A 72,089-nucleotide genomic window follows, 5' to 3' on the forward strand; every position below is an offset into this window, starting at 1 on the left:
GTTTGAATCCATTTCCCCTCTGGGTGATCAATCTACATTACAAGGATTTTAACAAACTTTGTTGCAGATTCCTACCTTTTATTATTCTGAAGAATAAGCTGTTTGTTTGTCTGTGTCCATGTGCATCTTATGAGAGTGGTTATAATTATCAATCAGCTGCTGCACCTGCAGGACTCTAATGAGGACAATTGCAGGGTCTGCATCCCTTTAGACATGATTTCCCTATTGAGAGTAAAAATGAAATTTTCATTGCAGGGGATGCCAAAAATCTGATTTGTATCTTAGTGTACCTGCAGGGTTCTAATGAGGATCCCTTTAGCCGTGATTTCCTATTGAAAGTATCTCATCAAAAATGTAATTTTTGTTGCAGGGGGTGCCTGATACCTGAAATCTGACTTGTATCTTAGTGTAGACTTCTGGGAAAATCAGTGAGCCAATCACACAAGCAGGAAATTACATATCGGGGGGCGGGCGACTTTCTGTATACCACCTGTGAACAGAATACATCCAGGTTGCCATTTTGCATTTTACTGAAAATTACAGCTCTGCAGATTGAAGAGGAAAGGAAATTTGTAATAACATTCAATTATAATATGACTTGTGTCGCAATTATATATGCTATATTATTTTTTTTTTAATTTGCTAATTTTTTTCCACGAAGGTGGAATTACCCTTTAACGGTTTCTCTAATTCTTTTGTGTCTCTTTTTTGTTATACAGTGCCTTGCAAAAGTATTCACCCCCCTTGGCTTTTTACCTATTTTTCACATTACAGCCTTTAGTTCGATGTTTTTTTAATCTGAATTATATGTGATGGATCAGAACACAATAGTCTAAGTTGGTGACTGATAATTGGCATGTGCGTATGTATTCACCCCCTTTGTTATGAAGCCCATAAAAAGCTCTGGTGCAACCAATTACCTTCAGAAGTCACATAATTAGTGAAATGATGTCCACCTGTGTGCAATCTAAGTGTCACATGATCTGTCATTACATATACACACCTTTCTGAAAGGCCCCAGAGGCTGCAACACCCAAGCAAGAGGCACCACTAACCAAACACTGGCATGAAGACCAAGGAACTCTCCAAACAAGTGAGGGACAATGTTGTTGAGAAGTACAAGTCAGGGTTAGGTTATAAATAAAATATCCAAATGTTTGACGTTCCCTAGGAGCACCATCAAATCTATCATAACCAAATGGAAAGAACATGGCACAACAGCAAACCTGCCAAGAGATGGATGCACACCAAAACTCACAGACCGGGCAAGGAGGGCATTAATCAGAGAGGCAGCACAGAGACCTAAGGTAACCCTGGAGGAGCTGCAGAGTTCCACAGCAGAGACTGGAGTATCTGTACATAGGACGACAATAAGCCGTACGCTCCATAGAGTTGGGCTTTATGGCAGAGTGGCCAGAAGAAAGCCATTGCTTTCAGCAGAAAACAAAATGGCACGTTTTGAGTTTGCGAAAAGGCATGTGGGAGACTCCCAAAATGTATGGAGGAAGGTGCTCTGGTCTGATGAGACTAAAATTGAACTTTTTGGCCATCAAAGAAAACGCTGTCTGGCGCAAACCCAACACATCACATAACTCAAAGAACACCATCCCCACTGTGAATCATGGTGGTGGCAGCATCATGCTGTGGGGATGTTTTTCAGCAGTCGGTACTGGAAAACTGGTCAGAGTTGAGGAAAGATGGATGGTGCTAAATACAGGGATATTCTTGAGCAAAACCTGTACCACTCTCTGTGTGATTTGAGGCTAGGACGGAGGTTCACCTTCCAGAAGGACAATGACCACAAACACACTGCTAAAGCAACACTTGAGTGGTTTAAGGGGAAACATGTAAATGTGTTGGAATGGCCTAGTCAAAGTCCAGACCTCAATCCAATAGAAAATCTGTGGTCAGACTTAAAGATTGCTGTTCACAAGCGCAAACCATCCAACTTGAAGGAGCTGGAGCAGTTTTGCAAGGAGGAATGGACAAAAATCCCAGTGGTAAGATGTGGCAAGCTCATAGAGACTTATCCAAAGCGACTTTGAGCTGTGATAGCCGCAAAAGGTGGCTCTACAAAGTATTGACTTTAGGGGGGTGAATAGTTATGCACATTGACTTTTTCTGTTATTTTGTCTTATTTGTTGTTTGCTTCACAATAAAAAAGGAAAAAAAAAAAAACATCTTCAAAGTTGGGGGCATGTTCTGTAAATTAAATGATGCAAATCCTCAAACAATCCATGTTAAGTCCAGGTTGTGAGGCAACAAAAGACGAAAAATGCCAAGGGGGGTGAATATTTTTGCAAGGCACTGTAGACCTTCCTTTTCTTATCCCATCCCTCACTTTTCTACCTATTCGATTTTCTTCTTTCTACCCCCTCCTTATCTTTCTCTGTACTTACAACAGTGCAGTTCGAATCCCTTTTCACATGTCTTTAATGATATATATATATATATATATATATATATATATATATATATATATATATATATATTTATTTATACCATTTTCAATAAATATACTCTATATATTATACCCTGTTGTGCTTGCTTGTTTCAGTGACACTTTGATAAAAACAAAATAATAAAAAAAATAAAAAAAAAATATAGTAAAGTACGTATAGTAGTAGTATATACTATATATAGTAAAGTACCACCCCCTATGAATAATTTATTGTCCTGGACCCAGATTAAATTATCTCCCCATGTAGCCTCTGCCATCACTGGAGCCCAGAACCAGTCCTCCTTTCTTTTATTCCTCTGACACTGCAATGCCCATTGTGCCTTCTGTCGAGCTGATCCTATTTCATGACAAAAACAGAATTTACACGAGAACGGTGGGGGGGGGGGGGGGGGAGGGGGATGAGAGGGAGAAAAAAAAGTCACATTCCGCTTCATTTTTGTCAGTCCCAAACAAATTGCTCCTCGAAGTGGAAAATTCAGTCAGATTAATGGTTTAATTTAGCTTTTATTTTATATTTTTTTTTTCCGGATGGCAGAAACATTTAAAATGCAGCAATATTGTCAAAATGAAGCTGTAAAGAATTCAGGATTCCCGCATAGGCAATGTTTTGGGTACAATAGAGTCCTAAAGACAAATTTCCCCTCTTTAAGCCCACACTGGTGATTCCATCACTTATGTTTTTTTTTTTTTTTTTTTTTATCTCTCTCCTTCTTTATTTGATGGCAAATAAGCATCAGAACCTTTAAACGCACTCTGACAAAGACGTTCAGTCCCATCACATCCCTAAACGGCCCTGTCTGTTTAATGAACACTGATAGAACTGCATAAATTGATAGATACACACATAACAAATTATATTTTCTCCATTTACCTTCATTGCTGATCTGGGCAAAATAGCGGCAGGAAACTTTAAAAAAAAAAAAGAAAGAAAAAAAATAGGAAAAAGAGGCTCCAATCGATTGTTCGACCCACACTTGAACTCTCTTGAAAGAGATAAAGCAGAATTTTCAATAGGTCCCCTGCCCTTTTCACCAGGAGGGAAAGAGAGAAACAACAAGAGATATTTATATGACAGCATCTGCTGAAAATAGCATTTCAGACCCATAATAAAAGGTGAAAGAAATTAAATTGTAAAAAAAAGTTGAGAAAAAAAAAAAAAAAAAACCTTGTTGTTTTTTTTTTTTATTTTATTTTATTTTTTTATCCTCCCTGCAGTCGGCAAGAAGGCTGCCCGTCCTAGAAATTCATGTATGCCTGCTATAGATCTGTTTGAAATTATAGTTGTCATTGAGAGTGAATTTATGCTTGTATTGATCTGCAAAAGGAAAATATTAAACGGTTTAGTTTTGATCTTTACACGACCTCGAGGTCAAGGGTAGACGAAGATTAGTATTCATAGGATCGGCCTCTAAATTGTAGGCTGCATCCACAGTATGCAAACACAGAGCCAAACAAATACAAAGAGGGGCGAATATAGGCAAAACAAACAGATAAGCACTGTCAAGTACAGACATGGGAGCACAGATCTGTTAGAAAACACTTTGCTTTTCAAAGATTACACAAATACACAAAGCTAACAGAAGCTTGGAGAAGACACGACCTACAACAGACACAGTAAGGAGGGAATTAATATAATATTCGTGTTTATCCTCACCTTTATAAAAGATTACTCATAAGCATGAGACAGCAGTATGGAGGAATATAAAGTACAGTCAACTGTTTGTAAAAAAAAAAAATGTTTTGCTTACCTAAATAGACTAATGTCCAACAAAATTGGAAGCATTATTTCCAATATTTTCTGATGTCATAGCACGTCCATTTTGTGAAGCTTTACTATTTATGGAAACGTTTAAAGGACTGTATGGCCAAGAAATGGGCCACAGGTCGGGAGGGCTCAATGTTCGAACCTTAGCCTCTCACCTCCAGCCTTGCTAGAACCCAAGAGTCTACAAGAATACTGCTGCCAGACTCATGCACCTAACAAACCGCTCAGCGTCTGCTACCCCTCTTTGCCAAACCCCTCCATTGGCTGCCACTCACCCAACAAATTAAATTCAAAATACTAACAATAAGTTACAAAGCCACGTCCTCTTCCTTCCTCCTGACGTGGAGATTTCGCTATCAATGGCGTCACTAGGGGTGGCAAGATGGGGGCCCTGACCCCCCCAACTTTATCATGTACCCCCCCCAAAACATTTTTTTTTTTTACAAAAAGGCAATGTCTTTTTGTTTGCATTTGTAGCGGATGCGCCGCATCTTACTCGGACCGCCGCTGGAGTAACACAGTCTCTATTGAGAGGGAGAGCGTCCCCAGTCAGCTTCCCCTGCATCCTCATTGGCAGGGAGAAGAGCGAGTTGCAGGAAGGACTCCACCAGGGCTCTCAGTTACTGAAAAACAGACTGATTTCTCCCGTCCTTAGAACAGGAGAACCAGCCTGTAAATTCCAAGAGATGCCAGACCAGCGCTGTCAATAGCAGGGGCAGGACAGCAAGAGGGGGCTGGGGAACCCCACAATGGCAGATCACCAGGGCCCGGTGGCAAGACAACCTTTGCCACCCTGGGGGGCCCCAATACAGTAGGAAGGGAGCTCACTGCAGAACATGTGAAAGGGCCATTGTGGGATCGTAGTAAATGGCCCCAGGATATATATATATATATATATATATATATATATATATATATATATATAATATATATATATATATATATATATATATATATATATATATATATATATATATATATATATATATATATATATAATTGCATTTTAATTTTAATTGCTTTTGTCCCTGTCCCTCCATGTGCCCCCCATAAATATGAAAGCTGGAGACGCCACTGTTCGCTATACGCTATACTTAATCAATCTCACCTCCAATGATACCCACCCTTTCAGCTTTCAGTATAATACATCTTTAGATAACCCATGTCTCCTGCATTTCCCCAGTAAACAGACATAATCACCATCTTAGCTCCATCGTTCCTTCATCTGCCTCTTCTGGGCAGAGACTCTTGGCTTTTATTCATGGACAACAAAAGGAAGTGACAAACAGGAAGTCCTTGCCCCAACAGCCAATCGCTTCCTCCATACAAAATGATAACACAGGAAATGACATCACAGGAAATGACACTACACAGGAAATGACAGTAACGGGGAGAGCATCCACAGGGGTGGGAGGGAGAAGTGCACGTTTCATCCACTTGAGGCATGTATACTGCTATCCGCCCATCCACACCCACCATCTTAGTCAGCATGGAGCCCACTCAATACTGCTCAGAGTAACCAGTATCTAGTAAGATCATTCTACTTGTTCTTACAAGCTTGAGAAGATCTGCGGGGACATTGCTACTGGTGTTGTTATACGGTACGAGTATATAAACAAGGCAGATATCAATGCCCTCTTATTAAAGCAGATATGTATGATATATGACACACACACAGAGAACACATCTTCAAGCCCAAGAGAAGGTTTTCATAATGACGGTTTTACTTCTGGTCCCGATTCAACCCAAGTGCGCTCTGCTAGAGTGCTCCTTGGTTAAATCAGGCACAGGGAGACAGATGACAACAATCCATAAAACACACATAATAAAACTTCCACAACACTCCCAAGACCTCCTGCTCTTTAGCTCCCTCATCACTTCCTCCCATATTTGCCTCCAGGACTTCCAGCCTCTCCCATCCTCTGGAATACCCTACCCCAATCTGTCAGACTATCTCCAAATCTATCTACTTTAAGGCAAGCCCTGAAAACTTTTCTCTACAGAGAAGCCTATCCTGCCTCCACCTAACAACTGTACTTTTATTTTCTTCATCAGCTCATCCCCCACAGTTATTACCCTTTCGTATCACTTGGCCCTCCCTCTTAGATTGTAAGCTCTAACAAGCAGGACCCTCTGATTCCTCCTGTATTGAATTGTATTGTAATTGTACGCTCTGCCCTACTGTTGTAAAGCGCTGCGCTGTCGGCGCTATATAAATCCCTTATAATAATAATAAAATAATAAATGCTGTATAATATTATTGTGTTTTAATTAGCAAAAGAACAAGAGAAAGAGCGCAAGTATGTGAGCAGGGTGCAGCGTGGTGTGTTGGCGAGCAGAGACCACACAGAGACCAAGGTGAAGGAGAACAGTGTATTAAGAAAGTCCCAACAATAACCAATTAGACCAGGTGGATAGGCACGACAAAATGTAGAAAATGAATAAGCTATTGCGCTGACTAGATCCCAGCCATTAATTAACAGGGCACAAAAGAGAGCCAGGAGAGCCAGGAGAGCCAGGAGAGTGGTAGGGAACACCAGGTGAAGTAGATGCTGCTCCTCTCAGATTAGATCTTGCGATCCTATTGCACATATATACTATATTACCAAAAGTATTGGGACACCTACCTTTACACGCACATGAATTTAATGGCAACCCAGTCTTCGTTCGTAGGGTTCAATACTGTATTGAGTTGGCCCACCCTTTGCAGCTATAACAGCTTCAACTCTTCTGGGAAGGCTGTCCACAAGGTTTAGGAGTGTGTCTATGGGAATGTTTGACCATCCTTCCAGAAGCACATTTGTGAGGTCAGGTCAGGACTGTGAGCAGGCCAGTCAAGTTCCTCTACCCCAAACTCGCTTATCCATGTCTTTATGGACCTTGCTTTATGCACTGGTGCGCAGTCATGTTGGAACAGAAAGGGGCCATCCCCAAACTGTTCCCACAAAGTTGGGAGCATGAAATTGTCCAAAATGTCTTGGTATGCTGATGTCTTAAGAGTTTCCTTTCACTGGAACTAAGGGGCCAAGCCCAATTCCAAGCCCAAGGGGCCAAAACAACCCCACTACATAATCCCTTCTTTATCAAATGATTTGGACCAGTGCGAAAAGCAAGGCCCATAAATACATGGATGAGCGAGTTTGGGGTAAAGGAACTTGACTGGCCTGCATAGAGTCCTGACCTCAACCCGATAGAACACCTTTGGGATGAATTAGAGTGGAGACGGTGAGCCATGCCACCTCGTCCAAAATCAAAATCAGTGCCTGACCTCACAAATGTGCTTCAGGAAGAATGGTCAAGCATTCCCATAGACACACTCCTAAACCTTGTGGACAGCCTTCCCAGAAAAGTTGAAGCTGCTATAGCTGCAAAGGGTGGGCCAACTCAATATTGAGACCTATGGACTAAGACGGGGATGCCATTAAAGTTCATGTGCGTGTAAAGGCAGGCGTCCCAATACTTTGCTAATACAGTGTATAAAACAAACACATGAGGACACCTCCATTTAGGTGTAGCAAGACAATAAAAATGCACTCACTTGTTGAAAGTGGATCAAGGCTTGTCATAAACCTATATAGACCTCCATAGGATTACTGTGAGGCTACAGAGCTTGGCAGACAAGCGGCTGGCTGAAGCTGAGTTCTTGGCGGAAGTACAGCTGTCAGGGTTCAGGATGGAACATAGGCAGCAGCGGCTTTCGGGTGTAGCAAGATGGCTGCGGCTCCAATAAGCACATCTCTTGACTTAGTGATGGAGACAGGAAGTGGAGGGGGCGTGGCTATATGTCAAAAGGCAACAGGACCGCCCCCTTATCAATCCATCTTGCTGCCCCCCAGAAGCGGCTGCTGCCTATTTCCACCCTGACGGCTGTACTTCCTCCAAGAACTCTGCTTCAGCCAACCACTTGTCTGCCATGCTCTGCAGCCTCATGGTGATCCTATGGAGGTCTATATGGGTTTATGACAAGCTTTGATCCACTTTCAACTAGTGAGTGCATTTTTATCATCTTTTATTATTTTTAATAAATTGCTTCACCTAGATGGAGGTGCCCTCTTGTGTTTGTTTAATATACCTACAAACTAGCAGAGGAGCTTTATCTTGAGATAATGCCACTGGTTTCTGCAACATGGAGCAGGAATGTGGCCTGGCCAGTCCACACCCAAATGGGATTGTCAGGTACCTTGTAACAGAGCCTGACGTGTAGAAGGAGACCTCTCTTACAGCCCTGGCTCCAGGGACCACTGGAGTTGCGACAGTGGCCACGAGAGTGCAATGAGGTAGGAGTGCCTGCGGAATTTCTTGTTGACAGTAGAGATCTGCAGCTGATGAGTTGCCAGACCAGACTGGGTGGTGAGCAGCAGGTGGCAGCAGAAGCAGCAGGTGCTGATGCACAGCGGATGCAGGGCAGCGTCACCAGGTACTGGATGGAGCAGGATGGAGCAAGACTGGAGCAGGGTCAGACAAGCCAGGTCAATCACAGATAATCAGATACAGCATAAGTGGTAAACAGAGATTGGTCAGTAGACAGGCAGAGGTTGGCAGCAGGATATCAGGCAGAATAGCAGGTATACTGAGGTTAAGGCAAGCCGGTGTCAGGACTGGAGATAAGCAAGCGTAGTCAAGGAAGCCGGGTCAAACACAGGTAATCAGATGCAGATACAGGATCAGACTTGGGTAAAGCTGCAGATCAGACAGCACTGCACTAGTGCAGCTGCTGTCTTTATATAGACCATTTGGCACCATTATTAATGGCTAACGTGAGTGCGCTTATGCGTTCGCCTGTTAGCACTAATGTTTCCGCGCATGCGCATAGACGTTAACCTATCCCTGGCAAGACGGGCATCTGCAAATGCACGTCTGCGCATGCTATGTCCCTGACAGGGAGGCTTCCTTTGTGGAGAGAGTGTAGTCCCTGCATTTTCCCTACTCCTCTGGAACCTTTACCTGCTGATATGCTCTGTCCATGACAGATGGAGAACATGTCTCTGCACTAGCCACTCGCCAAAAGCGCGCCAAAACCCGTGAGCCAGAGTCTTAAATAGATACTGCCCTGACCAAAGAGGGCCGCCGAAGTCACCAGGGGCCCCAGCGTCCAATTGGACAGCTATTCCCCAGTGGACTGCAGGAAATCATAGAGGAACCAAGTTCTTCATGGCTTTCTTCCCCTTCTACATTGCCACTTTGGTTGAGTGCCACCTACAGTGGGGAGTACAGACTGCACCTGCCTAAAAGTGCCTCACTTAAATAAGAGTAAATAAACAAAGATTAGTGAATCACATTCCAGTCCATATAATAATGTTAAACAAGCCCACATATGATCTCCAGAAGTCAGTGGATCAGCTGGTATCTATCATGGGGTCAAAACACCGATTTGTTCCAGTCTAGGCCACCTGAATGAGAAGTCAAAGGTACAATTGTCCGTCTGTGTGAACCTTTTAGATGTTTCTAAGAAGAAGGTGTCATGACTGATTCTAGGAATTTCTGGACAGACTCACAGTGTCTTTGTCCCCACACAGGCCTCATTACCATACAACGTGGGAGGGTGGCTCTTCTTTGTCAGTTATAGTTTTTTTTTTGGGGGGGGGGGGTTGTTCAGCCTGCAGATTCCTTTATCAACACTACACAGCACAAATGGCGCCTATTGTATTTTGAAAGCCGACCTCATTGGCTGACAATTCTCCACCTGGCTCTTTCCATTTTTCAATGGAGGGATGTCAGGCAGGAAGTGGCTGACAGGACCACCCACTGAGCCGATTTCTTCAGAAAAAAGCTGGAATTCGTACAGTTTATAGTCAGTTTAAAATGACCATAATTTTCTCCTCAATTCTCTCTATTATCATCCTTAGAGACCCTATTGTTCAACTGTTAGGAGACAAACCTCAGGGATGAGATTCACAGGCTGGTCCAGCACATAGCTACCCAGACCCACATAACATCTAGATGAAGAATAACCACTTTGTCAATTAATTATTTAGAAAGTCAATTCAAAAATGATCTCTAAAAGAATTCTCCGCAATACAGATTGACTCTAAAGAGACACAGCTTCAGAGTTATATTCATGATAAGATACTACTACAGCTACTCTTGCTTGAATTTCCTCAATTATCTTTTCTCCTTATTATTGATCATTGTATTAGTAGCACAGGAAGAATGAAGACTGTGGGGAATATAGCAAATATCTGAATTGTATATACTTTGTCTTGTATTAAAAATTTTGAAACTAGACATGTAGAATTGTCCTAAAGTTAGGAAATTCTGGTCTACAACTTATCAAATGCTTCATTATTTTCATACTATCTTGGGCGCATTATTGGCAAAAAATCTTTTCAAGACTCCTTTAGAAAGGAGTGATAAAGAACATAGGCATGGCATGACATGACAGCTGCTCTATCCAGCTGGAGGGGGTGATGAAGCCAATGGCCAACAGCTCTTGGGGAACTTCCAATAGGATGGTTAGAAATGCTGTCCAACCTTTCAAGTTTATGGAGCCTTCTGCAGCACTCATGTTGGATTGGATGTTGGATTGCTCCTCTATGTCCAACAGCCTTCAAATGTGTATGGGCAAGCTTGGAAACAGATTTAAGGAAAAAGTTCCAATTCTGCAACACCAAAATGAAAGGCCAAAGCTGAAACAGTGACACTGATTATGAGGCAGATTTCCGATAAGATCATTGACTGCAGCTTCTTCTACTGTGCCAATATGAAACATTGAGGAAACATCTAAAAGTTTCACACATATTGCCAGGCCGTACCATCGGCTTCCCTTACAAGTGGCTTAGACTGAAACAGGTCTGTGTTTTGATGTCATGATAATTACCACCTGATCCACCATCTTCTGGAGATCGGATGTGGGCTTGCTCAACATTATCATATGGACGTGAGTGTGATTATTTACGGTTAGTTGAGTGAGGTGCTTGCACTGTTTCTCTTGTTCTTTTGCTAGTTGTGTATCAGGCTCCACTAGGTTTCTTTCAGCTGCATTTATCTCTAACCCAGTTGTGTGTTCCACAGGTTTGAGTTATTTTCTTGGGAGGCATTATTAGCAAAAATCCTTTTTAAAGACTCCTTTAAAAAGGATAGCTGCAGTGAAGAAGAACATAGGCATTGGGATGACAGTCGCTCCATCCAGCTAGATGGGGCAGTGATCCTATTTCTCTTGTAGCAGACAGACGCTACTGGCCAACAGCTCTTGGGGAACTTCCAATAGGATGGTGAGAAACACTGTCTAACCTTGCAAGATTATGAAGCCTTCTGCAGCACTCATGTTGGATTGGCTGTTGGACTGCGCCTCTATGTCCAACAGCCTTCCAAAGTGTATGGGCAACCTTTGAAACAGATTTAGGGAAAAGTTCCAATTCTTCAACACCAAAATTAAAGGCCAAAGCTGAAACAGTCAGACTGATTATGAGGCAGGTTTATTTTAAGATTATTGATTGCAGCTTCTGCTACTGTGCCAATAAAAAACATGGCTCTGACAACTTCCTAAGTTATGAGGGTTAAAGCAGTCAGTGAGAAGGTGACAAGTTGCCTCCTCGCTACCTGTCAAATGCCCCCTGAAAAGCGGTCCACCAAAGAACATGTCTTGGAACCCTAAGTACAAAAAAGTTTAAAGTTCATTGGTAAATCTATTACAGATCTTTGCAAAACTATAAAGGTTATTGGCTGGGATTGTGGACTCAGAATCCTCTGATAAAAAGGAAGTAACTAATTATGCCCCTGATTATGTCTGTAACTTTCTTAAGAAATCTCCCCTTTTTAACTTATTTCATTCAGCTCTACCTATTGTTATTTGCAATGAAAGCTATTTTTTTGCAATAAAAGCTAAAAATAAGCAAATGGCTCAAATCAGTAACCAATTTTGCACAAAGCATGCACTAGAGCTGTGTAATTTAAGCCTAAAAGCCAGTTATAGCAACAACCTGGAAGATGACAACAATCATTTCTCGAAGCTCAGTGGAAGGTTGGTATGGGGGCCCCTTCCTCTGGGTCTATGTACCCCATTCACTGCCATACCTCCTTTTTTTCCCTGTTTTATATTTCATTTTCTTTGTTCTTTTTTTTTTTGTGACTGTGTTTCCTACCCTCTTTTCAGGTTAATTATTCAGAGCTTGGCCAGCTAGAATCTGCTTAACCGGTGTATCTAAGGACGCAGTTTTAAGCCAAGCTATGTTACATAGCTTATCAAATGGTGTTGAGTTAATTTTTTTCAGCAAAAATCTATTGCAATAAAAAGGTCATAAAGAAAATGCATTGCAACGGGGTTAATTTACTAAAACTGGAGAGTGTGAGTGCCGGTTCACACTTCTGCGCTGTGAATTTGTTCCGTTTTTTTGTCCTGTGTGAGGTGCGAATTTACCGCGATTTTGCGGCGGATTTCAGGAGTTGGACATAGCTGCGATTGATGTTCTAGCCAATGGAATCATAAAAAAAGGTGTTAACTTCCTGTGTACTTCATGGTTTTTGTGGAGAGTAATATGGTGGAATTCGCTCATATCTGAACCATCAATGTGATTCAAGAACGATTTACATTGATGTCTATGGAGACTAAATTTGCAACGCAGTAAACTCGCACAAGACCCTTTTTTTTATCGCATTCGTAGAGGAATCGCAACGCATGTATGTGAACGACCGTCATTGAAAACAATGACTTTAGGGATGACATGCGAATTTGAAGTGTTTTTGATGCATCGCGTTCCTTATGAACTCGCATCAGTGTGAACCGGCACTAAAATCTGGTGCAGCTTTGCATGGGAACCAATCAGCTTCCAGGTTTTATTGTCAAAGCTTAATTTGAACAAGCTGAAGTTAGAAGCTGATTGGCTACCATGCACAGCTGAACCAGATTTTGCACTCCCCAGTTTTAGTAAATCAACCCCAATATGTCTGAAGTTTCCCCATGATAGCAATAAGAAAGGTTTTAAGAATGTGTACAAACCGAGAAATCAGAGTAGGTAAAAAAAAAAAAAACTTTGAGTTTTGCTTTGCTGTTTTTGAAAGATGAGTTTTGTGAAATTTGGTCAAAATGTAAAATCATATATTCATGAGTGATCTTGAAGTTTGTAAACTTACTTTGTGAAGCTCCCCACACATTGACTTCCTTGATCTCCTGTGAGTAGGCACTGCTGTGTCACACATTTCATAAAGTCTGCCTTCTCAATTACAGATGTGCTGAGAGGAGGAGTCTCAGGAGGCGGAGTCAGTACAGGAATCACTGTTTGCAGACAACAAGGTACTATGGGATATGTAGTCTTTAGAAATCAAAAGTAAACCAAAAGATTTAAAGGATTAGAAGCTGCAAAGCATGCAGGGAATCCAGGAAGTTGTGGAAAGAGATGGCCAGCAGACAGGAAGAACTCACAACATGAAAAGAAATGTTTCAGGTATGCTTAAATTGGATTGTTAAATATAACTATTGTTTGTATTGCTATTAACATGTAAAAAAAAAAAAGTGTAACTTGTGACCATAAAAGCTCAGATAGCATACCCAAGTGGAAAAAAAAATCTGGTAAGAAGTCCTTAAAGCAACTCTGTTAATTAAATACATTTCTAAAGAAAGATGTTACTTGTAAAGAAGCAAGTAAATACCGTTCCCATTGCCTGCACCTCCTAACACTAGTCCGTTACAGAGAACTTGTCCCCCAAAGTATGTGCAAAGATTGACACTTTCAGGCATACCTCCCAGCTTTTTGAGATGGGAACGAGGGACACCTATTAGCAAAAACATGTAGGCATAGGACACACCCCCTGCCACCCCCCTTAAAGGAGAATTATACAAAAGAAATGATTAGTTCTACCCACAAGTGCTTTTGTTACCACTACTATTCCTTTTGAAATTTACAAATGCAGCAATTTAGAAATTGGATGAAAGGTTTAGCACTGGGAAACACTTTTTGAAAGATAAAAAGTGCATTTTATATACATCTATATAGATCAGACCAAAATGAGGGACAAATGAGGAGGAAAAAGGCACAGAGGGACATTGTTCCAAATCAGGGACAGTCCCTCAAAATCAGGGACAGCTGGGAACTATGTTTCAGGAGTCTCTATCTCCTGTGTCCTCCACAGCACTCACTGGTTCCTTCCATTGGCCTTCATATCAGTTATGTGTCCTGCAGTAAAGTAGATGTTGTCAGGAGGAACCACTGAGCACTGCAGGGGACACAGGAGATTGAAACTCCAGGAGGTGTCCATTTCCTCACCAGCTTCAGAAGGACATATTCTCTGCAATGGAGCCGTGTTTGGTGGCTTAGGTATTGGGAAAGGTGAGTATTTACTTGCTTCTTTACAGGTAACATACATAGCTTCCACAATAGGCAATCACTTGATCCTAATTTTGGGTAACCAGTGCCTACGTATTTGTGATTTGTTGCTGTGTAAATTTAATTAGGCAAGATAAAGTAAAGTTTTTTTTTTGGCATATAGTTGGCTTCATTGATACAAAGAAAAATATAGAAATGAACCCAAGTGGAGAAATTTCTTCTCCGGAATGATAAAAAAGTATAGAACTTGTCTAAACTAGTCAAAAGTGTATGTTATATTGCTTTGTTTGTAAGCAGTTTACTGTTTTATTTGCTGTGAAAGAATATTACAAAATCTCTATTTTTCTATTCTTGCTGTGTCAGTGTATTTTGGAAATGCTTCAAAAATAGGCGTTAATGATCCAGCCTCGATCTTCCTTCATCTTGAGCAAATAATATAAAAACTTGCTTGTCATCCACCTCCTGAACCCAGCTAGGGCCTTCATCCAAAATGGAGAGATGCCTGTCCACCCACTGACCATTGGATCGAAGCAGTAAATGGAATTCAGGGAATGGAGAAACTTACCTCCTCTCTACATGGAAGGAGAACGAGTTCAGAAAAACCTGGTTCTACTGGCACAAATTCCAGTTCTCCCTGGAATATAGGTCATTCATTTAATGAGGCATTATCCACCACAGACACTAGATCTTTTACTACCACCACTACTACTACTACTTTATTACCACTTAGCATTTGGGCTCATACTTTCTCATTCAGACTTTTGCCAACCCTGGCCCTTTTATTTTAATTAAATTGTTTTTCTCTCTTTCTCTCCCCTCCACACCTTCATCCTACCACTTCCCACCCCTCTGTCAAATCCTCCCCTTCTTCCTCTCTCTCACCCAACCTTACCTTTCTTCTCCATTCCAATGGTGCTTCATACCTCCACCCCCACCCTCCCCTTTGTACCTTAGAAATCAAAGTCCCCTTTTGGGTCCAACAACCACACAACAAGGTACTGGGGTTGATTTACTAAATCTAAAGAGTGCAAAATCTGGTGCAGCTCTGCCTAGAAACCAATCAGCTTTCAGGTTTTTTTTTGTTAAAGCTTAAATGAACACGGATGTTAGAAGCTGATTGGCTACCATGCCCCAGATTTTGCACTCTCCAGTTTTAGTAAATCAAGCCCACTGAGTCATAAATATTAAAGAGACTGACACATGGCTTTCAGAAATTCCTTTATGCAGGCAACTTCTCATTTGATAAATGTCAGGCACTCACGAGGTGATAGCAATGGTACCTTTTTCAGCGTATACTGTGAGATAAATACTATGGAATGCAATCTGTGACTGTTCATTGTATTCTGCATGAAATGTTTAATATTATACTTTGTATAAATGTGAGCCTTAAACAAAAAAAAAATTACACAAATATGGGTGCCATACTTTATTAGCAGTAGATATTATTTTTGGCATGTCTGTGATTTAGATAATGGCTGTTTGCTTGACGCACAGAACTTGAAATCTGTGGGTTTCTTAACCACATTTGTACTTTTGACCATGAAAATATACCAGTCACAACATAGATTTGAAAAAAAAACATCAAATTCTAATAATTACTATTTGTAGCAGTTTTCTTTTAATCATTTGCACCAAATTTGAATGTTGCCTTCTTCTACCAGGACCAGTTATTTAGCTATAGCACTTTTTTAAAATTAATGAATTATGTGCTTAATGTGATTGCAGCCGTATTAGTGCAACATCAAAGTTTGACTGCTGTCCGTGATACCTTTTCTTATATGTGCAGCTTGTCCTGAAAAACCTAACTGTTGGTGCAAAAAAAAAAAAAAAAAAAGTATCATGGACAGTACACAAACGTGTCATTAATTACATGTTGTCGTAACTCACCTGCTGTGCATTCATGCAGTCAACAATTGCTGTGTTGCATTCAGCTACCTGGAGCATGGCTGAGTGTTGAACAGTGGGCTGTGAATTGGCCTTCTCTACTTCTGCTCTGGTTTCCTCTGGTGCACTCCCTCCATCTTAATGCCCTTTGGTTCCATCTGCTGAATCTTCCCACACTGTAGACTTTCCAGAGTCCATACACTTGCATCAGAATTCCCTTTATGCTTTTGTTACCCTCAGCAATTTCCAGTTTCACTGCACTTGTGTCTCACCTTCTGGTACCATTTACACCTGGCCAAATACAGACGTTGGCCTCATCCTGGCCTAGCTGGCAGTTGCTACCAGCAAAGCCATTCCAAGGACTGTACTCTGGAACTGTTCATTGACTTATTCCAACAACATCACTACAGTCTTTGGTGAGGACCAGGTGACTCCAAAATCTGTGGCTTGGTAGCTCTGAGTATTGTCCCCCCATCGTAGCTCATCTGCATGGATGCTAAGCCTCATCTGGTCAAGTCCAAACATGTTTCTAAGGGTTGAACTATCATTGCAGGGTTCTCTTATCATTTACCCTCAAATATGCTATCTGTCCTGCAACTTCTTGTTCAGTATATCCTCGCCATAATGATACCTGTGGTCCTAGTACAGCTCCACATATATGAGAGGAGCTTGTACATCGAGGGATAAAACTCGCTGCATAAATAGCACCTGCAGCTACTCACTGTAATTCAGATACAGATGAAGGAAGAAATTTCTAGGAATCAAAGATTAACAACTCCTAGGTTTCACGCAAACATATTGGGCCAATAAATCAAGCTCCTGAAAGTGCTTCTTGACACTCATTAAATTTTTATTGTGCCTATTTATGTTTGCATCAAATGTAAAGGAAATGTTAGGTTTCCTCCACGTGGCACATCTATCGGGCTGAGTTGGCATGGCTGAATAAAAGCCCATAGCTATACGTAAATGGTATTACTTGTGTGTTGTGTCGTTCTCTTAAGATGTACAAATTAAAAAGACAACCATTTGATATATGCTGGTCAAACAATAATTGCAGCAAGCAGTCGTAAAGGCATTTTATAATTTATAAAGGCACAACATTTGAATGGGGCACATGGTTTGTTGCTTAGACCAGCCAGTCAGATTCTTCCTATCATTTAGTGAGTACAGAGTCAGGAAACAGAGAATCTAATTGCTAGTAGGCATGTGCAATTCGTTTCGTTCCGAATTCGTTTTTTAACGAATTTCGACTAATTCGGGAATATCCAAATGAATGAAAACCCGTTTAACAAATTTTTTCCGAATATTCGTAAATTCGATAAAATTGGACATTCGTACATTCGTAAATTAGTGAATTCGTAAATTTGTAAATTCGAAAATTCGGAAATCTGAAATAATAGTTAACTAATAATAACTTAACTATTAGTAATTACTAGTAACTTTTAAATGATAGGTATTGTAATTTCCTTTCAAATTTGGCTGTTAGTGAACGTAACACATACAAATTTATCCGAAGTTATGAATGATCCGAAAAAACGGAATGAAACGTAATGAATTAATAATAATAAATAACAATAATAATAATAACAACGTTTTATTATTATTATTTATTATTAATTTGTTCTGTTCCATTTGTTTAGATGCAGCATTCATTTTGGATAATTCGTAACTTCGGATAAATTCGTATTTGTTACGTTCACTAACAATCAAATTTGAAAGGAAATTACAATACCTATAATTTAATAGTTAGTTACTATTTCAGATTTTTTAATTTTCGGGTTTTTGGATTTTCAAACTTCGAATTTACAAATTTCCGAATTTTCTAATTTACAAATGTACGATTTTACAAATTTACGAATGTACGATTTTACAAATCTACGAATGTACAAATGAACGAATGTACGAATGAATGAATGCTCGAATTTACGAATGTACGAATGAACGCATTTACGAATTTACGAATGAACGCATTTACGAATCGCGATCATAACGAATGACCCGGAAAACGAAAAAAAATAATAAACTAATGAAACGAAAACGAAAATGAACAAATTTTTTGGCTGTTCACCCTTCAGACACTTTTAACCATGAGGCTTACTCTGTTTTGCTTTTTGGACTTTTGTAGACTGATCTATTATAAAGTTAAAGTATAACTAAAGGAAAAACATTTTTATTTTTATTTTGGATAGAGTGGAGAGGGATTAGAACACCTGTCAGTATTTATTGCTGTCTGTGCCCCCCCCCCCCCCAACTTGCTCCCAACAGACTTAAATACCTTTAATTAACAACTATCTCTCCCAGCATGCATCATATGACCACTCCCTTCCAGATACCATCATAACGTGGCCACCTTCTTCCAGATACCTTCATAAAGCTGCTCAGCCAATAGATCCTGTAGATATACTCCACAAGTAGTGATGGACTTTCCTGTAGAGTGTACAAGGTTGTTGTCCTCAGACACACCATTGCAGATGGTAGCTGGCCAGGGGTAGAACCAGAGTGTTTTGCTTAGTCAGGCAATATCAGGCAATACCAGAAAGAAGGACGAGTGAAAGGTCAGGGCAGGCAGTAAAAAGGCATATTCAGATATGAGCTAAACCTGATAACTGGAGAAAGAGGAATACAGAAGCACAGAAGCTAACACAGACTGGGATCTAGGGCTGGAAAAGGAACCGATGGCATAGCAATGGGTGCTGCTCTGAGCACAAGTTGATTTACAGGCTGGGCCATGTGGGTGCTATATCAACCAACAGGTGAGCTCCAGTGATGCCTACACTTCCCATTTCTGAAACAAGCCAAGCTGTAGTACGGTAGGAAAGACCACTTGGTGGTAGAATCAAAAGTAGCAGATTGCTGCTAATCTGTGGCACATATACTTCATACATTCCTGATAAGGGATTTACCTTTCCCTAATTTGTGCAAAGCTAAATGTGGCATTTTTTTTATGCTGATCCTTACATGTCAGGGCAAAGAAAAAAAAAAAACATTGTTCCAATACAGTGAACATTTCCCTACATTTTATTAATTCAGAAGTTCAGAAAAATACCCATTGAACAGTGCTTCTGCTGCACTCATATGCCAACCAACATTGCCACACCTTCTGAAGACACAGTGAGTGCCGTCCAGGCTGCAGTTAGGGCATAAAGAGGTCACAGGGAGATATCCAGACGTGACAGTGTCCACCATACATGGTACCAACATATGTTCCTCTCTTTACCGTGTGGAATCAAAAGAGAGAATCTGAAAGGGGTGACAACAACAGTGTGAGATTGCCGGACTGAGAACTCAACGATACACACCCAGCAGACCCAGCCAGAAAGCTGAAGAGGAAGAGACCACTGCAGTTTGGTGCACTGTAGCACCCATCTAATGTGAGTACCCTCCTGGAGGACATTCTTTTATCCAATAAATGCCCTTGCTATATTACACCATGGAGTTCTTCTGTTTGTTTCTTCTATGAATGTGGATCTTGGCTTTACCTGTGAGGAGTGTTTTGCATCATTGTATCCTGAGTGAGCCCAGGAGTGGCCCCAATGCGTATTCTGACACCGTTTAATTACTGTGTCACATGATTAAAGGTGAGCGCAAGCACATGTGGGGTGTCACGGGAGAGCACATCTTGCTTGTTGTGATTCAGACACCCATCAGAAGAAGCATGATGAACACTTATTTTATGGACACTATTTATTCACGTTTTTTTTTCTGTGATTTGTATTTGCTGATTATGTTGAACACTTAAATGTCACAGGAAAGTGTTTGGCATTTATATTTATTTTAGCACGGTGCACTTTTCAAAAGTATTACCACGATTGCACTTTTTTCATATGCACTTGGAGATTTATTATATAAAAAATTTGCACTTTATATTTATACATGTACGGTTTCATTAGCATATTTATTATAGTTTAATTTAAATATTTTTACACGGCATCTCTTTTTTTATATGTGACATTGTATTAGTGCGGGCACAATTACTATTTACGCATTAAATTACACGGAATGAAACGTGGTTTAGTGCTTGCAGCTTAATTAATATTAGTTTACTCCATAGAGGCATTAGTCCATTTGTGGCTCGCAAGAAACCTATACTTCGTTAACATTGCCATCCCTGTTTGCTGAACTACAGAATTCCACCTATCTTCAACCCCTCTCCACGTGTCCCCTTCCATGTGCACACATCCTCCTGCCTTCTCAAAAAAGTTATTCTCTTTTATGTGTGGGCCAGTAAACTAGAATGTGCAAAACTATTCTACAGGATGCTAGCAAAAGGGGGCGCATTGGGTCCCCGATATAAGTAGACACTACCGAACATGCCATCTCATTCGGCTGTTGGATTGGAATGTCTACAAACACAGGACATGTGCCAATACAAACAGGAGTGGTTGCGATGTGGACTTTCCCTCTTTCTGATGTTGGACAGAGATCATCTGCCTTCACAAATCAAACATCACTTGTTGTAGGTGTTTTCCCTGCAAGTGAAGCCCAAGTCCCCTAAAGCCTCGTACACACGATCGGACTTTCCGACGGAAATGTTTCGATGACAGGCTGTTGTCCGTAAATCCGACCGTATGCATGCTGCATTGGACAACTATTGTCGGACTTTCGGCCAACAAATGTTGGATGGCAGGTTTTCAAATTTTCCGCGGACAAATGTGTGTTGTCGGAATTTCGGAGCGTGTGTACACAAGTCTGTTGGACAAAAGTTCAAAGTACAAACATGCATGCTCAGAAGCAATATCGGTCGGTCTTGTAAACTAGCGTTCGTAATGGAGAATTAACATTCGTGACGCAGCAAATTATGAAATCTCCAAATGCAGCGCACAATTCTCTTCTTCTTTAATGGGATAATAATGAAGCTGCCAAATTATCAAATACTTTTTTTTTTGTGATATCAAGAATAATATTATTATGCTTTTTTATTTTATTTGGGCAAGTTACCACAATACCATTATCCCGTAGTTTTTAAGATCAAAGTTACTACTATGTTGATGTCCCTTGTCAATTTTACATTGTATTTTTTAAATGTAACTGCCTACTCCCAAACTGTCATTTGAAGTAAAACACATAGCCAAGTATTATTCTACACAATTTTTTTTATCGCGCATTAAAAAAAGAAAACAAATAAAATTAGACATGATATCTGCCAATAGAACTTAACAAAAAAGTGCATTCTATGCATCCAAAAATATAGAAAATATACCGAATCAAATCATTATTATTCAACCAAAAAAATAATGTCAAAGCAATAACTCCAAGGCCAATAATAAATAACACGTTATCTCCTCCGATTCCGCAACATGTCTGGTTGACGAACGGCCGTTCAGAAATGAACTGAAAAGCACAAAATGAAAAGCGCGAACTGAAAAGTGCGAAATGAAAAGTTGCGAAATTAAAACTGCGAAATTAAAAGCGCGAATCAACACTCACCAAACTTCTACTAACACGAAATTAGCAGAAGGAGCCCAAAGGGTGGCGCTAAAGAGCTGAAAAACCACGGAGTACGTCACTACGTTCCTAATTGTTGGCTAACAATTGTGTGACCGTGTGTATGCAAGACAAGTTTTGGGCCAACGCCCTTCGGACAAAATTCCAAGATTTTGTTGGCCAATAATCCGATCGTGTGTATGAGGCATTACACTGCTTATGGGCATCCCCAATTTCCCCCCTGGAGAACCCACTGAATTCCTTCTTAAAGAGCACTGACAGGACCTGTTAATTAATTATTAAAAGTCCATGAAAACTACAACTGTTGTCCAATTTAGACGCATTTTTTAGCACATGAGAACAGTGTTAGGCCTGGTATACAGACACGGCTTGCCCCTCTGAAAAGTGATCCACATTTAACAGGAGGCAGTATGTTGACCTGGAAAATGCTGCACTACTGTATCGCAACCACGTGCATGAAAAACAGTTGTGGTTAGTTGCAGCGTGACCCTAGTCACTTAATTAGGTTACAGTTGGATAGCAGTAGTGCATGGCAGCTACGGCCACGGCATGGACACACCCCCTTTGCCTTTGCAACTTAAAGGGGGAGCAGAAGGGGGCATTAAAAACGCAGCTCAACCTTGTGTTTTCACCCCCCTCTCCTCAGCTGCAAGTGGAAACAAGCTCGAACCAAGGTGAATTTTGGTTTATGTGTACAAAAATACTTTATACTTAAAACACATATAAAAATGCATTAGTGGGGACATATTGAATTTTGAAGGACACGATCTAAGACAGAATGCGTGCATTTTCAGGATACACAAAGTGTACATCAGACCTTATGGTGAAAGTATGGGGCCTCATATAATTTAGTTACTTGACACAGAAAAAGTGACACTACCTGTCTGCGCTTTACTGAATGACTTCTCAGCTGAAGATTATTCCTGACTAATCAATTGCTTAAATACACATATTAACTGTATGCTCTCTATTTGCTGTGCTAAATTGCTCATGCAGACTGGAAAATTTCATCGCTGAGCTTGCATTAACCCTACACCCTTGAAGACAATGAATTAAAAAGAAAAGTTTGAAAATCCTTATAAATGTTCAAGATTTTTTGCATGAATATATATATACACTATATTGCCAAAAGTATTGTGACGTCTGCCTTTACACGCACATAAACTTTAATGGCATCCCAGTCTTAGTTCGTAGGGTTCAATATTGAGTTGGCCCACCCTGTGCAGGTCAGTCAAGTTTTTCTACCCCAAACTCGCTCATCCATGTCTTTATGGACCTTGCTTTGTGCACTGGTCCAAATCATTTGGTGGAGGGGGATTTTGGAGTGGGGTTGTTGGTTGTTTTTCAGGGGTTGGGCTTAGTTCCGGTGAAGGGAACTCTTAATGCGTCAGCATACCAAGCCATTTTGGACAATTTTGGACAATTTCCTGCTCTCAACGTTGTGAAAACAGTTTGGAGATGGCCCCTTTCTGTTCCACCAGTGCACAAAGCAAGGTAAAAAAAAAGACATGGATGAGCGAGTTTGGGGTGGAGGAACTTGACTGGTCTGAACACAGTCCTAACCTCAACTGATAGAACACCTTTGAGATGAATTTGAGCAGAGGCTGCGAGCCAGGCCTTCTTACCCAACATCACTGCCTGACCTCGCAAATGCTCTTCTGGAAGAATGGTCAAACATTCCCATAGACACACTCCTAAACCTTGTGGACAGCCTTCCCAGAAGAGTTGCAGCTGTTATAGCTGCAAAGGGCCAACTCAATATTGAACCCTACGGATAAGACTGGGATGCCATTAAAGGTCATGTGTGTGTAAAGGTCCCACTGCTTTTGACAATATAGTATATATATATATATATATATATATATATATATATATATATATATATATATATGTATATATATATATGTATATATATATATATATATAAATATATATACATATATATATATATAATATAAAAGACAATTTATTTTTTGTGAATTGTTGTTGAAATTATCCTGTGTTTTGTATCATTATCATACAACATGTTCAAACTTTAAACTTGCTTACAATCTTTAGTGGAATTTTACGACTTTGAATGTTCAAGCTGTTCAGGTGCTACACCCGTAAAGCAGCAATGTTGCATTATCCCTCTTAGCATGCTTCACGGTTGGGTTAAGATTTTTTTGTTGTGCTAGATTATGAACCCAGAAGTGATCATCTGCAAGAGATACCTGCATATCCTTGACTATCACCCAAGAGTTCTTTGTCAACCTCTTTGATGTTTGCACCTTGTGTCGTTCTCTTTGCGTGATTCCAGCTAATAAAGAGAAAAAGCAACAGTGCTGTATTCCTTTTATTTGTACCCGGTCCGCCTGTGTACTAGTAGAGGCCCAATTTGGAAACTCTTTGGTATCTCCTCCCAGTTAAGCTTCAATGGTTCTCCTCAAGCCTCCTTTTGGTGAGACCATACTGAACCATAGCAGGACTCAAATCATGTGACCACACCTGTATTTTTTTTAGGGTCCAACCTACACCTAAGTTGACTGGAAGCTGTAGCAACCCTATTTAATTGCCGAACCTTATCATCTAGTTTTTTTTAAGGCTGTCACCGGCTAATCTTGTAATGAAATATATAAGAAAAGCCAAACAACTCTCTGCTAAAGTGGGCATACCTCATCCCAGATAACCTCAAAGCCCAAAAATGAAGAGACCTAATGATACTTTTAACCACTTCACCCCCAAAAGGCTTTTACACCTTAAAGACCAGGCCATTTTTTGCGACACGGCACTGCGCTATTTTAACTGACAATTGCGCGGGTCGTGCAACGCTGTACCCAAACAAAATTGATGTCCTTTTTTCCCACAAATAGCACTTTCTTTTGATGGTATTTAATCACCTCTGCGGTTTGTATTTATTGTGCTATATAAAAAAAAGACCTACTATTGTGAAAAAAAAAACAATATTTTTTACTTTCTGCTATAAAACTTATCCAATAAAAATATGTAAAAAATCGAATTTTTTCATCAATTTAGGCAAATTTGTATTCTGCTACATATTTTTGGGTATAAAAAATCCCAATTAGCGTATATTGATTGGTTTGCGCAAAATTTATCGCATCTGCAAACTATGGGATAGATTTATGGCATTTTTATTTTTATTTTTACTAGTAATGGCGGTGATTAGTGATTTTTAGTGGGACTTCGACATTGCGCGCGGACAAATCGGACACTAATGCCCCGTACACACGGTCGGATTCTCCGATGGAAAATGTCCAATCGGAGCGTGTTGTCGGAAATTCCGACCGTGTGTGGGCTCCATCGGACATTTTCCATCGGATTTTCGGACACACAAAGTTTGAGAGCAGGATATAAAATTTTCCGACAACAAAATCCGTTGTCGGAAATTCCGATCGTGTGTACACAAATCCGACGGACAAAGTGCCACGCATGCTCAGAATAAATAAAGAGATGAAAGCTATTGGCCACTGCCCCGTTTATAGTCCTGACGTACATGTTTTACGTCACCGCGTTTAGAATGATCGGATTTTCCGACAACTTTGTGTGACCGTGTGTATGCAAGACAAGTTTGAGCCAACATCCGTCGGAAAAAATTCTAGGATTTTGTTGTTGGAATGTCCGAACCAAATCCGACTGTGTGTACGGGCATAAGTGACACTTTTTTTGCGACCAGTAACACCAATACAGTAATCACTGCTAAAAAAATGCACTGTTACTGTATACATTACACTGGCAGGGAAGACGTCCATAGGGGGCGCCTGGGCGCCGCCGCCCCCCCCCCCCCCCCTCCAGGCATAAAAAAAAAAAAAAAAAGTCAAAAAAAAAAAAAATTTTTTTATTACTGCCCCTTTAAAAAAAAAAAAGGAAAAAAAAGGTCCTTAAGTGCACTGTGTTCGGAAGCCGGACACAGTGCGACGCCGGACACAGTGCACTTATAGGAAGCGCCACGTGTATGCAATCACGAGATTGCAGACGTGGCTCTGCATTTGCGGGCATTGTGGCGTTTTCTGAAGCGCCGAGTAGCTTCCGCCCGGCCATAGTAATAGATACTACAGGCGCCGGGCGGAAGCTACTCGGCACTTCAGATTTGATTGACATCTGCCCTGAGTCAAATGTCACTTCCTGATTCTCTCTCTCATTGCGCCCGAGAGAGGAAGCAGGAAGAATGCTGGTGCATGTGTGAGGAGGACACCGCAGGAGACCCAAGGTAAGTACCGCTGTGTGGAGAATGGGGGGGACAGAGGCTACATTTGGGGGGGACAGAGGCTGCATGTGGGGGGGACAGAGGCTGTATTGGGGGGACAGGCAGCATTTTTGGGGGGGATAGAGGCTGTGTTTGGGGGGGGACAGAGGCTGCATTAAGGGGGGGGACAGAGGCTGCATATGGGGGGGAATAGAGGCTGCATTGGGGGGGGACAGAGGCTGCATTTTGGGGGGGGACAGAGGCTGCATTGGGGGGACAGAGGCTGCATTTTGGGGGGGACAGAGGCTGCATTGGGGGGGGGAATAGAGGCTGCATTTGGGGGGGTACAGAGGCTGCATTTGGGGGGGACAGAGGCTGTATTTGGGGGGGACAGAGGCTGCATTGGGGGGGCAGAGGCTGCATTAAGGGGGGGGAGAGGCTGCATTTTGGGGGGAGGACAGAGGCTGCATTGGGGGGGACAGAGGCTTTATTGTGGGGGGACAGAGGCTGTATTTGGGGGGGACAGAGGCTGCATTTGGGGGGGGACAGAGGCTGCATTTTGGGGGGGACAGAGGCTGCATTTTGGGGGATGCAGAGGCTGTATTTGGGGGGGCAGAGGCTGTATTTGGGGTGGGCAGAGGCTGCATTTTGAGGGGGGCAGAGGCTGCATTTTGGGGGGATAGAGGCTGCATTTGGGGGGGCAGAGGCTGCATTTGGGGGGGGCAGAGGCTGTATTTGGCTGGGGCAGAGGCTGCATTTGGGGAGGGACAGAGGCTTCATTTGGAGGGGGGGGACACAGGCATACTGCATTTGGGGGGGGACAGAGGCTGCACTTTGGGGGGGACAGAGGCTGCATTTGGTGGAACAGAGGCTGCATTTAATGGGACATAGGAATGCTGCATTTTGGGGGGGACAGAGGCTTCATTTGGAGGGGGGGACACAGGCATACTGCATTTGGGGGGGGACAGAGGCTGCATTTGGGGGGACAGAGGCTACATTTGGGAGAACAGAGGCTGCATTTAATGGGACACAGGCATGCTACATTTGGGGGGGGGGAGACAGAGGCTGCATTTGGGGGGGGACAGAGGCTTCATTTGGGGGGGGGGCACAGGCATGCTTCATTTGGGGGGGGGGACAGAGGCTGCATTGGGGGGGGACAGAGGCTGCATTTGGGGGGGGGGACAGAGGCTGCATTTAATGGGACACAGGAATGCTGCATTTGGGGGGGGGGGGAGTCTGCATTGGGGGGGGGGGGACAGAGGCTGCATTTAATGGGACACAGGCATGCTGCATGTAATGGGACACAGGCATGCTGCATTTGCAGGGGGGGGGGACAGAGGCTGCATTTGGGAGAACAGAGGCTGCATTTAATGGGACACAGGCATGCTGCATTGGGGGGGGGGCAGAGGTTGCATTTGGGGGGGACAGAGGCTGCATTTGGGGGGGGCAGAGGCTGCATTTGGGGGGGGACAGAGGCTGCATTTGGGGGGGACAGAGGCTGCATTTAGGGGGGGACAGAGGCTGCATTTGGGGAGACAGAGGCTGCATTTTATGTGATAGAGGCTGCATTTGATGTGACAGGGGTTGCATTTGATGTGACACAGGCTGCATGTAAGGACGGACTGCTGGGGACGCCTGATGGCATCTGGTTGTAGGCGACGTGGCTAGTGACACACTCAGGGCTCCAACTGATTCTGCATTATGGTGAGTTGAATGATTTAATTTTATATTACAATGTAATAATAGAAATAATGCGCTTCAATCATCCTGACACCATAACAACCATGGTGCCGGGATGATTGAAGTGCTAACACCAGGTGTTTGGAGTATCTTTATCTGCTGATTGTTAAACTTTGTAGAATACACATATTTCTATTGTTGTGTAGGATCTGGGCCTGCTGTCCCTCTCTCCCTCTCCCTCCATCCCTCGTTCATCTCAGACGCTAACCACACCACCTTAGAGCCACGCCCACTATTTCGCTGAAACCATGCCCATTTTTGCCAAGTGGGAGGGGTCAAAAAGGAAGGGCGGGGTCTGGCGCCCCCCCCATCCTAAAACTTCACCAGCCGCCACTGGAAGGCGTTAATATCAGGGGCGATCAAAGGGTTAGGTGTGTTCCCTGGGTGTGCTTTCTTACTGTATGGAGGATGGACTGACTGCAGGAAGAGAGGCATCTGTGTTCCTGATTAGCAGGAACACAAGATCTCTCTCTCCCTGTCTGACAGAACGACGGTCTGCCTTGTTTACATTCCTCCGAACGATCGCGGGTGGCCGGCGCCCATTGCAACCGCCGGACCCGCTGATTGACTCCCGCTGTGTCCAATCACAGCAGAAGAGGGTCACCGGCGGCGCATATGTATGCCCCAGACCCAGAAGTCGCAAACAAAGTACAGGTACGTTGTTTTGGCAGTCGGGCCGCCCTCCCGCAGTATATGTGCGGTGAGTGGTCCGGAAGTAGTTACGGACATTAACAATCTAAACAGCTGAAAAATCGTTTATAAATAATTCAATACAGAAGTTTAAAAAGAGACACCCAAAAGAGGTGTACTATACATATACAGTACATACAGTGCCTTACAAAAGTATTCACCCCCCTTGTCATTTTTCGTCTTTTGTTGCCTCACAACCTGGAATTAACATGGATTGTTTGAGGATTTGCATCATTTAATTTACAGAACATGCCCACAAATTTGAAGATATTTTTTTTTTTTTATTATGAAGCAAACAACAAAGAGGACAAAATAACTGAAAAAGTCAATGTGCATAACTATTCACCCCCCTAAAGTCAATACTTTGTAGAGCCGCCTTTTGCGGCTATCACAGCTCCAAGTCACTTTGGATGAGTCTCTATGAGCTTGCCACATCTTACCACTGGGATTTTCACCCATTCCTCCTGGCAAAACTGGTCCAGCTCCTTCAAGTTGGATGGTTTGCGCTTGTGAACAGCAAGCTTTAAGTCTGAGCACAGATTTTCTATTGGATTGAGGTCTGGGCTTTGACTAGGCCTTTCCAACACATTTAGATGTTTCCCCTTAAACCACTCAAGTGTTGCAGTGTGTTTGGGGTCATTGTCCTGCTGGAAGGTGAACCTCTGTCCTAGCCTCAAATCACACACAGAGTGGTACAGGTTTTGCTCAAGAATATCCCTGTATTTAGCACCATCCATCTTTCCCTCAACTCTGACCAGTTTCCAAGTCCTGACTGCTGAAAAACATCCCCACAGCATGATGCTGCCACCACCATGTTTCACAGTGGGGATGGTGTTCTTTGGGTGATGTGATGTGTTGGGTTTGCTCCAGACATAGCGTTTGCTTTGATGGCCAAAAAGTTCAATTTTAGTCTCATCAGACCAGAGCACCTTCCTCCATACATTTTGGGAGTCTCCCACATGCCTTTTCGCAAACTCAAAACGTGCCATTTTGTCTTTTGCTGAAAGTAATGTCTTTCTTCTGGCCACTCTGCCATAAAGCCCAACTCTATGGAGCGTACGGCTTATTGTCGTCCTATGTACAGATACTCCAGTCTCTGCTGTGGAACTCTGCAGCTCCTCCGGGGTTACCTTAGGTCTCTGTGCTGCCTCTCTGATTAATGCCCTCCTTGCCCGGTCCATAAGTTTTGGTGTGCGGCCGTCTCTTGGCAGGTTTGCTGTTGTGCCATGTTCTTTCCATTTGGTTATGATAGATTTGATGGTGCTCCTAGGGATCATCAAAGATTTTGATTTTTTTTATAACCTAACCCTGACTTGTACTTCTCAGCAACATTGTCCCTTACTTGTTTGGAGAGTTCCTTGGTCTTCATGGCAGTGTTTGGTTAGTGGTGCCTCTTGCTTAGGTGTTGCAGCCTCTGGGGCCTTTCAAAAAGGTGTGTATATGTAATGACAGATCATGGGACACTTAGATTGCACACAGGTGGACATCATTTCACTAATTATGTGACTTCTGAAGGTAATTGGTTGCACCAGAGCTTTTTATGGGCTTCATAACAAAGGGGGTGAATACATACGCACATGACAATGATCAGTTTTTTATTTCTGAAAAAATAGTTTTATGTATATATTTTTCTAATTTTATTTCACCAACTTAGACTATTGTATTCTGATCCATCACATATAATTTAGATTAAAAAAAACATTGAACTAAAGGCTGTAATGTAACAAAATAGGTAAAAAGCCAAGGGGGGTGAATACTTTTGCAAGGCTCTGTAAGTATTAGGGGAGGCTGCTGAGAATGCATTAAGATTAAAAAACCTTCTGCCTTTACAACCCCTTGAAATATTGACTAATAAAGGTGAATTAAACAGCATTTTCAGTTTGCGCTACTCAGATACAGTTTAGTTCCATTTTAAAATGAGATTATAATTAAAAAGCCTCAAAATTGATTATTTTTCGTTTTAATGGTTTTTGTTGAATTTTAACAATTTACAGGTAGAAAAAACAGTGGAACAAAATATTATGTAGTCATCATGTTGTACTTAAAGCAGAACTAAACTCACTCAATTAAGATCACCTATCCTTGTGCTGCAAGCCTTAGTAAACAGATAGTAAACTAAATTATATTTACTTGTTTTTGTTTTGTTTTTTCTTAGTTCCTTCCTGGTTTCTAGCCTAGGCCAAAATGATGTCATACATCCCAGGACTCTTCATGGACATTTTCTTTTTCTTTCATCTGGAAGAGGGAAGGAGGGGCTTTCTTCACCAAGAACACCCTTGTGCATTAATGCCTGAGCTAAAGGTAGATGGATTCCAGGAAGTAAATGCATGAATCATCTGCCCTTACTCAAGATGACCATGGCTACAAATGTTAGGGGGGTTTTCAAAATATTTTCTCAGCAAAATAATACAGGGAGACATGGATGGATGGATGAGTTTGCCTTGAATATTAAAGAGGAACTGCAGTCTGCTCACATAATTTGTAATAAAAACATTTTGAAGCTTCCCTCCAACCACTTTGCATATTATTTTATATATACTGTGATTCTGTACTTGCCAAATATGCTGCAGAAATCTTCCTCCACTGAGTCTGGCTGCAACCATTTTAACTGTGGGCAGCTGAAGCTGCTGCCTGTTCACTTCCTGGATTTACACAGACACACAGAGGCACACCTCCAGCTCTGCAACTCTCATTGGCCCTCTTATGACTCATCCCCCCTCCCTTCCTGGAAAACTCTCAAGAAAGTGAGAGAGAGAGCTGTGCATGATGTCATAAGCCTTGGGTAATGACCAGACAAGAGACAGGAAGTGGGCTGTATAAGTTATTTACTGACAGAAAAAAAATATTTTACTATCCAAAGTTAAAACAACAACAAGGGTAGAAGATTTAATAGATGGAAAGATGAAAAAATGACTGAAGTTCCGCTTTAAATATTGAAAAATAAAAGTGATGTAAATACCTTTTATTTAGTTTTCAGTGCTACAGTTTAGTTCCACATTAAAATGAGATTATTATTAAAAAGCCACAAAATCTATTATTTTTCGTTTCAATCATTTTTATTGAATTTTAAGTTTCTAGGTAGAATAAAACAGTGGAACAGAATATTATGTTTTTTTGTTTTTTTCTTGCATCTGGAAGCGGGGAGGAGGGGCTTTCTCAGCTAAGCACGTCCTCCTGCCTTCATGCCTGAGCTAAGGGCAGATGGATTCCAGGTAAATGCATAAGTCATCTGCCCTTACTCAAAATGGTTGTGGCTAGAAATGCTAGGCGGTGTTTTATTAAATGATTTCTCAACAAAATAAAGCATAGAGACATGGATGGATGGGGGAGTTTGCTTTGAATATTAAAAAAATGAATGAAACTTTTTCAGTTTGCGGAGCTCAGATACAGTTTAATTCTACTTTAAAATGAGATTATAATTAAATATTATAAAACATGATATATTATCATAAATTAAATATTATAAAACATTGTAATTAACCACTTCCCGTCCACCATATAACAGAATGACGTGCACAAAGTGGTTAAGTTATCCTGACTGGATGTTATATGACGTCTAGCAGGATAAGCCGCGATCGTGCGCCAATTGTTGGTGTGTCAGTCTGACACACCGCATCACCGATCTCGGTAAAGCGCCTCTGACATAGGCTCTTTACCATGTGATCAGCTGTGTCCAATCACATCTGATCACAGCGTAAATAGAATGAGCCGGTTATCGTCTTTTCCTCCACTTACACTGACGGACGCGAGTAGAGGAGAGCCAATCGGCTGCTCCCCTGACAGGGGGGGGTCTGTGCTGATTGATTCTCAGTGCAGCCCTCCTGAGGATGCTCATCTAGGACCACCAGGGATGCCACCCAGGACCACTAGGGATGCCCACCTTGGATGCCCACCCAGGGCCACCAGGGATGCCACCCAGGACCACCAGGGTTGCCAGTCAGTGCCCATTAGAGGTGCCAATCAGTGACCAGCAGTAATGCCTGCCAGTGCCTCCTCATCAGTCCTGCCTCTCAGAGCCATCTATCAGTGCCCATCAGTGCCACCCATCAGTGCCCATCAGTGCCACCTATCAGGGCCCATCAGTGCCACCTATCAGGGCCCATCAGTGCCACCTATCAGGGCCCATCAGTGCCGCCTATCAGTGCCCAACAGTGCCGCCTATCAGTGCCCATCAGTGCTACCTATGAGTGCCCATCAGTGCCACCTATCAATGCCCATCAGTGCTGCATATCAGTGACCTGCAGTGCTGCCTATCAGTACTGCATATTAGTGCCTCATTATCAGTGCCCATCAGTGCCACCTCATCAGTGCCACCTCATTAGTGCCACCTCACCAGTGCCCATCAGTGCCACCCATCAGTACCCATCAGTCCCGCCTATCAGGGCCCATCAGTGCCGCCTATTAGTGCCCAACAGTGCCGTCTATATGTGCCCATCAGTGCCACCTATCAGTGCCCATCAGTGCTGCCTATCAGTGCCTATCAGTGTCGCCTATCAGTGCCAATCAGTGCCACCTATGAGTGCCCATCAGTGCCACCTATCAGGGCCCATCAGTGCTGCATACCAGTGCTGCATATTAGTGCCCCATTATCAGTGCCCATCAGTGCCACCTTATCAGTGCCCATCAGTGAAGAAGAAAATTTACTTATTTACAAAATTTTATGACAGAAACCAAGAAAAACTTTTTTTTATTTCAAAATTTTCGGTATTTTTTTTTTTTTTTTTGTAAAAAAAAAAAAAAAAAACCCCAGTGGTGATCAAATACCACCAAAGGAAAGCTATATTTGTGTGAACAAAATGATAAGAATGTAATTTATGTACAGTGTTGTATGACCGCGCCATTGTCCTTCAAAGTGTGACAGCGATGAAAGCTGAAAATCGGTCTGGGCAGGAAGGGGGGAAAGTGCCCGGTATTGAAGCGGTTTAATATAAATTTATATATTTAAAAATAAAATCAGCAGTCTTGTAAAGGATCCGTGCAGAGTAGACCAGCGTGTTTTGTTAGCCCTCGCAGCCCCGGCTCGTAGCCAGCCATGGAAGGCTATGGAAGGCTGTCATAGTCTGCAGTCATAACGGGATTTTTCTATCCGCAGAGCGTCATAACTGCAGAAGGGTGGTCATTGCTCGGGGGAAAGTGCTTTATAAATTTGTAAAGTAAAGAGAATCATTTAAAAGTGCGAAAAGAGTTTTAAAGTGTTTTGAATGCAAACAGTATTCCACTAATTATCAGGAAACATCCATTTCTTAGAAGAAGGAGAAGTGACACTCCTTTTGCATATTTATGTAAATGTGTAACTTGTCAGTGCTGGTTACAAGGGGTATATATCCTCCTGTATGAATAGGAGAGCTTTATAATAATGGGATGCTAAATGGGATCCTCAAAGTGCACACAAATGGAGAAGAAACATTCTGTGTTAGTGCGCTCTCACTGAGCATCTGCATACATCCTTAGCTGCCTACATTACTCCTTCATTTGCAACCATATCCATTAGAATGCTACTTAGCCGGGTTTTCTGCTTTCAGTTACGGCTTGCGCAGCAAACTTTCACCGTGCCGGTAATGCATGTGAAAGGGAAGGCACGTCTTTTTATAAATGTGATTTTACTTGCAGTTGGCAACATCTTTTCTCTATATAGATATATGAACAAACATTTCAGGTGCTTGGCTGTAGGTGACAGGGAATTTAGTTTTATATTATGTGTTTTGGATTGTAGGTATGACGAGGGACTCATCCATGTAAAAAAAAAATGAATGGCGGTCAAAAGGGTTTGCGAATGTCCAAAGTTTTTTTTCTCAATAAAACATTGCCACGCTGACCATTATTTAACCGCTTCAATACCGGCACTTTCACCCCCTTCCTGCCCAGGGCAATTTTCAGCTTTCAGCGCTCTCACACTTTAAAGCTACTTTCACACTGAGGCGATTTACAGGCGCTATAGCGCTAAAAATAGCGCCTGCAAAGCGTCTGTAAAGCGCCTCTCCTGTCACTCCAATGTGAGAGCCCGAGGGCTTTCAAACTGGAGCGGTGCGCTTGCGGGTCTTTAAAAAAAGTCCTGCAAGCAGCATCTGTGCAGCGCTTTAGGAGCAGTGTATACGCCGCTTCTAAAGCGCTCCTGCCCATTGAAAAAAATGCGCCTCTAAAATGACAGTAAGGCGCCGCTAAAGCTAGCTAAAACTTTACCACCAACACCCTCGCGTCTTAGTGTGAAAGTGCCCTTAATGACAATTGTTTTCAGATAAATAGAGCTTTCTTTTGGTGGTATTTAATCACCACTGGGGTTTTTTTTTTTTAAATAAATCTAAAATAATAATAATAATCTAAATAAACCAATAAAGACTGAAAATTTTGAAAAAAAACAAACTTTTTCATAGTTTATTATACATTTTGCAAACAGGTAATTTTTCTCTTTCATTGATGGGCACTGATGGGCACTGATAGGCGGCACTGATGGGCACTGATGAGGCAGCCCTGGTGGGCACTGATGAGGAGGCACTGATGGGCACTGAAAGGTGGCACTGATGGGCACTAATAGGCGGCACTGATGGGCACTGATGAGGCAGCCCTGGTGGGCACTGATGAGGAGGCACTGAAGGGCACTGAAAGGTGGCACTGATGGGCACTGATAGGCGGAACTGATGAGCACTGATGAGGCAGCACTGTTGGGCACTGATGAGGCCGCCCTGATGGGCACTGATGAGGAGGCACTGATGGGTACTAAAAGGTGGCACTGATGGGCACTGATGAGGCAGCCCTGGTGGGCACTGATGAGGAGGCACTGATGGGCACTGAAAGGTGGCACTGATGGGCACTGATAGGTGGCACTGATGGGCACTGATGAGGCGGCACTGATGGGCACTGATGAGGCAGCCCTGGTGAGCACTGATGAGGAGGCACTGATGGGCACTGATGAGGCAGCCCTGGTGGGCACTGATGAGGAGGCACTGATGGGCACTGATGAGGCAGCCCTGGTGGGCACTGATGAGGAGGCACTTATGAGGCTGCAATAATAGGTGGCACTGATGGGCACTGATATGTGACACTGATGAGGAGGCACTGATGGGCACTGATTGGCAGCACTAATGGGCACTGTTTGGCAGCACTGATGGACACTGTTGGGACCACACTGATAATCAGGACACTCGGAAAGAAGAGGAGAGGTGGGAGAGCCCTTATGTTGTAGTGGTTTCTACAAACAATGATATCTGATGATACCATAAAAGAAAGGAGGAGTAACTTACAGAAGGTTAGGTTGCAAATGACCAGGCATGGTGGTAAATGCAACCTTCAGAGTTGACATGTTGAAAACATCCTTGTCTCCAAGTAGGATTAAGTCGCTCTCAATGCCTGAGGAAACTGGTAGTAAAGTGGTAGTGAACTCCCATTGGACACTTGTACCTACAGGTAAGCTTATAACCTATCGGCACATGCACTTTGAAGGAAAGGCATACCCATGCCGTTCCTTCAGTGCTCTGTGCCACGGCCAAGAAGCCCGTCATCCCGGCTCAGCTATTCAAGCAGCCAGAGCCTGCAAACCCGGAAGGAAGATCGGGTGAAGATGGAAGCCGTATCAACGGTGACAGTGTGCCGCTGGAGGGCTTCGTTTCAAGGTAAGGCCAGTGCATACTAGCACATAATGACATTGCCTTGCAGGCAGAAGATTATTTTTTCTTTAAGTAAAGTTTACTACCGCTTTAAGTCCTCCTCAGGGACAGCTGGGTAGAGGTAATCAGAAGCCCAACAAAGATAAAACCCTTCCAATGTTGGTATGCCAGAGGCACCTGTGCTGGTATGTAATGATACTGGTGAAAGTAGTCAGAGTAGTTGTAATTTAAGTGATGAAAATCAAATTTATGTAAATACACCCAAAAGACACGTTTCATGGCTGATCGGCCACTTCCTCAGTTTTACGGTGTCACATAAAGAGTTCCCCCACTACTGGTTGTTCAGCAATTGCCAGCATATATGTGTCAGACACAGACATACCGGTGATTGATGACACCCAAGAAGTGGGCAACTTTGCATATATTTAAATAAATTTGATTGTTCATCACTTAAACCACAATTACTCTCACTACCTTTACCAATATCGCTACATACTACCAAGGGGGCCTCTACCATAGCATTGGACGGATTTTATTCCGTAGCATGTATGTCCCTCCATAGAAGAACGTTGGCTCTTTTTAACACCAGCAAGGTACATGGTATCTAGAAAGAGCTGAGCATTCATGACAAACAGTAAAGATGTGGAGAGAAAGATAGAAAAACATAAGGAGAGTCCCAGAGTGACTGAAAACAGATGCTAAACTGGGCAGAATCATTTTCAATGAATCTCAGCTGGAGGTAGGGAAATGAGATAAGGAAAAGAAAATCAATAGACAGAGGAAAGAACACAGATCACGGGTTCTCTCTACTAATGTATTTCGTTTTAGGAGCCCTTTTAAAGGTGCATTCCTGTTTAGCTGAATGACTCATTTTAATAAATTTCATTCCTCTATCCATCTTATCTAGGTTATTGGTTGAAATTAGTTTTAAACAAATGTTGTACACTTTGGGGTTAAAGCATTGTCAGAATTTACATATCATTAATTCTTGCACAAATCCAAAAAGAATGAAGAATGGTGTTGAGAACCAATCAAATCTTTCCTTTAGGCCTCCAGCTGTGCATTCAGAACTGTGGGTTTATGATTCATATACAGACAATATAGAGCCAATAATCTAACTTGTAAGTGCTAGGTTTTTAAAGCTGAATTCCAGGTATGGATATTTTCATATAAGGTAGTTAGCTTGGACCAACATAACTATGTACTACCATATATTTTCAAAAGTCGCGCTACCTTAATAGCCACAACGTGCAAATCGTGTTTGGGAAGCTGCTGCTAAAATTTGTGATCCCACAAACAATATACAAAATAATAGTAGAAATTTTAAAGGGAAAGGTAGAAATTAGGAGTTTAAAGGTGCATATTAATCAATTAGAAGCAAAAAAAAAAATCGAATTGATATAAATTTTATTTAATAAACATCATTAAAATTGTAAATGTTAAAACCAACATGAATAATTCATACGGTCATAGTACAAAAGTTTTTCGACCCTACATGTTTCGCCAAAATCATGGCTTCCTCAGGAGTTTCCACAAGACTTTATGTACAATATCACTCAATGTAAACATGACTCCAGAAGACTAGCAAGACCCCCAAAACAGACAGCCCGGCACAGTATCAGTGTGTCATAGAGAGGGCAAGCCCTTTATTGTTTCCAGCATATAGTAATGAAAAAGAGAAGTTCAACAAACAATCTTGTCATAAAAGGGGGATAGATATTTCAAAGCTAATATACAGCTGTTTTCTCACAATGTTCACAATCCCTCAATATGAGACAAGAGGTTCCTCTTTCCCTATACACCACATCAGTCCATACAAGGCAAAGTAAATCCAAATATACAAAATAATAGTAGTTAGCTGCGCTATCCCACTATAGGACCCAGAGGCAGGTGGAGATCACTGTAGTAGCAGTGTAGTAGCTGTGTCTACTACAGGGATTTCCAGCTTCTAGAGGGATCCCACATGTATGGCATGTGCATACAAAATAATAGTAGCTAGCTGAGCTATCCCACTATAGTGATCCCATCCATGATCACATAAATAAACAAGCAAAGTGCTAACGGTTCATAAACAAAATGTTAATAATTCACAGAAAATGCTGACAGTTCATAAAAGAGCCAATAGTGCCAATAAGAGATGCCTCCTTTAGATGTCCTGGTGACGAAACACGTAAGGAGGCAGACGCATGGCACTATGTCATCTCCGCTAGGTGGAAATGCATGCTGGTTCTGATGCACATCGGTGGGATGGAGCAATATCAATTGAAGGCAGAGGGGAGGCACTAAATATTGTGAGTGTGCACCTATTCTATTTTATTGGGGGTGTTTAAATAAACGGTATTATGAGATGCTACTACACTGATTTCCACTTGTTTCTGGGTCCCGCAGCTGTCCTGCGCACATAGGTTGCTGTTCAGCACGAGCGTGTAGGCAGGGGTGAGGCCGGATGGGGGCACCCAGGAGGGAAGGATTGACACTTGGACAGCTGCTCACCTGAATTAATTAGCAGCCACTCACTGTTTCCACAGTGACTCACCCGGTTACCATTACCTGCTTCATTAGTCCAGCCTACAAGCAGCCCCTTTTTTCTATTTAAACTGCCTTGCTCATTCCCTCCGTGCCTTCTTGTGGTTAACATCTCCATTGTGTCTCTGCTGTGTTCCTGTGTCTGACTTTGCCTGGCTGATTTTTCTTCTGATTCTGATTTTTTTGCTTCTGACAATGCTGGCTTCTGGCTTCCTGATACCAGTTCATCTGATTACCCGTTTTGGCTTCCAAACCCTGGCTTCTGTTTTTTACTACGTTTCTGGTCTGTGTTATTTTACTATTTCATTAAAGGTTTGATTTTAACAGCATTTTCTGTCTCTGCCTGGTTTATGTTCCCTGACACTCCTGTCCTCCACCCTGCCTGAATGGCGGTTGCAGACAGTGCCACCTGTGTAGAGAGGTCAACCTACACCTGCCTGCAAGGGCCATTTAAAGGTCGCTTTGCATAGCTTTTGCATAGCCCAAGACCATAACTAGCTCAAAGTTTGAGGAAAAGAGAGTACCAAGATATTTATACAATCCAAAAAGAGTATATTGGTCACAAAGTTTATTAAAAATAATCTAGGATCAATTGACAGAATATTTTGACTAAATCTGCAGCCAATAAGCAACCTCCTGCGCTCAAATGTGGTGTTCAAAGGCCAGTTGGTTTCCTGCTTTCTCAATTCAAAGCTATAGGATGCCACCACACTTTGCTTCCCTCCTAGGACTGAGGAAGCCCTGTTATGCAAAGCACTGGAAAAGCAACAAACATAGGGTACACCAGCCTAGCGCATTACCTTAAAGAAGAGGTCCAGCATCCTTCAGAAAAAAATTAATAGTCAGCAGCTACAAATACTGTAGCTGCTGACTTTTAATATTAGGATACTTACCTGTCCAGGGAGCCCGCGATATATCACAACCCTAGACGATATTTCCATTGGCTCTCGGGTGCTGCCGCTGCCATTGCTTCTAAGGGAAACTGGCAGTGAAGCCTTGCAGCTTCACAGCTGGTTCCCTACGGCGCATGTGCATGAATGGCCTGGCGACGGAGGAAGGAGGAGGGGGGCGGCGGGGAGATCACCCAGAAGTGGAAGCAGTTACCTGTGAAAAAGAGGTACCGGCTCCCCCCTCCACCCCAAAAGGTGCCAAATGTGGCACCGGAGAGGGCGAGGAGGCAGATAAGTGGAGCTTCTACTTTTGGGTGGAACTCCACTTTAATACACATTTAATTAATCCATTATTAAAACAAATATAATTATTGATCCATAAAAGCAAATATTATAATCACAAACAAATGAGTTTTACAAGCCCATCAATGTATTCAAAAACACGGACACCAGCATTGGAAGAAATCATCTAGGTCCAATATGGTTCACGCGTTTCAAGGGGTAACCCCTCTTCATCAGAGCCTAACAACTTTTTCTAGCGCTGATGAAGAGGGGTCACCCCTTGAAACACCTCGGCCATATTGGACCTGGATGGCTTCTTCCCATGCTGATGAACGAATGCTGCAGATCTGGCATCTGTGTTTTTGAATACATTGATGGGCCTTGTGAAACTCATTTGTTTGTGAGTATAATAGTTTATTTTATGGATTATTAAAAGGTGTATTAAGGTAAGGCACTAGGCTGGTGCACACTCTTTTTCTTGTTTTTTTCATTGCAAAATCTATCTGATCCAGATGACAACATTGATATTACATCATAGTGTTTTTTTTTGCAGTAGTTCTATATGTTATGTATAGGTTTTGTGCAATGTTTTGTTAGAAGAGTGATAGGCCTTCAGTTGCAATGGTTTGCATACCTGTATGCGTTGCTTCTCTAGAATGAGAATAATCCTTTTTTCGCAATCTTGGATCGAGTCTTTCCTGGGCAGTATGTCAACATTGTACAAGAATAATCCTGTAATATATCTGATCAATAACCCTTCCTGTCATTATGATTGATCTGCCTCATTTGTTAGAGAGATATAATTAAAATCTCACCTGCCACTGAATCATGACGATTGGACTTAATATTTGTTAAGTGAAAATTTATACCAGTCCACATTTCAGTGTGTTGCATAATGAGTTCTGTGCGCTGTATTCTTCTTCAAAAATAATTGTATGGCACACTATGGGATAGGCTGCAAACTTTATAGGGGCTGATTTACCAAAGGCAAATAGGCCGTTCACTTTGCCAAGGAATTTTCCCTTAGATTAGCAAATGTGGTGAAAATTCACTTTGCAAATAACATCTGATCATGTGCAAGAACAATTTTAAAAAAATGTTTTTTTTTTCTTGTGATATGATATGATTGGATGATGGAAGTCAGCAGAGCTTTACCTCATTGACTAAACTAAGGAAAAATTCCCTTGCAACGTGAATTTGCTTTTGATAAATAAACCCCAATATGTCTTTATGGTAAAGTCCTTTAAAAAAGCAAGTTACCATTTGGAATGCAGCTCAGTGTGATACCTTCGGGTCCCATGTCCTGGGTTTTCAGCACCCTGGGAGACCCCAAAGTGTTTTTAAATGCAAACCCATTGGGGAGATTTACTTTCACTTTCTTTCCCACAGCAAATCTTTCCAAAGTAAGGCCCTGTGTTAACGGACTTTAATGGACAAATGCGGTGTGCCTCTGACATCAGTTTAATATGCAAATTTTGTGTCAAAATGTATCACAGATATAAGTACCTACATCCTAGAATCATTGCAAAACGTATACTGTATATTTGGAGGCTGTTGTGGACTTTAATGGTACTGAACATGGACGACAACACATAAATAATCTACAGTAATATTTTTATTACAGCAATTTAATAAAACATATACAAAAATTGTGCCAAAGTAAGGCACTAAAAACGCTCTCCATTTAATGGATAATTATACAGTGATACCAGAAGGCTGATACTCATGGTCTATCACATAAAGTATATTGACATGTTTCACAGAAATGTCCACTTCCTCAGGAGTATTTTAGAGAGCAAGCTTATCTATAAAAATAATAACAAATATAACAAATGTAATAGAAGGTAATTAATATGTTTGAACATTAAGATCCAAATAAGGCTGTGTGCCATGCATGCCCATTGCGGGCCGGGTCCGGTGACGTCACCCACCGCTTGGCGACGTCATGGACATTGCTAGGCAGGAGCCCTATATATGGGGGCAGGTCCGGCCACTGATGTATCTGTGGGGGACGCTCTCTCCTTCTCCTTTTGTATGTCAATATATCTATATTTTGCACCAGTTTGAGATGCTTATAAGATCATTCAGAATTCTTTGCAGGTCCAGTGGACTGCTCTTGCATTGCTTATATATGTAGCGGTTCCCCTGTAGGAGCTGCTTGCATATTTGTACCCGGTTCTCCCACTGATTAATCCACAGCCGGTTACACTGTATTTCATACAGCCAGGTGCACACACTCTTCTGCTCGTTGTCTTCAATGACCATTCCCAGGGATGTGTTTTTATGTTTTATTTGGAGAACTTGGATAGGAGAAGGAAATTAGTAGGATACTTCAAATTAACTATGCACAAGTGAGGACAAGTCTCTCTGTAGAACTGTGGAGCAGATTATCTGCTGAACCATACAGCATTTGTATGGAATGAACAAGTCAGTTTGTAGCAGAAGGGACTCAATGGACTTTGTTTCTTCAAGACACTAACCAGTGCCCCCTTTAGCTCACACACCCAGTATGCTGACTTCTAGGACCAAGAGGGGGATTTCAGCAACACACAGTCTCAGGGATCCCTTCAGGGGTCTGTACTCTGTTGGTAGCCTCCTTCCAACTTCCAAGCGACACTCTATACCAGTGATATCAGACCAGATCCGTGGACATCTCCCCTCATTCAACTTGCACAGGAACCCTGGGTTGTAGCTTCAAGGCTTCAGGCCCTCAGGTCAACTACCTGAGGCCGCATTGGCTGCCTACACTGGGAAGAGGTAGCATCCTCCTCCCCAGCTTAACCTCTCTCACTAGAGGTGGGCTGGACTGGGATCCCGAGCCCATGTGCATCCCAGATATAAACACAGTCACCCAGCATTCCCTCGGGCACATCCCCTTCTAATTGTCCAGGGCTGTATCTACATCCATGCTCTCACCTGCTAGGTTTCCTTCCACTGTCCTATATGGCTTCTTGCTATTGGATCAATGTCAGCAGACCTCACTAATCAACCACTTCTCTCTGTTAAGCAGACAGCAGCTAAATGTGTCTGTCTGCTTCTCTGTTAAGCAGAAAAGCCAAAAACTATATACACTCTCTAGCACCTACCTAGGAGGGTGCTACATATACAACACTGGTCCTAAGGGAAATCTTAGGCAATTGCCACTGCAGCAGGTTTTCCCATTAGGAAGATTTTCATTCTATTCCTGTTCTGGGCATAATACAACTTTTTGGATTTTCCATCATTCCCATTCCAGTTGACAATGATAACAGGACAAAAAGGGAGGCTGAATCTCCACAGTGGTCACAGGAACAGCAATAGGAACCTGATAGTTTCTAAACCTTCCCTCTGCTATTGAAAATGTAAAAAGTTGTGGCATTAGATGCACTTTAAACATATTATAATCTGATACTTTATTCTCGACTTTTACTAAGAAAGATGAGAGCTGGCCAACCTCCTTCATCTCCCTGTTGTTATTCAAATAATGGGCAGCCTCAGTTTCTAATATGGAGTTATTTGGGGTGGAGGGGGTTGTATAACCTTTTTTTTTTTTTTTTTTGCAGAAGTCAGGATTCGTGTATCATACTATGCCCAGGGTTTCAGACAAATAAATGTGAAAGTGTCCACTTTGTATTTTGGATGCCACCTTACTCCGATTTAGTAAAGAAAAGAGGTACAGTTCTTCTTTAATTAGGTCATGAAGCCCAATACAAAAGGTCACTGTACTGCAAATTAAATCTCCCTCTTTTGGCAATGGGAGTAATGGGCAAAATAAATTAATGTATATTGCTTTGGTTTAAAAAACCATAGTTTTTCCAGCTTTCGATTATGTAAAAAGTTTTACATTATATTACTATCATACTGGATTTACAGTATTTCACAAAAGTGAGTACACTCCTCACATTTTTGTAAATATTTTATTCTATCTTTTCATGTGACAACACTGAAGAAATGACACTTTGCTACAATGTAAAGTAGTGAGTGTACAGCTTGTATAATGGTGTAAATTTGCTGTCCCCTCAAAATAACGCAACACACAGCCATTAATGTTTAAACCGCTGGCAACAAAAGTGAGTACACCCCTAAGTGAAAATGTCCAAATTGGGCCCAAAGTGTCAATATTTTGTGTGGCCACCATTATTTTCCAGCACTGCCTTAACCCTCTTGGGCATGGAGTTCACCAGAGCTTCACAGGTTGCCACTGGAGTCCTCTTCCACTCCTCCATGCTGACATCACAGAGCTGGTGGATGTTAGAGACCTTGCGTTCCTCCACCTTCCGTTTGAGGATGCCCCACAGATGCTCACTAGGGTTTAGGTTTGGAGACATGCTTGGCCAGTCCATCACCATTACCCTCGGCTTCTTTAGCAAGGCAGTGGTCGTCTTGGAGGTGTGTTTGGGGTCGTTATCATGTTGGAATACTGCCCTGCGCCCCAGTCTCTGAAGGGAGGGGATCATGCTCTGCTTCAGTATGTCACAGTACATGTTGGCACTTATGGTTCCCTCAATGAACTGTAGCTCCCCAAGTGGCGGCAGCACTCATGCAGCCCCAGACCATGACACTCCCACCACCATGCTTAACTGTAGGCAAGACAAACTTGTCTTTGTACTCCTCACCTGGTTGCCGCCACACGCTTGACACATCTGAACCAAAGTAGCAAAGTGTAATTTCTTCAGTGTTGTCACAAGAAAAGATATAATAAAATATTTACAAAAATGTGAGGGGTGTACGCACTTTTGTGAGATATTGTATATAGCACCAACCCTTTGCAATATAACAGGAGATAGCACAGGTACAATACAATTCAAGACAAGAGGGTCAGAGGGCCTCGCTCATGAGAGCATACAATCTAAAAGGGAGGGTGAAGTGATAACAAGGGTAATTGTGTAGGATGAGCTGATGGAGAAAGTTAAAGTTTAGTTGTTAGGTTGAGAAGGGATAGGCTTTCCCGAAGTGAGATGAGTTTCCTATGATCGTCTAAAGGTGAACAGAAGGAGATAGCTGGACAGATTGGGGTAGTGAGTTCCAGAGGTTGGTGGAAGCTTTGGAGAAGTCCTGAAGGCAAGCATGGGAGTAGGTCACAAGGGAGCTTAAGAGCAGGAGGTCTTGGGAGTAGCCAAGTGAACAGTTTGGTTGATACTTCGAGATGAGTGACGTAGCTTGGGGCAGAGTTGTGGATGGCTTTGGTTGTTGTTAATATTTAGATTTTTTTTCATTAGGCGAGTGAAAGTTAGTGGAGGGATTGGCAGAGATGGGTGGCGGCCACTGAACGCTTGGTATAACATATGCAACATTTGCTCTAAGATCTCTCAAAGCAGAAGACAACAAATTACTATAGTAAAAACTATGAGTTGAGAGCAATCGCATTTGCAGTGCATGTTTTTTTTTTTAATGTCTAGGGATATAGGGAGTGGGAGGATGCGAAAAAAAAAAAGGAGGGGAGTGGAGGACATAAGGTGTTGAGCAAAGACATGAGGATGAGGATGGTTCAAGAAGTGGAAGACAAGTAGGTGGCTGTTTTTCCCCTACAGCAGCCCATTTGCAGTACTTGAGCATATCAGACAGCATTATAAGGCTCATAGGGAGCTATAATGCAGGGAAATTACACTTTCAGGATTGGAAAATTAGATCCAGTAGACCTAAGTTTTCCAACAATTGTTATGTGTTCCATTGAAATTTGAAGAATTTCAATAATTTTAGCCAAATTGAAAACTGGAGGAGCATCAGATTGCTTCCCCGGGTATGAGACTCTTTGATGTGTTAATCAAGTGAGGAAGAACAGATTTTTCCTTGCTATGGAGTTGTGATGTATGAGAAAAAAAAGACCTGCGTCAAAAGGAATCGTAAAATCTATAAACTTTCGAGATATATGCCTAACTTTATTCCAAAATGGCTTAAGAACATCACAGACCCAAGAGATGTGGAACATGTCTCCCTTGGCATGACGGAAGCTCCAGAAGCTATCTGGGAAGATTGGGAACATATGGTGAAGGATCATTCCCCTATCTAACCTGAAATTTGTAGACTATACCAAGGCAGGATTTATCATCATAATTGTGTTAACCTTATATACAGTATGTCACAATCATGTAAATCTGTACCGAGAGATAAAAGGCAAATTGTCAAACAATCAAAGATGTGAGTTTATGTAGTTTTAGTGCTCTCAGTCGTGTGCATATGCACATGCAAATACAATCGTTATGGAGGCCAAATTAGTATTCAGCCATTAAGCGACTGAACTAGTACTTCTAATTTATTTAGTAACTTTTAATGTTTATTTTCTGTGGTGTTGGCATTTATTTTTGTGTTGGTGGTATATTTATTTAGGTCTGCAATAATGAAGACACCAGGAGAGCCAAGGAGAAGTTTATTAAAAGGAATTATAATTAATTTATTTAATAGTCCTTGTGTGTATGAATTATTAAGTGGTGCATGTGGCTTATGCACTGGATTCCGGTGCCAAAGGACAGCAACCAGATGCAATTTACAATTCCATCTCACACCTTACCCAAAGTGCCTAAGCCTTATCCATGTGTGTTAACTGATGTATATGGGGATTAATAAAAAACAGGGTATTTAATAAATTATATTGTTAAAAAAAAAAGTAGCCCCTTTTAGGGAAATGATTCAAACCTTATGCTCACATTTTACTGGACTATGATACTGTAGTGTGAAATTGTAAGAAATAACGTATTCATGTACGTTACAAATACAATCAATCTACAGTGGCACCCTCTGCAACACACACAGTATGATTACAACATAGGACTTTTGTTTATGTAGCAAACAATGAGATAGACAGTACCCCTTAAAATGTCCTAAGCCTTGGTTCACACTGTTGCGGCTTTGAAATCACGATGCTTCAGCGCGATTTCAAAGTCGCACATCAGTGCGATTTGCGGCTTGCGACTTCATTTAGTGGAGTAAAAAAGTGCAAACAGTATAATAAATTCATACAATGAATAAATTGAATGACATGAAAATCCAAATAAATTAAATAATCTAGAACAGCCTTTCTCGACCTTTTCAACATAGAGGAACCCTTGAAATAGTTCTGCGGTCTCAGGGAACCCCTGCTAAAAATTAGTGTGATGGTCAGTGGGAAGAATGCTCCTTACACTTGTGGTCATTGGGAAGAATTACCTCCTTACTGATAGTTAAAAAGATCAATGGTATCAGTGGGAACTTATCTGAGAGGCAGAAATTGCCCAATGCTGAAGGAACCCCTAGCAACCTCTGGAGGAACCCTGGTTGAGAATCACTGATCTAGAATGTGCTCAATAAAGGCATATGTAAGAGTGCACAAATGAGATCAAATGAAAAAAAAAGTTGCACAAGAAATTCCGTGCCAGGTGAGAAAGAGATCCAAGGACAGCAAATGTGACACCCAGGAAATGTTCACACTAGGGGCTGACCAGAAAACCAGCAACCCCCCCCCCCTTACACAGGGAGGTCAAAGGGCACTCTATCAAACAATGGATCCCATAGCGGAAAACTTGTGGCGTGCATTTTTATTTGTAATTTACTTTGATACCCCTACATAAAATCTAGTGGAAAAAATTGCCTTGAGAAGTCGCATAATTAGTAAATAGAGTAAACCTGTGTGCAATTTAATCTCAGTATAAATACAGCTGTTCTGTGAAGCCCTCAGAGGTTTGTTAGAGAAAATTAGTGAACAAACAGCATCATGAGTTGAGTGGGGTACACACTATAAGAAAATCGGGCGAACGTTCATCCAATTTTTCTTGATGTTTCACAACAAATCGGAACTGATGAAAGAACAACGGCTTTTTTTAATTTTGTTTATTGTTTCTGATCATGCGTAGTCTTTCTTGTTTGATTTTTCTTGTACGAAAATCATACGAAAATTGTACACATGAAACGAAAAACGTTTGTTTTGTTCCTGTACGAGAAAAATTTTGGGGTTTGCGTATTCGAGAATTTTCGTACGAAAATTCGGAATTGGCTGTCAGAAGTTGTGTACACACTATACAAAAATTGTATGAAAATTCTTTGGCCGAAAATGTTTGCCCGATTTTCTTATAGTGTGTACGAGCCTTTAGTTTATAAAAAAATTATCCCAAACTTTGAATATGTCATGGAGCACTGTTCAATCCATCATCAGAAAATGGAAAGAGTATGGCACAACTGCAAACCTACCAAGACATGGCCGTCCACCTAAACTATTAGTCGTGCTCTCCACAAATCTGGCCTTTATGGAAGAGTGGCAAGAAGAAAGCCATTGTTGAACGAAAGCCATAAGAAGTCCAGTTTGCAGTTTGTGAGAAGTCATGTTGGGGACACAGCAAACATGTGGAAGAAGGTGCTCTGGTCAGATGAGACCAAAATTGAACAAAATTGGCCTAAAAGCAAATCGCTATGTGTCAGAAAACCTATGCCCCATACACACGATCGGATTTTCCAACGACAAATGTTGGATGTAAGCTTGTTGGCGGAAAGTCCGACCATGTGTACGCTCCATCGGACATTTGTTGTTGGACTTTCCACCAACAAATGTTGGCTAGCAGGTTCTCAAATTTTCCACCAACAAATGTTTGTTGTCGGATTATCCGATCGTGTGTACACAAGTCCGTTGGACAAAATTCCACGCATACTCAGAAGCAGAAGCGGCCGGTCTTGTAAACTAGCGTTCATAATGGAGAATTAACATTTGTGACGTGGCAAATTATGAAATATCCAAATGCAACACACATTCTTTTCTTCTTTAATGGGATAATAATGAAGCTGCTTTGCCGGTGATACTGATGAAGTTATTGCAAACGAAGTTTCAAAGGCTTTTTTTTCCAAGTGATATCAAGAATAATAATAATAGCGCTAAATGAAAAATGCAAGAAGAAAAGCGCAAATCAACACTCACCAAACTTCTACTAACAGGAAATTAGCAGAAGGAGCCCAAAGGGTGGCGCTAAAGAGCTGAAAAACCATGCTGTGGCCAACATTTGTGTGACTGTGTGCATGCAAGACAAGTTTGAACCAACAACCTTCGAACAAAATTCCACGGTTTTGTTGTCGGAAAGTCCGATCGTGTGTACGAGGCATTACACTCCACATCACCCTGAACACAGCATCCCAACTGTGAAACATGGTGTTGGCAGCATCATGTTGTGGGGATGCTTTTCTTCACCAGGGACAGGGAAGCTGGTCAGAGTTGATGGGAAGATGGATGGAGCCAAATACAAGGCAATCTTAGAAGAAATGTAATGGTTTAGACCAAAGCATATTCATGTGTTAGAATGGCCCAGTCAAAGTCCAGACCTAAATCCAATTGAGAATCTGTGGCAAGACTTGAAAATTGCTGTTCAAAGACGCTCTCCATCCAATCTGACAGAGCTTGAGCTATTTTGCAAAGAAGAATGGGCAAAAATGTCCCTCTCAAGATGTCAAAGCTGGCAGAGACATCCCCAAAAAGACTTGCAGCTGTATTTGCAGTTAAAGGCGGTTCTATAAAGTATTGACTTTATTTGAATACAAATGCCCCCCCCCCCCACACACACACTTTTCACATATTTATTTGTAAAAATGTTGAAAACCATTGATCATTTTCCTTCCATTTCACAATTATGTGCCACTTTGTGTTGGTCTATCACATAACATCACAAAATGTGGAAAATTTCAAGGGGCATGAATACTATTATAAGGCACTTTAACTGAATGGGACTGTTTGCGGCCAACCAGTGAAGTTATGGCCCTTCAGAAGGGGTGTTTATAGGATAAGGATTGTCCAAAGAACTGTCAATGGTGGACCATATCTAATTTACTATGCGATTTTTCCCATCCCAGGGCCTGAGACAATAGTATGCACAGCTAGCCGCAACTCCTTGCTGATATAACGCTGGGGTTATAATTGGGACTTGTTCCACGTTAGATTAATTGCTGTTCCTCAGAGCCATCCCAGCTAAGTAAACTTTCATTTACCCTTGTGCTAGCCAATTAACTTTATTAATAATATGTCGCGTTAGGCGGGGAGGTGGGAGTTTGTGGTGTGCATGTGTGCCTGGGCTACGAGTTTTTACATTTGGCAACGTTGTCATATGTTTTTAATGGTGATTGGTAGAAGCATTTGTGTTATTTATACTCCATTTGATCTTGATGTTTGCAATAAAGATTATGCTTTTTCGATAAATACTGCTGTGGTCCTAATATAGAACTTCTTTTAAATGGTTAACCCCTCTTGGGATCTCCATGCAATTTTTGTTCAAGCTACAGTATATCTCAGCCAGACTGGTGCACTGTTCCCTGGTGCTGACCGGGACGAACACTGGCTTGTCAGGCTCTGTTTGAACAACAAGAAAATTGCACCCATCTCAACTTAGTCGCAGTACACTATGAATCTCATATGAACAAAAAATTTACATAAAAATGCCTCAACTTATATCCTCCACCAGCGGGAGAACCCTGTAGCCAGTGTTAGTTTTGTAGACGAAAATATTTTAGTCGACGAAATTAACACTGTTAAAATTCAGATGACTAAAATAGGACTAAAACTAAAATTGCATTTAGTCAGCAGACTCTTGACCAAAACAAAATCAGTACATTTTAGTCGACTAAAATTGAATGGGTTTAGTTAAATTGTAATGCATTATTTAAACATTTCTCTAGAGTTTTCAAACTCATTATACACTCCTGGAGTAAAAAAATCTAATAACATGTTATTGTTTATGGTATTAAGGTTTGAACATGCAGTACAGACACAGGGGTAGTGGCAGCTGGTATTTTTTTGTTTGGGTGGGCTGCAAACAATACCCCCCCACAGCATCGAGGATCGGCGGGCACATAGGGGATCGGCGGGCACACAGCATCAGGGATTGGCAGGCACATCGGGCAGGGGATCAGGCTGCGGCAGGCATCTGGTAGCGTCTCCTGTGTCCTCTTCTCTTCTTAACTCACCGTGGCTTCCGCCGTGCGTCTCCTCCCCTCCTCTTTAGCATCCAATAGGATCGCCTGAACTTCCAGCCAATCGGGAAACGGGTAACAGATCTGCGCTTCCTGATTGGCGATTCAGTGTTAGAAAAGCGAATATTCATTTGCTTTTTTAACACACCTGGGTGGGTTCCGAGTGCAATGCTCTGTGCTCCGTGTCCACCCCATTTTGAAGCTTATTAGAGCCTATGGCTCTAATCAGCTGCTTCAAAAAAACACCTCCGCCACTGTAATTCAGGCGCCCAGCATCCTGAAAGGGGCCGGATACATGAATAGGGAGTGGCTGCGGGGGCCTTGGATAGATTCATGTTATGCATGGATCTATCCATTAACCATATAGGGGGGTGGCGTGGATAGAGGGGGTAGCGCCCGTGTGCCCTTAATGGATGGGCCCCCCCCTGTACAGGGGTTTATTTACTAAAACTGGAGAGTGCAAAATCTGGTGCATCTCTGCACAGAAACCAATCGGCTTCCAGATTTTATTGCCAAAACTGAACAAGCTGAAGTTAGAAGCTGATTGGCTACCATTCACAGCTGCACTAAATTCTGAGTGCTCCAGTTTTAGTAAATGTATCCCACAGATCTCTAGCCATTGTGACATATAATTTATATATCACAACGGCTAAATCTGAGATATGAGATTCACAGAGTGTGGCTGGGTGCCATTTTCTTGTAATATCACTTTGGTTACTGTAATTGGAGACATCACTAATAGATAACCCATAGACTTGCAAACAAGCTTACTCAATGAAAATTCAACTTTTGAGGTCACCAATAAATTAGCACCAAATATGAGCTTCAGATACAATTATTTAAAACAGAACTATAGGCAAGCAGCTAAATACAAAGCTAAAGTACATAACTAAGATCTGCCAAACAATTCACATATGCCACTATACCAGGCAACATAGATAGTTCCCCGACCTCCTGACTGTGGTTGCATAGGTTAACGAAAAACAGCATAGCGTTAGTCCATTTGCTTTCTATTCTATCAGCAAGCTCTCTGTGTTAGATCAACATCACCATGGCCTTATGTGCATAGATCACCCATGACAGTCAGCAAGATTTGGTCCAACTAGAAGGTTGGACCAGATGTCTACAGCAGAGTGAATAACTTGGAAACAAGATGACCAAGTTCGCACTGTCCAGACTGTAATTCCCCCTGGAGGTAAACCAACTGTGCTTCAAAGCTCACGGTGTGTTCCTGGCATTTAAAACAGCATGAGAGTATAAGATGATACATACATATCTATATCCTTCTCTCTCAGCAAAAATGGAAGCCAGTTCCTTAGAAGTGGGCAACTTCTTAAGTGGAATACAATGACACATCTTTGAGAACCGGTCAACCACCATAAGGATAACTGTGTTGCCCTGGGAGTTGGGTAACTCCACAATGAAATCCATAGACAGGTGGGTCCAGGGCCTCTCTCCATTGGGTATGGGTTGTAGGAGGCCCACTGGAAGGTGTCGTGGAGTCTTACTCTGAGCACACACGGAACAGGCAGCTACGAAGGTGGTTACATTAGCACGTAGACTAGGCCACCAGAATTGTTGGGAAATGACCCAAACGAGTTGATTTATCCCAGGGTGGCCAGCTGCCTTGGGAGAATGGTAAGTTTGGAGCAGTACAGAGACTCTCTGGGATAAAGCAGCGGGCAGAAGGTTTCTCAGGAGAAGCATGGACATGAGCAGCAAGAATTTTGTCACTCAAAGGAGAAGTGAGACTGGTGCGAACCGTAGCCAGAATGAAACAGAAGGGCACCAACATCAGTCTCAGAAGCATCAACCTCAGGAATAAATGGTAACGTAGGATCAGGATGTGCCAAAACAGGAGCAGAAACAAAGGCAGCCTTGAGACTCTTAAAGGCCTGAATGGACTCCGGAGACCAACTCTGTGGGTTACCGTCCTTTCTGGTCATATCAGTCAGGGGCTTGACTAGAGATGAGAAGTTACAAATAAACTTCCGATAATAGTTGACAAAGCCCAGGAAACGCCGCAGAGGACTTAAACCCACGGGTCGGGGCCACTATAGGACTGCCAAAAGTTTCTCTGGGTCCATCGAAAAACCAGCAGTGGAAATGACATAGCCCGGGAATTTAACCTGTTCACGATGGAACTCGTAATTCCCCAGTTTACAATAGAGATTGTTCTCAGTTTCTTTGTGGTGGCTCTCCAGGGACTTGGAAAATATGAGGATATCATCAAGATAAACCACCACACATACCTGCAACAAATCTCGGAGGACATCGTTAATAAATTCCTGGAAAACTGCTGGGGCGTTACAAAGGCCAAAAGGCATTACGAGGTACTCATAATGGCCTGTTCTGGTATTAAACGCAGTTTTCCACTCATTGCCCTCTTTAATCCTCACGAGATTGTATGCCCCTCTCAAATCAAGCTTCGTGAAAACCGTTGCTCCCTTGAGGCGGTCCAATAACTCCGTAATCAATGCAATCGGATAGGCATTCTTAATCGTGAAATGATTGAGACCCCTGTAATCTATACAAGGTCTCAGTTCACCACTCTTCTTCTTCACAAAGAAGAAAGCAGCACCAGCAGGAGACAAGGATTTGCGGATGAAACCTTGAGAAAGTGGATCTGCAACATACTCCTCCAGGGCCTTATCCTCCTAGCCCGACAAAGGGTAAACCCAGCCACGAGGGGGTATGGCACCAGGTTGAAGGTCAATTGTGCAATCATACGGCCTGTGTGGAGGCAAAATACCGGCTTGACCTTTGTCAAAGACATCGCTAAAATTGCGGTACTACTCCAGCAGGGAGGAGAGTGAAGAGGTGCACAGGACCTTGGCTACCTTCTGGAAGCATGTCTCACTGCATTGTGGTGACCAGGAGAGAACCTCAGCATGGAGCCAATCAAAAGAGGGGTTGTGCCTCTGTAACCAAGGATAACCAATAACCAGGGGAAACTTAGGTGAGGAAATTACTTGGAATTGGATTATCTCATGGTGAAGAGCCCCTACGGCCATGGACAATGGAACCGTTTCATGAGTCACATGGGCAGGCTGTAGAGGTCTCCCATTAAGAGCCTCAATGACAAGTGGAGTGTCATGCAGCAGCAGCAGAATCGAGTGCTTTAATACAAAGGCAGCATCAATGAACAGGCCTGCAGTCCCAGAGTCGATTAGAGCCTGTATCTCGACAGACGACTCAGCCCAAGAAAGGGTGACTGAAACCAGGGGCTTATCCTTCTGGATAACTGGGGATGAAACAACGCCACCTAAGGTCTGTCCGTGACAGGACCTCAAGGTTCGGGCGTTCCCTGGACGGGTAGGACAAGACTTTAAAAAGTGACCTGCCTGGCCACAATAAAGGCACAATCTCTACCTCCTCCTAAAGGTTCCCTCATCCACAGAGAGATGCAGGAAACCCAAGTGCATGGGTTTACCTTCACTGCCCGACTCAGTACCAGGAGGCATGGGAGGTGAGGGAGGCACGGGCGGGACTGCAAAGCTCGAAGACCAACATACAGGAGGCTTCCGCAAGCGCTCCTTAAAAGAGAATCTTTCTCTGAGTCTGGAGTCAATGGGGATAGCAAACGTGATCAACTTCTCCAGCTCAGTGGGTATATCTCAGGCTGCTATCTCATCCTTGATGGTATCCAAGAGACCATGAGAAAAAGCAGCCACGAGGGCCTCATTATTCCAAGCAACCTCTGCTGCCAGAGTACGGAATTCAATGGCGTAGTTGGCAACAGTTCTCGTACTCTGTTCAATGGACATGAGGCACTTGGCAGCAGAAGCGGAGCATGCGGGAACGTCAAATACCCTTTGAAACAAAGCCACAAACTCAGGGTAACTCAAGACAAGAGGTTTTTGCATCTCCCATAGAGGGTTTGCCCAGGTCAAGGCTCTCTCAGAAAGCAAATATATCACAAAACCTACTTTGCTTCTGTCCGTAGGAAATGCCTGGGGCAGCATCTCAAAGTATATCTCAACCTGGTTGAGAAACCCTCTGCATTGGACTGGCTCGCCCCCAAATCGCTGGGGAAGCTGAGCGGAACCAGACATACCTATTATAGAGGTGAAACTCGAGGCGGGTGCCTGCACAGAGACTGGAGCAGCAGCAGGGTCGGCCTGCAACATAGGTTGTATCGGGGTGGCCACAGTGGGAGATTCCAGGTGAGCCGTGTGACTCAGGAGCGTTTGTAATGCCATGGCGAACTGATCCATGCGGTGATCCAGTTCATCCAATCTGGAAAAAATATTACCAACAAGTGGATTCTGAATTCATGGCCTTCGCCTACTGTCAGAAACCATGAAATCAGACTGAGACAGAAGTACAGTTAAACCACACTTGTTTAATAATAAAAGTAAAAAGAACAAACATCAGTCAAAACATAGCCAAAGTTCAGTAAGCGAAAAGGAGCCAGAAGGGATGTCAGCAAAGCCAATCTTTACACAGGAACGCAGGAGATGTTTCTTGTGATGTTGACTAAGGCGAAGGTAGAGCTCCTCTGGACTGGACGGCTTAAGTAGGCAAGACTGACAAGCAGGATATCGACAACAGCTGAGTAACCGTGGAGAGAGATGGGAGCTCTGCTATTAGCCGACAGCTGAGCGGCCAGCTCAGAGAAGGAAGGGCTGAGCCGAGCCCTGACACTACTAAACTAAATTTATTTATAGTAAAAAAAAAATCAAGTAATAAATGTCCATATAATGATGAATGATAATCCAATCATGAAAACAGGTAAACAGGTGTTTCATCCGCATACAGTTCACCCCTGTTCCAATCTGTGCCCAAAATCGTGATATGTTTTATGGAAATATATATAATACCTCCACCAGCGACCTTAATGTGAATTGGCCGCTCACCTTAGGGAATGACCAGATTTGGTCAAACAGCTTTTTTTTTTGTTGTTATGATGATGCTCTGATCCTGTATCTGTCCGCCTGATGTAATCAATCTCACCACCAATTTCCTGGTAAGGTACTAGCTAGATACACTCATAGCATTTCCCATTTTCATCTGTGCCATAGTCTACGACTTTCCCAAAAAAGAGAGAGTCTTCCTTTAAACTTCCATATCACACTGACAGTGCGATATCTCCAGGCATATTAAATTAGTACAAATGTGGCTCCAGGAGCATCTGGAAGGCGTCATCTGTGATGAAACGGCGTAGGGAGGAGCGGCGTGCTGACGTCTCCACATACCGCGCTAGTCCCGGAAGCAACGGGCAGCTATTGAGAGCCGGCCGGCTCATTTTTACATCTGAAAACGCTATATATCTACAGTGCAATACTGTTTATTTTTAATAAATGTTTTTAAACAAGTTACACTATGGAAGCCTTTATGTCCTTTCATGGGGAATGAGCGAACATCATTTGTACAGAGGATACCATGAGCAGTGAGTCCGGGAACATCCAGCTATCCAAGCACATAGACCCGGAGCTGGGGATAAAAGCCACAGGCACTTGCGATCTCCTTAAACAAGAGATCTAACACGCTGGTAAGCGGCAGTATTATTATTGGTGGAGGAACTTTCCTATCGCACTCTATCACATCTTCTTTGGTGCTGTGGTCGCATGTCACTACTGAAAGGAGGGTTGAGGAATTATCACCTGGAATTATCACCTGGAATACTATTAAGAACTGCATATTCAGTGGAACTTCTCTTTAAACAGCCCATCAGAGTGGAGTGGATCTTTTTGGAGAACTTTTGCAAAAAAAATTTTTTCTTTTATTTTATTTAATTATTTTTTGCACATTTCATTTGTGATTGCATACAATTATTTATTTATTAGTTAACTATATCACTTACTGTATATGTCACAATATTTTTTGATCACTATAATCATACAGCACACCAATTACAACACCAAGAGGCCCTAACTACATCCATGATAAGGGCGCCATGATACGACTACCGATAACTAGGCGGGCTTGGTGTAAGTTGATGTAGCTCTACATGTTTTGCTCTACTGCGCTTCCTCAGGAGCTTAAACATTTACTCTAGGTAGATAAAAATACATAATGAGTATTCACAAATACATATGTAATTATAGGCCATGGCACGTTGCTATAATTGCTGCATCCACAGTACCACCCTGTGAAGATGCAAACATTTATTGTTTAACAGAAAGCGGGTTGCGATGTCTCCAAAGTGCAGGAATGCAGGTTTGGGCAGCGTTGATCGTGTGAATCAGAACAGAACGCTTGTAACTATTGATCGGTATGGTATTGTGGTGAGTAAGGACAAATTCAGGGGTCCTAGGCACAGCATGATCAGTAAACTGCTGGATGATGGTATAAACTTGGGACCACAAACTAACCAGCTTTGGGCAAAACCAGAAGATATGGAGAACATCCGCGACACCATGTCCACATCTCCGGCATGCAGCAGGGATATTAAGGATGAATTGATGAAGCATCTGAGGCATCCGATACCAAAGCGTTAGGATGATTTCCACTATATTTAATGGTGTCCATTTACCCTTGAGCGCAATGTCTCTTGAAGCTTGAACCTTGTCATGGGTTTCTTTTGGGGATGAGTTGTGTGTTTTTGCCCCAGTAGACTTCAATGGCAGCACCTGAAAAATGCCCCTAAAAATGCATGTTTTCTTTCTTAGTAACCAGCTTTCCATTGGCTAAAAGCAATTACTCAAGCTTAAATACATGCAAAACACCTGTACAAAGCTCAAAAAAAGGCCACAAAAAAGACCACAGATGCTTAACTCAAATGTGAACGGGATCTTATTATGAACATTTTCATCCTCCATAAAACAAGATATTCATTATGGTTTGATTTTTTTTTGTATTATTATAAAGGGTAACTTGTACTTACCTGGAAGGTTTTGTACAATATTATGAGGTGATGCGTACAGCCTAATAATCTAACACAAAAAAAAAGGCCGTATCGTGAACTTGGGCCTTTGTAAAAGCAGCCAGTAAAGTCATTCTTTAAATTAAGCTCCCTTGCCAGAAAGCAGAATAAATCGAAATGTGCTAATTGTTGCAAATCCAACCTAATTAACAGGGTTTATGGCTTACAAATGATACATTTTTGGCATGAGCTTAGGAGTTCTCTACTTCAGTTTGAATTGCGGGCTAACATTATTTCCTGTGTGTTTGCTTTCTGAAGGTTTCTTCATAATACAAGCATTAGACTAGCTTAGAAAAACCTCATTCATATCTTCGCACTCCCTCCCAATGGCCATCTTTCACTGATTTAGGTCTTATAGCCTCATTAGATCCACATTGTCAGGCCGTCTTCCGCTGCCTTTCAGGATGATCTCTTCCTAACTGTTGCTTGTTAATTACTTGCAAGGTTCACCGTCTTTAATCTCTAAATCCCAAATGTTAAGTTAGTGGTTTGCTAAAGCATTTGTAGTAGTGTTGTGGATATATGTATGTTGCATATGTGGGCCAGTCTTTGCATGAAATACAGAAATTTTTCTTGTAGCTGTCCTTTCTCCATCAAACAGACCCAAAGTACCGGTAGCCTGCAGATCAGAGATTCTAGTGTGACAATCTTCATGTAGATATAGTCATGGGAGTACTGAGTATCCCTTGCTTCAAGGATACTATTAAATATCAGTGATCTGCATTAAAGATGACCATTGTTCGCCTTTGGTATCTGTATATTGTCTGACATCTCACTGTAACGTATTACCTCCCTGTGACCCCTGTGTGGGTCCTTCCTTTGGTCCTGTTGCCAAGTGTTGGCTGTGCTGATGTGCGTTAAGTTGTTTGTGTGTTATTACAGAGGCGAAGGAGTCCTGGGTCACTTCCTATTGTAGACACACGTGCTATTCCCCCAGGTTTACTCTAGGCTTGGAGCTGAGTATGTCCTGTGCTGACTGGCATAATGGTGGAGGGTTATCAGCGGCTACAATGATGATAACACTCCTCTTCAGTGTACATTACCACGCAGCCCTGTAGTCCTAGCAAATAGCCATAAGTATCTAATATCTTAAATTTCTCATATTGGAAGGATAAACAACTATGTTTTTTAGGTATAAAGCTTGTTCTTAGCACTCTGCAGGTCATAAAGGCCAAAGCATGCATGTTGGTACTACCATCATTTAAGATAGCTAAGAGAGGCCATCCTTGTTTGATGCACAAAAGGTCCAAATGTATTTAACGACACCTGTGTGCATAGGGATCTTAAAGATTATTTGGTAACAAAAAACATACTATATCAATATTTCTGTAAATCCATCAGACTTAAAAGATAATATTTGGCATTAAAGGAGTGCTTACTAATACCTGTTCTGTACGGTGTCTGGAAAACTTCTGATAAACTGTTCACTCCTTCAAAACGCTTTATAGTCCAAGGTAACAGCACAGATTAACACCGCTCTGAACTACGATATCCGGACAACAAGCGGCTGATAAATCCGGCACTCCCAAATCCAGGTGCTCTGAGGCTCAGGATGTCTTTCAAACATCCAAAATGGCAAACTAGAGAAAAGAGCCGGCTTTACAGACCAACACCCATTTGAAGAGGCATTGATAGAGAAGTAGGTTGTTCCCACTGTAGATCTGGCAATATCCTGCCTAAGAGATATCAGCCAGTTATAAAAAAAATAGGCCGAGTGCATGCCAGTCAGTCCAACTGTTGGATGAGTATGTTGGAAAACCAGCAGCCGACCAACTCCCAATTAGCACTCTTAGCCAATGGCGGAGAGCGCTGATCAGAGTGTTTTGGCGGGGGAGAGCCCCCCGTCAGAACACAACAGCTCAGCAGGAGAGATCGCTATCCTAACTTTGCATAGTTAGTACAGCTACTCCGACCGTAGCTGACAGTTTTGAACAAAAAAAAACCTCATAGTGTGTACCAGGCTTTAATAAAACATTTACCCTACCTGTTGAGAATGCACCTATTGACTGTTTGGAAACCCTTGCCAAAGCATTGTTCTTGCTAGCAGGCCCTGCATAGACATACAACCTGCCATAGCTGTAATGTCAGTCTGTCAAACTTTGGGGTAATGGACTAAACTGATATCAAAGGATCCACCTACTATCCTTATTGATCCTGTATTTGTGAAGTACTTAGAGCTTATACCTTCATTACACTATAAATAGTTTCGTCAATAGTATCCATCATGTTTCCCAAGGTAGTCTCCTGTCAGTGAACTCTTTGGCTAAAATGTTGGTCTGTGGAACGCTTGCTACACATGCCTTTTGATGGTTAACAGCTCTTTGGTGCCTTTTGGGACACCCCCATAAAGAATGTCATTGGAGTTAAAAGTACTGTACTCATTTGACCCATCATTAAAAAGTCTAAACCACAAACTGGGAAGACCCCTTCCTTCTCTGAGGTCAAGAAGAGTTCCTTTCGTTATTCCCAGGCTTCAACCTCCAAGGCCAGACCAACAAGAGCCCAGGTCAATTGTAAGCCCTGAGCACCTAAATCTTCCAAGTCAACAGAAAAGTAATTCGTCAGTATGAAGATAAGCCCCACTTTTCAAATCATACCTGTTGAAGCCCAGGTTTTGAGAGGCAGTCTCTCTGATTTGGTAATCCCCATGCAGTTTAAAGATAGGGGGTCTACAATCACACATGGAAAGCTTATTTCACTAGGTGCAAAAAAAATGTCACCTCAGGAAATATTGCAATGGAAGGAACCTGATCTTTTAGCAGTCAGCTTTAGCCTTGAGTACCACCAAGAGACAAATCTCCCTTAAAATCTTATACCAAAGACTGCAAGCTTCCCATTCATTGGTCAAGACTTCTGTACAAGATGTTTCTCTTGTTGCTCCTCCTATTCAACTTCCTGTGACTCTGTGGTTCTGACTGCACTTCAAAGAGTGCCTTTTGCAGCCAATCTTATTATTATATTGCACTTTTCACTCTTGCTTGCAAGGTTGCTTATTACCATTACTTCTGTTATTCATGTGCCTGAGCTGGCAGCCTTGTCCTATTAAGAACTATACATGGACAAGGAGGTATTAAGGTCTAGAGCCTCTTTCCTTAGGTGGTTTTGTTTTTTCAGCTCGTAGGCAGGTAGCTCACTGTATGTGTAGTTAGCATTCCACTACCCAGTTCAGGGGGAAGAGGGTTAATATTTTTGTCGCCTTTCTCTGGTATGCTCTGGTGTCCAGCCTCCCTCCCGTATTCTATAAAAGGGAAGAGATCCTAAGGGGGCTCCGGGAAACACTTGGGAAATGCATGGGGAATGCATGCTAAAGACTTGCTGGGAGCTATGGTCAGCCTGGAACTCTGATTTGCCAGAAGAACCCTGGAACATGGACTTTTCTGTTAGAGCATCGGCAAGTTTGGACTTTCCTCTAAAAGAATTTGCCTGTGCAGGTAACCTGGGTCAACCACAGGTTCAGTTAGGAACAGAATGTCATTACATGTTATTCATGTTTCAAAGTTTACAGTAAACATTAATTGAACTGCTCAGAGCCTGGTCTGAAGTTATTCAAAGGGGTGCAGGTGAGGTCTAGGCATGCTACTAAAGAACTTGGGTTCATAACCAAAATATGGGGTATCTGAAACAACACTACAGCAAAGGTTCATGAGTGACTAGAGGGAGAAACAGTAAGCAGTATTGGCATGGTATCTGATAGGTGACAGGTTCTCTAGCGAGGGAATCGGTGCTTGTTCTCCCTTCCTAGCTATCCATCTCGGTTGGTCACCGGAAGTGGACTTGTGTTATGGAGATCTATGCCTGGTCACTTGGTACAGAGGGAGAAGAGTTAAGTGAGAGCACATATGAGGTTTGCAGTATGTGCTCGGTGGGACCTCATTCTGTTACTGGGAGTGAGGTAACACAGGTACCTTGACTGGTGGAGTGGACAGTGGATCAGCCTGCCACTCCAAAGGCAACACACAAATCAGTACAAGTGTGTAGGACACGGGACCAAAAGGTTTATAGGGGGTCTTGTGTGTATTGCTCACACGTGGCTCATCATGAGGTTAGGAGACCGCCTTAATGTTTGACTTTTCACATGACCGCGGCTCCTGCCTGGTCCCCAGGCTTGGTGAGCATGCCCTCAGTCAAAGAATTACCCCATGCGAGGGTTCGTGACCCCGTTTAATGGCTGGCGAAGTCCAAAGAACCCCCCGATGAGGGGGAACATCTCATGTAACCCTTGCTTGGTGCCCAACAAGAGAAGAAAACATGCAGGACATGACGGACTACCAGTCTACTCCCTTACAAGCTCAACTAGGACATTGCACTTCCGTCTTTGTTCGGTACCAATGCATAAAATGGAAATTTCCCTTTATTGCCTGGATGTACTTTGTGCCATGCACATTTAACTGTCAGTTATTGCTTCCATTGTAAAGACTGACTTTCTTTTTGCCTTCCCAAAGGTCCCCATAAAGGAAAACCATCTTCTCGTTCCACCACTTCTTGGTAGTTTAGACAGATAATTGATCAAGTGTATAGTGTTAATGACAAGGTTTTCCTGTCAAAATGCACTGTGCTATATCTGTGAGTATTTCCCAGATACTGATGACTGATACAGGCAATTGTTTTCCAGATTTCTTAGATTATTAGATTGTTCACAAGTTTTACCAGGTGCACATTGAAGCCTTATCTGACGTCTACTATGGATGTAAGGTCCTTCAGGTAGTTCATTGAGCTGAGGGCTGTGCCAGTTTTACTGTTTTGTTATATGAGCCTATCAGTGTTTGTTTACTGTTGCCCACCCCTAAGTTGGACTGCTTTTTGATATTCAAATCGTCTTAGAATAACTGAATCCTCTGACCATAATGAACAAGAAAGAAAACAGGATTTTGTACTTACCGTAAAATAATTTTTTTTTGGGTTCATTAAGGGACACAACCCCAGCCTCTCTGCACAACACATACGACAAGCCGAGAAAAATGAAGTTCAATAGCCAGTGCGGCTCTTCTGCTTGATTCCGAGCATGCGTGGAATTTTGTGCTTTGGAATTGTGTACACACGATCGGAATTTAGGACAACGGATTTTGTTGTCGGAAAATTTAAGATCCAGATCTCAAATCTTGTGTGAAATTCCGATGGAAAATGTCCGATGGAGCCTACACACGGTCGGATTTTCTGACAACAAGCTCCCATCGAACATTTTCTGTCGGGGCATAATGTACAGGGCATTAGACTGCTCAGAAACCTGCCTCATGATCCCCAGCTGTGAGACATTACACTGTCCAACACCCACAAAGCTAATCAATTTGTAGTATCCCATGCCCTAACCTTCAAGCAATAAATCTAAAAAAGACATCCCGTAGACTCTGTTATTGGAGCCGGTGTGAATGGACTGGTGCGTGGGGGACAGCCTCTGTACTTTTACGAAAGAACCAGTTATTATCAGTGGCCCCTGTGGGGGTAGCGCTACACAAATAATACTTTTCTGCCTTATACTCCAATAGAATGCACTAAGGAATTTTGAGATAAATATTTTTGAATGTTGAGATTCTGCTATAAAATAAAAAGATTGCAAAAACATGATTGCTCACGAGCATGTGGTCTTCTTCTCGGATCCAGTATACAGTACATTCAGATTGCTTAACAAATATCAAATAACACACAAAACATTACAGAAAATCCACTGTTTCTTTTTGGTATGGCACCACCTAGCTGGCATAGGTTTTGACACTGGAGCATACAGTACACTGCTTAGCAAACTACGTTTTAAAAAATTTTTGTTGGTGTTCTTTGTGACTAGTTTTCATGTAAATGTGCTTATAATGCAAAGCTGCGACTATGCTGTTCGTCCCATACCACATACCACATACATATCAATGTGACATCGTTATACGGCATATGGTTGGTAAATCAAACACATTCATGGGGATTTAACACAGAAGCAAGCAAGCGCCACACTGGTAAGCCAATACTTATCATATTATGAATGGTTAGCTATTACGACTGCACGTAGTTAACCTCCATTCTTCCTTTCAGTGACAGTCATTTTGGATCCAGGTATTTTTTTTGTGTTTTCTTCACTTTTATTTATTTAGTTTGTATTAAAGTTAGTCCAACTTGCACATTGTACAGATACTGTATTAAACGTATGCCTAAAACTCACAGGTTTGCTTGCTAAATTGATTTTAAACTGCTTTTCACAACTATATAGCTGGTAAATGTACAGTACATATGCTTAAGGCAAACTCTGAGATGCCACCTTGAATTGAGTGTTACTATGCCGAACAACTGTATTATGAGTTATAGGCAGTTACATTAATGTTAGAAAGGTATATTTTTACATTAGCAATGTGGTGCAGTTTGGCACAGTCATGATAGAACTGTTAAAGCTGAGCACCGGAGAAAACAAAAATCATCACTTGCAGTGGGTTTCCCTCCATACTGCAAGGGTTAAATGCTCATTTAGGTCTAGGGGAGCTGAAAAAGCAGTTTTACTTATCTGATCCTCCACACCCACAGGCTCCTCCTTGCTATAAGGCGGATCCCTGCAGTCCAGTGTTGGTCCTCTTTCATCCCATAGCTTTGCATTGGACATGAGGATGCCAATGGACAGTACATTGCCAAATCATAGGGGAGAAAGGAGAGTGCCATCTGTTGGGGAAGAGGAGGATTAGGTAAGTAAAACTGCTTACTTGGCGTCAACATGGTGGCATACATGTTGTAGCACGCTGCCACTGATTGGCACCAAGAATTCAAAATTACTGTAAGTATTTGATACAATTTTCCATTTTCCTGGTGCCAACATGGCAGCAGCATATTCCCACATGTATGCTGCTGTGAAACGACACCAGGAAAGGAAAATTATGGTAAGTATTTGATAAAATTTTCCATTTTCCTGGTGCCAACATGGCAGCAGCATACTACCACATGTATGCTGCCGTGAAACTGCACCAGGAAAGAAGAATTACGGTAAGTATTTGATGCAATTTTTTTATTTTCCTGGTGACAATATGGCAGCAGCATACTATCACATGTATGCTGCCATGAAATAACGCCAGGAAAGGAAAATTACAGTATTTGGTACAATTTTCTATTTTTTGTGGTCACCCTAGACCAGGGGTAGGCATTCTCAGCACTTGAGCTGTGGTGAAACTACAAATCCCATCATGCCTCTGCCTCTAGGAGTCATGCCTGTGATTATCAGGGTCTTGCTATTTCTCATTGGACTTGTAGTTTCACCACAGCTGGAGGGCCGAGGTTGCCTACACTTGCCCTTGACCTAAACAAGTACTGGGGGGCAGTCCCACTCCAAGGGAGTATTTTTCCTTTCCACTGAGATGGGCTTTGAATCATCCAGAAGTGTATTTAGGTTTTGTGCTGCCCTAGGCCTGACTAAACTTGTGTACCCCCTAATTTAAATATGACCCACCCCTTCCTGTCAAGGCCACACCCCTTTCTGTTTAAGACCCGCTCTGAAATTTTTGAGTGGGGACACTAGTTCTGGGGGCCTGGGGGGGCAATGGATTCCCTTCATTTGCATAGATTTCCTCTCACTTCCTGTTTGGCTATGGGGCAGGAAGTGAAGGGAAATGGTACAGCAGAAAACATATAGCACAGTGAGGAAAGTTTGTGGTCCACAATGAGAGGACAGTCAAAATTAGAAGCGGCGCCTCCCCACAGTTGTGGAATGCCGACCACCCGCATACCGTAAGCAGTGTGGCCGCTTTATGGGGGCGCTAGACTAATTTGTCTCTCAGCCCAGTCCGCCCCATAAGACTGGCGCTACACTTATGCCGCGTACACGGTCGGAATTTCCGACAACAAATGTTCGATGTGAGCTTGTTGTTGGAAATTCCAGAAACCGTGTGTAGGCTCCATCAGACATTTTTTGTCGGAATTTCCAACAAACAAAATTTGAGAGCTGGTTCTCAAATTTTCCGACAACAAAATCCGTTATCGTAAATTCCAATCGTATGTACACAATTCCGACGCACAAAATTCCATGCATGCTTGGAATCAAGCAGAAGAGCCGCACTGGCTATTGAACTTCATTTTTCTCGGCTCGTCATACGTGTTGTAGGTCACCGCATTCTTGACGTTTCGGAATTTCCAACAAGATTTGTGCGAGACATGTGTATGCAAGACAAGTTTGAGCCTACATCCTTTGGAAATAAATCCAGGATTTTGTTGTCAGAATGTCCGATCATCTGTACGCGGCATAACTGTGTAGCGCAAGTCGGCGGGGACTCTTTCCGTGCTGCCCCCCTGCAAAGTGCTGCCCTAGACCTGGGCCTTGTCGGCCTAGGCCGGGATACAGCGTTGGAATCATCCCCATGATGTTGTCAATACTAAGGGGCCTCCAACTCTTCTGCTGCCGTTTGCTCCTTTTGCAGTTAATTCTACTCAACCCATTACATTTATTTCTCGGAATAAAGTACACAGTCAGCTGTGTCTTCCTCCCCCAGCATATGTGTCCCCAGTCTTTATTATACCGATTAGTGCAGTTTAGCTCTGTTCTTCCAGCCTCATTATTTAGAGGTTCATCTGAGGCATGATCCTATATTCTGGACATTTTTGGCTTCGGTCCACTGGCGTACAAATGAGGAGCCAACGTACACAAGTTCCTTTTGTTTTCCTCTACTCTAAAAGCATGATGACTGCAGTCAACTGCTGAGACACAGATGCGTGCGGACTAATTTTGGTGTGGAAGGGGTAAAAATCCTGTCAGCTGAGAAGGGTCCGGTCAGCATTATGAAGAGCCTTTGCAAATTGTACATTTCTAAGCAGCTTGTTCACTTGACACTTGTACACCCTCTGAGCACCTGTTCATCTATCAGTCACCAAGTGAAAATCAAGCTTTCCTGACCTCAACTTTGGGATTTAACCAGCAAAACACAACGCACAGCCACAGCGAGCCTGCTTGTTTTTTCACTTATCTACTAATTGAAACAGAAAATCCTTTTTGTATCTTCTATATCCTTAAAGAGGAACATCACCCAAATAATATGAAATGATATTTAAAATCCCTAACACTGGTTCTTGTATGCAAACAAAATAAAACATACTTACCAGCTTAGGAGTTGGTGCACAGGGGTCTATGGCTCAAATCCTGGTCACTATCTGCATGGAGTTTTCATGTTCTTCTTGTGCATGCATGGGTTTCCTCCTATGCTCTAGTCTAAAGACATGCTGGAAGGTTAATTGGCTCCTATCTAAATTGGCACTAGTCGCATGTGTATGTATGCATGTTAAATAGGGACCTTAGATTGTAAGCTCCTTGAAGGCAGGGACTAATATGAATGTGCAATATATAAATTGTCTATGTATATTAGACTTGTGCACAATGGAAAAATTTGTTTAGTTTCGGTTCGTTGTCATTCGTAAAATACATAATTTCGTTCTGTTATATTCGTTATGTTACGTTTTCGGATAATTCGTTATTATTCGTAGAGTGTCGAAATTCATTATACTGAATCTCGAATCATGTCGAATTCATTCATTATATCCGCTATAATTTCGTTTGTATTCGTTGAAATTCGATATTTATGTATGTATATATATTCGTGATAACGATTCGTAGTTTGGAAAGTTGTTTGTTTATTGAATCTATTAACACACACAATGACAATATCTCTTCTCCTCTGCTCAAATACAATACAACACCCTTCTCTCTCAGTTCTCAGGAATGCACTTTGCCAGTAATCCAACCTCCAGCACAAAATTAATCAGCTGATTGGACTGTAAGATTTACTTTGAGTTGACCTTTTGTTTCATTAGACCTTTAACAAATTACCGAATCATGTTGAATTCATTCGTTATATCCGCTATAATTTCTTTCGTATTCGCTGAAATTCGTTATTTCTTTTATTCGGACATTCGGATGCATCCGAATGTCCGAAAGATGCAAAATTCGGCCAAATTTCGATTCGTTACGAAACGCATTGCACAAGCCTAGTGTATATAAATATATTTATAATACATAAAGACTTACGACTTCAGGATTGTCCTATTGCAGGGGAAGTTCCCCGTGCTAGCTCTGCTCCTGCACTGCCATCTAGGAACAAGATCTGGGCATGTACAGACGCACTGCGCTGTCCCTAGACCTCACAGAAACCCGTGGTGTGCCTGCTCATGCACTGTTTTTCCCCTGTGCAGGCACAGACATGTCATGGGGCGCTGCCATGAACCTGCTACGACTAAGGCCATTGACGAAACGCGTCAGATTATTGTTTTATTGTCACTCTGATGTACCAATAAATGACACTTCAAGGATTACAGTTCTGCCGGCTCTTCTTACTACCTGGCAAAGACCCACCGCATGTCTGCACATGTGCAGAATCCGGTTCACTGCCTCCTGGGGTGCATGACTTAGACATCCCTGGAGGCAGCAGTGGCAGCAGATGGGTCATCTTCACCTAGCAGAGAAACAAGGAAACAAAGATATAAAAATGTATTTTTTTAAGTATTTAAGGTTTAAAAAAAAAAAATTCTGCTAAAAGGAAGGAGGGGGGAGGCAAGTAAGAGGATAGTGTGCAAATGGGGAAAGGTCCACTGCAAACTTTCCCTTGAAATTAAAAAAAAAAACTCTCAGAGACCTAATTAAGGAGTTTAAAATTAGTCTAAAAACATTTTTTTCCTTTTTTTTTTATTGCGAGCCTGAAGAGCAGGGCCTAACTACGGCCCCAGGGCAACATCCGGCCCTTTGGCTGCCCCTATTCCATACCTTATAACTTTTGAGATGGGAACGAGGGACACCTATTAGCAAAAGTTGTAGGCATAAGACACGCCCCCTGGCACGCCCCTTAAAGGAGAATTATACAAAAAAAGATTAGTGAAATCCACAAGTGCTTTTTATACCACTGCTATTCTTTTATATTGGCTTTTGAAATGTAAAAATGCAGCAATTTAGAATTTGGATGGAAGGTTTAGCGCTGGGAAACACTTTTTGCAAGGTAAAAAGTGCATTTTATATACAACTATATAGATCAGACCAAAATGAGGGACAAATGAGGGGGAAAGAGGGACAGGGGAACTTTCCATATCAGGGACAGTCCCTCGAAATCAGGGACAGTTGGGAGCTATTTCATGAGCAGTTGTTTGTTTTCTATATATTTGCCTACTTATGGACCTTCCCAGGTCCAGAATTAATATTGCCAAGAATTAAAGCCCAACTCCAGGCACTGCCAGGGTTAATTGCTTGCTTTTGTCTAGGGGATTGGAGAATGGAGATATACCTGCCTGATCCTCTGATTCTCCCTGCACAAGAGTGGTCCCTGCAGTTCCCCTGTGTTTTAGCAGCCCCATGCGGTTGACTGTTCCTGAAGTCATCAAACCCATAGCCCTGCTCTGGACGCGGGGACATCAGGAACAGTCCACCGCTGGATTGTGGGGGAATGCTGTTCGTCGGAGAATCAGGTGAGTATAGGCTTTCTACTTTCCCCATGGACAAAATGAGCAGCTAACCCTTCCAGTGCAGGCACAGCCCCACTGCAAAGGAAAACTTTTTTTTTTGCCCGGAGTTGGGCTTTATATTCGGCCCTACACAACAGTGGCCCCTTGGTAAAATGAACTGCCCACCTCTGGCCTAGCCCCATAGTTTTCATTCATTTTTGAACAACCTCAGTAAAGGGTGGACATAACACCGAGAAGCATTTTTTTTTTTTTTTACTTATGGAAAAAATTGTTTGTTTTTTTTTAATTATGTTTACTGTTAGAGCAGCGCCTAGTCTGGAATTTTCATTCACTTATTTTTTTCACAGGACAACCACAATAAAGGGTGGACATAACACCCAGAAGCATTACTTTTTTTTTTTTTTTGATTGATCGATTAATGGAAAAACAGCTCTGTGTTCCAAAAGCCCAGTTTCTGTCCTATCTAAAGCATTCTCCTTGAACCTGACTGGCTTGTCTGCGAGCACATACGGGTCCTGAATTGCCTGATCGGATAGCTTGTTAATTTCATCATTTCAGAGTTTTATGGATTTTCCAGTTGCTGCTGCTGCTTTTATAAACAAGCATTTCAGTGACCTTCCCCTCCGGACGTCAGCGCAATCCAGCTCTGCAAGAATCCCAAGCTCTGAAAGTTTATAAATAAGCCTTCTATCAAGTTCCAACAACAGGTGTGACCTCCCCCCGCTGTCCTAAAACTGAACAGTTTCAACAAGCAAATAAAATCTAGATGGTGTGGCTTCAAGGAGCAAAGACTTTGACAATGAGCTCACAGTTTACATGGCCCATATATGTCCTGGAATGTGGCATTGTGTGTTAGGGGTCTTGCTCCTGTGATATTTGAGGTTTGAAGTCATGACAGTTAATCCCTAGTTTGCACTCTATTATTTTTTTCTTAATAGTAAAAAAAAACTGACTTTTATATATTTTTTAATTCTTTAATTCTTTTATCTACAGGATTCACATGGTGGTGCCAGGAAATCAGGTGTCATGAAAAAAAGTAGCTAGGAGTGTGAGGGGTTTGCGTCCAACATCACACTTTGTCGCTGGGTATATTACAAGAAATTCAAAAAATCACAACCAATACAGCAATCTGAGTAATAAAAAGCTATAACAAGAAATAGTGAGACCCATCGTGTGTTGTCCATAGTTTCATGCTTTCCGTGGGGGAAATGTTGGGACTGAAATGCAAGAGGTAGATAGAAGGTCCATGTATGGGGTAGGATCAGAGGGACATGTAGAGAGAGGAAAGAGGAACCAGGGATAGAGGTCAAGGAAGAAGGTGGGGAGAGGAGGGAGAAGGAGATATGCAGGGAAAGGGAAGGAAAGAGGAAAGGTAAACCCTAATCGGAGGTGGGGGGGGGGAATTCCGGTTGGGGAGGTGGTGTAGCCAGTCATTCAGCAGGTGTCCATCTGCAGTGCCTTGGAAAAGTATTCATACCCCTTGAAATTTTCCACATTTTGTCATGTTACAACCAAAAAACGTAAAGATATTTTATTGGTATTTTGTGTGATAGACGAACACAAAATAGCACTTAGAGTAGGGGGAATGGTTCAGCCCAAGCATGAGTTAAGCCCAAACATTGGCTGTTCGCCAGTTTAACGAACACCAGAATGATCAGGGCGTTCGACCGTTTGTTCAGCCCGCTGACACCCCGCAATGCACTGCGTCACCGCACAGTACATTGGAAGCCCTGATTGGCTGAAGCAATTAAAGCTTTTCCCAATCAGGGCACAGAGCACTGTCAGAGCCATGGTTGGAGAAAGTAATGATGACTCTATCCAATCATGGCTCATTGCTCTTAGTCGTGCCCTACACTTTAAAAATATTCTCCCCATAGTGGCCATTTGCAGTGTTTTTTAGTGCATTACTGCATGTTTAACGCAGTATATTTCAGAGCATTACTGCACTTTTTTTAACGCAGTATATTTCAGTGCGTTACTCTCATGTTTAACGCACTATACTTCAGTGCATTATTGCACTTTTTTTAAAGCAGTATATTTTAGTGCTTTACTGCACATTTAATGTAGTATATTTCAGTGCATTACGGCACATTTAACGCTGTATATTTCAGTGTGTTAGTGCACGTTTAACGCAGTATACTTCAGTGCATTACTGCACGTTTAACGCAGTATAGTTCAGTGCATTACTGGACGTTTAACGCAGTATAGTTCAGTGCATTACTGCACATTTAACGCAGTATAGTTCAGTACGTTAGTGCACATTTAACTAAGTATATTTCAGTGCGTTCCTAGACATTTAATGCAGTATACAGTAGTTCAGTGCATTAGTGCTTGTTTAACACAGTATATTTCAGTGCGTTACTGCACGTTCAACGCAATATATTTCAGTGCACTACTCTGCGTTTAACGCAGTATAGTTCAGTGCGTTAGTGCACATTTAACTAAGTATATTTCAGTGCGTTCCTAGACATTTAACGCAGTATAGTTCAGTGCATTAGTGAACGTTTAACAGTATATTTCAGTGCTTTACTGCACATTTAACACAGTATATTTCAGTGCGTTACTGCACGTTTAACGCAGTATATGTCAGTGCGTTACTGCACGTCTAACGCTGTACATTTCAGTGCATAGGTGCACGTTTACCACAGTATATTGCAGTGCGTCAGTGCAGTCTTACCGCAGTATATTGTAGTGTGTCAGTGGAGTGTGTCTGCTTAGTGAGTACTTAAAAGTTCACCAAACACCACTTTACATTGATTAAAGTGCATCCACGTACACATGTCCACATCTTTATTACATTTTGTTAATAAGCACACCCCCCATCATGTCTTGGAGGCAAACAATTAGAGGCAGACGTTCCCATGGCACTGTGAGGGGGCCAACAGCGTATTTGTCCACAGGCAAAGTTAGACATGGTCCATCCTCAGGCAGGGCATCATTTCCTCTGTTTAGTAATGTTGCCCGTGCCATCCAGCCACAGCATGCAGAGGAGGTGGTGGACTGACTTACAAAACCATGCTCATCCTCCTCATCCTCTGTCACCCAAGCAGAGACTAGTGCGCAGTCCACTGCAGCTGCCAGAGTGGCTTATTCTGCCTCATTGTCCACAGCTACTCCGGTCATAGCCCCAGCACCAGGCATGGAGGAGTAAGCTGAGTTTTTTGAACATAGCATCAGCCACTTGCTCCTTGACGATGCACAGCTATTAGTT

The sequence above is a fragment of the Aquarana catesbeiana genome, linkage group LG10 (assembly GCF_042186555.1).
Source record: "Aquarana catesbeiana isolate 2022-GZ linkage group LG10, ASM4218655v1, whole genome shotgun sequence".
Taxonomy (NCBI): Eukaryota; Metazoa; Chordata; class Amphibia; order Anura; family Ranidae; genus Aquarana; species Aquarana catesbeiana.